Source organism: Eucalyptus grandis, chromosome 2, assembly GCF_016545825.1.
Source record: "Eucalyptus grandis isolate ANBG69807.140 chromosome 2, ASM1654582v1, whole genome shotgun sequence".
NCBI classification, from domain to species: Eukaryota; Viridiplantae; Streptophyta; class Magnoliopsida; order Myrtales; family Myrtaceae; genus Eucalyptus; species Eucalyptus grandis.
Window position 1 is genome coordinate 27849925 of NC_052613.1, and position 71285 is coordinate 27921209.

At 39.2% G+C, this 71285-nt stretch overlaps 4 protein-coding genes, 4 long non-coding RNA genes and 1 pseudogene across 15 annotated transcripts; 6 read left to right on the forward strand and 3 right to left on the reverse strand.

Annotated features, from left to right (window-relative positions):
- The first annotated feature begins 5630 nt into the window (after positions 1 to 5630).
- LOC104434159 (TMV resistance protein N-like) lies at positions 5631 to 7974 on the forward strand. Of its 2 annotated transcripts, none has more exons than XM_039307327.1 (2): positions 5631 to 6279; positions 7156 to 7974. In XM_039307327.1, the coding sequence occupies exons 1-2, from the start codon at positions 5795 to 5797 to the stop codon at positions 7919 to 7921; spliced, it is 1251 nt and encodes a 416-aa protein (XP_039163261.1). In that variant the 5' UTR covers positions 5631 to 5794; the 3' UTR covers positions 7922 to 7974. The 2 variants fall into 2 exon arrangements, with proteins under 2 accessions (XP_039163261.1, XP_039163262.1); XM_039307328.1 differs by lacking the exon at positions 7156 to 7974 and adding an exon at positions 6397 to 7135 and having other exon boundaries at positions 5633 to 6279.
- An 88-nt stretch (positions 7975 to 8062) lies between these two features.
- LOC120286083 (putative disease resistance protein At4g11170) lies at positions 8063 to 9034 on the forward strand. Its single transcript, XM_039306927.1, has 3 exons — positions 8063 to 8309; positions 8451 to 8738; positions 8843 to 9034. The coding sequence occupies exons 1-3, from the start codon at positions 8094 to 8096 to the stop codon at positions 9032 to 9034; spliced, it is 696 nt and encodes a 231-aa protein (XP_039162861.1). The 5' UTR covers positions 8063 to 8093.
- A 937-nt stretch (positions 9035 to 9971) lies between these two features.
- Positions 9972 to 13721, forward strand: LOC104431644. 3 transcript variants are annotated; one of them, XR_005548497.1, is made up of 7 exons: positions 9995 to 10057; positions 10157 to 10691; positions 10814 to 10940; positions 11059 to 11132; positions 11893 to 11964; positions 13045 to 13179; positions 13375 to 13721. It is a non-coding gene; the product is annotated as an uncharacterized LOC104431644 (long non-coding RNA). The 3 variants fall into 3 exon arrangements; XR_005548496.1 differs by having other exon boundaries at positions 9972 to 10691; XR_005548498.1 differs by having other exon boundaries at positions 9972 to 10668.
- A 996-nt stretch (positions 13722 to 14717) lies between these two features.
- LOC108954000 lies at positions 14718 to 17033 on the reverse strand. Of its 5 annotated transcripts, XR_005548506.1 has the most exons (4): positions 16396 to 17033; positions 16248 to 16304; positions 15946 to 16131; positions 15018 to 15527 (listed from the first exon to the last, which is right to left on the reverse strand). It is a non-coding gene; the product is annotated as an uncharacterized LOC108954000 (long non-coding RNA). The 5 variants fall into 5 exon arrangements; XR_005548503.1 differs by adding an exon at positions 14718 to 15000 and having other exon boundaries at positions 15336 to 15527; positions 15946 to 17033; XR_005548504.1 differs by having other exon boundaries at positions 15946 to 16304.
- Positions 17034 to 17309: 276 nt separating this feature from the next.
- On the forward strand, positions 17310 to 18846 carry LOC104431710. Its single transcript, XR_005548495.1, has 4 exons — positions 17310 to 17611; positions 17694 to 17970; positions 18170 to 18249; positions 18361 to 18846. It is a non-coding gene; the product is annotated as an uncharacterized LOC104431710 (long non-coding RNA).
- Positions 18847 to 20061: 1215 nt separating this feature from the next.
- LOC120286093 lies at positions 20062 to 20367 on the reverse strand. Its single transcript, XR_005548499.1, has 2 exons — positions 20258 to 20367; positions 20062 to 20194 (listed from the first exon to the last, which is right to left on the reverse strand). It is a non-coding gene; the product is annotated as an uncharacterized LOC120286093 (long non-coding RNA).
- Positions 20368 to 21183: 816 nt separating this feature from the next.
- Positions 21184 to 22171, reverse strand: LOC104435033 (flap endonuclease 1-like; the record flags this gene model as incomplete). Its single annotated transcript, XM_039306928.1, has 6 exons — positions 22001 to 22171; positions 21801 to 21917; positions 21632 to 21690; positions 21473 to 21532; positions 21318 to 21371; positions 21184 to 21229 (listed from the first exon to the last, which is right to left on the reverse strand). Coding segments are annotated over exons 1-6 (348 nt in total), but the record flags the coding sequence as incomplete, so codon positions are not given.
- A 19553-nt stretch (positions 22172 to 41724) lies between these two features.
- LOC104435032 (TMV resistance protein N-like) lies at positions 41725 to 44152 on the forward strand. Its single transcript, XM_010047861.3, has 2 exons — positions 41725 to 42422; positions 43370 to 44152. Exons 1-2 carry the CDS (start codon positions 42046 to 42048, stop codon positions 43398 to 43400), a joined length of 408 nt encoding a protein of 135 aa, XP_010046163.3. The 5' UTR covers positions 41725 to 42045; the 3' UTR covers positions 43401 to 44152.
- Positions 44153 to 52130: 7978 nt separating this feature from the next.
- On the forward strand, positions 52131 to 55033 carry LOC108956283 (annotated as a pseudogene).
- Positions 55034 to 71285: the final 16252 nt, after the last annotated feature.

A 71285-nucleotide genomic window follows, 5' to 3' on the forward strand; every position in this document is an offset into this window, starting at 1 on the left:
AAAAGTTCATGAACCGCATTAAATAAATTAAAAGTTCAAGGACGATATTCCATAGTGGATTGAAGTTCAAAAATAGTCAATCATGTAATCGATGCATAACATAAATTTCCTCAGTAGAGGGATAGTTTAATCTTCTAATGATTGACATATTCTACATTTTCCTAGTTAACAGAAAATTTTTTCCTAACAAAGCTTAAATTCAGGAAAATGATTTCCCCTTTGAAAGAACCGGAAAACGTTTTCCAAATCTACCAAAGCTTAGATTTGGGGCATGGTTTATAAACAATTATTCTTATATATATATATATATATATATATATATATATATATATATATATATACATATTTAAAAATCGAATTTTAATTTTTTTTTTATTTTTTAAAAAATTGATTCTTTCGTTTTCTTTTTATTTTATTTTATTTTAATTTCTTTTTCTTTTGCTTCTTCTCCACCCATCGCTAGCCACAGGGATGGTTGATGAGCTCGGCCTCATTAGATCGAGTGAGCTCACGGCTTTTAACAAAGTGAGGCTCGAGCTTGCCCGAGACCGGTGAGGCTCGAGCTTGCTCGAGACCAGTGAGCCTTAAGCCTCACCGGTCGGGCGAGCTCGTAGTCATCACGTGGCAAAGGGTCGAGCTCGCACCAAACTAGCGAGCTTGCGACAACTCAAGCTTGCCCCTCATAAGCCAGCTGAGGACAAACCGCAATAAAAGTAAACAAAAAAAATAATTAAAAATTCTAAGTTTTTAAATTAAAAATTCGATTTTCTTTTTTTGCTGCGATAAAGTGTGAAATCATTTTCTAATGGGATTCAAATAGTAGAAAACATTTCAATTATATATCACCAAATGAAAACAAAACAAATCGTATTCTTAGAAAATGCTTTCCCAGAAAGTATTTTCTTTTATCATTGAGTTTTTCGTGAAACAAACACACTCATAATATTACTTACTAATCTTCTAGGATGGAGTGGTGAGTAGATCGTGTACTTTAGAACTAGAGCTTTTATATATTGAGCTGAGGCTCACCCAATATTCCTTATAGATTGGTCAAGTTCGGAGTTTAAGGGCATTTCAATTTGCGCTTCCAAAGATCTCTTTTTGGACTTGATTAGTGTACACAACAAGAGTAGGGGAATATATTTTGTCTTGAGAGTTTTGATTATGTATAGTTGTGTACATCACTTGAGATTAAATTATTTATTAATTTGAGGTTAAAATTGTATGTGAAATTCATATCGTGACACTAACTTCCAAGTTGCCTCCGTTACCTTTGAACACATTATCTTAACTTCACAAACAATGCAAAGTCGCTACATTTTAGGATATTTAAATTTTAGTTCATATATCAATCAAAAAATCATAAGGTATACAAATTAAAGATCTTTTACGACCAATATCTACCATTCATTTTAGAAATTTGCATTTTCAAGAGAACAAAAAAATATGTCAACATAGAAGAATATTAAAATAAACACTAGCAATTTGATATTTGGTATTTCATCTTTTTTACCACACGCAGAGCATGTACACAATTTTCGGTGGCCACTAGATTAGCCCATGAATTTAAGAACAAAGTTGTCAATTATAGAAGGGAAGAACATGAATGAAACTAGATGTCAATAGTTCTTAATTGAATGAACGGTACTATCACAGTCAACAGGAATTAATCAAGTCTTTAAAGAGTCTCAGACATTCTATTGATATCAAAAAGGTCGATGACTAATGTTACTTTCCTGGAAATATTACACATTATGTGGACAAAATTATTTAAAAAAATCTTAAATTTATTATATAGATATCAATTCATAATCTAAATTTTCAATATGACAAATTTAATTCTATATCATTTGATGATTTATTGATTTAGCCATTTTAATTAATTTTTATCAGAAATTGCTGAAATGAATTTTAATTGTCTTATGTTATGACATAGGCTGAAGTTAACGATTTTAGCAATTTTTCAAAGTGCCCGGGCAAGGGCTAAGTGAACCTTGGCATGGGCTGAGGGCTGTGATCATCGCCAGCTGTCAAACAAGAGCTTGTCGGCAATCCTCTTCAGCCACAATGAAAAAGAAAATAAAAGTGAAAAAAGATACAGACAACCATCATTGCACCTTTGAGCAAGACGCCTCGAATTTCAAGTTAGGCCATGGCGAGAGGAGAGAGAGAGAGAGAGATGTGCAGGCAAATGTGGGGCTAAGTTGTGGAGGGCGTTGTTGGTTTTGATCGGGGAGTGGCAAATGTCAATAACTCAGAGTCATATATGATATAGATACAAAGTTTGATTGGATGTTTTAAATTTTCTTTAATGTGGTTAAAATAAAGAAAAAGCTCAAAAATCACCTTCACTTTGCATCCTAATTTCACTTTATATGCTCTATTTCTAAAGCTATGAATTTCTAATTTAAAATTTGTCTTTAAATGAATGGGACATGGAAACTCGATAACCCATTGATTGGTCAATGAAACTTCTAGGAAACTTCCAGGATGGCTTGTAAAACGCGTTCTACCTTTTGGCATGTCCTTTAAATGTGACTAGTGACTAGTGGACAAGAATTTATTGAACAATTTTGTAAACCGCGTCTGAGGAAGACTCTTCAATAGGGGTCCCTCATCTGGCAATGCAAGCTGGAGGAAGACTTGACTTGCTTCCCTTCGCTATTCTTTTCTTTTGAGTAGGTTTTGTTGGCTCTTGCCTTATCACTTTCTCTGCAACTAAGCAAGTGAGGTTGTGGAAGACTTTTGACTTCTTCTGTCGGAAGTAAACTAGAGGAAAATGCAACGGAGCGAGCAAAGATATTAGAAGACTTTGGCTTGCTTCCCTGTGAAACACGCTGTGAAGTAGATTAGTTAACAACGATGATGATTTGGGACTTGTGTGCTTTCCAGACCAATTAACGAATCAGGGTTAATTTAAATTTGATAATTCATCACCGCCTCTTAATACCTTATTTTAAAGTTTAAATTTAAAATTTAAGATAAGCGAGTCGCAACTTTAAAAATTGAAATAAAATATATCAAGCTATTCATGGTTGGATCATAAATTATAAAATAGTTTGTACAATCCATACTATAAATGAAAAACATATTGTTTGTGGCAATTTATATTTACTCCATTGCTAAATTGATTATCTAGGCTATTTCACAACTTAATTTCCAAAATAAAGCTGATTTATATTTGAGTTTGATTTTGTGTAATCTTCATTGATATGAGCCGCGATTTATTGAATCTCACAAATATTCTAAATATTATTCGAGTTTTTTTGTAGCGGTGTTTATGTTTAATCTATGGTATCGTATATCTTTCCATATTGATTTAGGATCTAAATCCATATATTATAAATGATCATTTGAAAAGGTAGATCATAGTCAAGCATTCAAATTTTGTCATATTATTTCATAACTAAGTAATAATGTGAATAACTCCTTGAATAACTCCTTTCAATCTCTTATATTATTGGAGTTGCTTTTATTGGTAACACCGGCCACATAATACTTCATAAAATGAGGTTATCATGATACATATATAATAAGATTAATCTAAGTAAATGAATTAATTCCAATAATAGATAAATCTCTTCATTTAAAAGCTATTAATGTGTTTTTCTTAATAGTAATGTTGTTTTTGCAAAATTCCCATCTTAATATTTAATTTGGGAAATTCGGGATGCGTATGGCAACGTTTGTATTTTCGAAAATAATTTCTGAGCATTTTAAGCTGTTTGATATATGCACAAAATTTCTATTAATGAAATAGAAATGCGTTTGGTACGATTCCAAATAATTTGGTGACTTAGAATTTCTTTTAATTTATTAATAATTTTACTACATTTTTCTTTTTTTCTTTTCTATTTCTATTTCTTCTCCTTCTCTAGCCGGTCGCCTGCCTTGGCCATGGGCTGGTCGGTGAGTGGCTAGACGAGGGTTGGTGAGGTCCCCCCGAGCCTTGCCATGGCTTTGCAAGGCTCGACCTTGCCCGACCACCGCAAGGTTTGTGTTGCCTGGGTGGGTGAGGCTGACCTCGTCGGGGGCCAACGCAAGGCTTTGATGACGAGGTGGTCAAGCCTTGTTTGGCCTGGTCATTGGACCATCTCCGAGGCCGACGATCGGCTAAGGGAAAAAGGAGAGGAAGATAAAAAGAAGAAAAAAAAGAAAGAGAAAATGCTTGTTTCTTGAGTTGTTTTCGAGAACAAAGAAACAACTTTTTTTTTTTTTTTAATTCTTGTTTCCATTCCAAATTTGTTCCCGGACAAAAAAATTACCAAACGCATTTCTATTCTATTTATGTTTACCAAATGCACCCTTGGTGGCAAAACAAACAGACCAAAAGATGAAGGAACAAACAAACAAGATTATACATGAACTGGAAACAAATTAATAAAAAAAGATGAAGGAATAAACCAAACCAATTTGATAATTCATCGCCTCCTCTTATTCACCTAGATTATTTGATTTGTTCTAAAATTTTAATTTCAAAAAATTTGGAAAAGTTAGCGTCTTTTATAGAGTTGTCTTTATGTTTAATGTGTGGTATCATATATATTTCTATATTTGTTTGCTACTGTTTATGAAACCTCGATCCTATTGAGAGGCCCGTTCCAGCACTAATTGGTAGGAGCTAATGCTTGAGGAACTGCAAACTTTAGAAATGATTCGTACGTAAGATTTGGTTAATCGTCCACCTGGAAAAATTACCAAAGGTTAGCAAGTGGGTTTATTAAGTTAAGGCTCACTTTTGAAAATTCCATAGAGCAGTAGTAGGCTCACTTAGTAGCCAAAGGTTTAAAGTTGGATTATGACATTGACTATTAGGGCAAATTTTGACTTACATTTGTTACCACTTTTCGGTTGCTTGCATTGATGTTTTTCGTGAATTTACAAAGTAGATTGAAATTAATTTTTACGTCATTCAACAACATAATGTTCGCGCCACCCTACATTTACTCCATTTCTTAATTATATCTAGGTTGTTCCACAGGTTAATTTTGAAACTCAGGTTGGTTTCAGTATAATCATTTTATTTTGAGTGGGATACTAGATACGATTGTTTTGATTTTGTGTAATCTTTGTTGATAATTTTCCCGATTTGTCGAATCTCCATATATTCAGAATATTATAAGCGTCCTTCATATGATCGTCCTTGTGTTTAAATTTGTGATATTATATATCTTTCCATATTTGTTTGGGATTTAGATCCATATAAAGATCACCATATTTGTTTGGAATCTAGATCTATATACTAAAAGTATTGTTTGAAAATGTAGGGCGTAGTCAAGCATTCAAAGTATGTCACATTATTTTATAACTAAGTAATAAAGTGAATGACTATTTTCAGTCTCTTATATTATTTAACTGCATTTATTGGTTACACCGGCACTTCATGAAGTGAGGTTAAGATCATGACACATATATGATAATTTTAATTTTAACAATTAAATTGATTCCAAATAAGGTTAAGATATTGTTACATTAGTAATTACATTAATTCCAATGACAGATAAGTCCCTTCACTTAAAAGCTAGTGATGTACCTTTCTTAATAGTATGGCGTTTTTAAATAAAATTAGCATTTTATTATTGATTTGGGAAATTCGTTGGCCAAACCGATGCAAAGGAGACAAGATATTCTAAGTGCAGCGCCTTTTGCCCCTACCTCCATCACGCCAGAGACAGCGAGGTTATTATATTGAGAGCCCACGCTCAGATCCAAGCACCCTCGAAAAGCAGACATTTCCTGAGAGAGAGAGAGAGAGAGAGAGGATTTGATACCTGTGGTGTCTAACGATCCTGCAATGGAGGGGATGAGTTCATCGGCATCATCCGGACCTTCGTATGAGGTTTTTCTAAGCTTTCGGGGAGCCGACACCCGTCATGGATTCACTGATTATCTTTACCATGCCATGGTTGGGGTTGGGATCCTTGTCTTTAGGGACGATGAATCCCTTCGCGTCGGTCAAAAAATTGGTGGTGAATTTCTACAAGCAATTGAGAACTCCAAAATCTACATTCCCATATTCTCCAAAAATTATGCTTCAAGTCACTGGTGCCTCCGAGAGCTCACATACATGGTCGAGTGCACCTCGAAATTGAACGAGAACAAAGAGATTCTGCCCATTTTCTTGGATGTGGAACCTGAAGATGTCAAGCTCAAAACAGACTTATATAGCCAAGCTCTTGCAAAGCACCAGGAAAAGTTTGGTGCAGAAGTGGAGTCATGGAAAAAGGCTCTCAATGAGGTGGACGAGATAAAGGGATGGAACTTGAAGAAAGATCAAGGGTAAATGTCTTTTAACTTGTCAACTGCCATCTGTAAATTTCGTTTTCCTCCCTGTTTAGTTTAATTGTGGTATTGTCGGTGAAAATATAGTTTACACATGTAATCGATTTTATATAGTTTAAATGCGGTCGCCGCAATGGCCGCCGCTGCTATCGGCCACCACAGCGGTGAGAAAGGAATGCTCTCTGGTGGCCCCTATCGGTGGTATCGCTGCAATAGCTCCAGTCAATGGCACTTTTGCGGTGGTAGCGCACCCTTCTTATCCTGATTCTCTCTCTCCTCATGCTCTCTGTCTATGACAACAGTAGCTACCAACAGTGATAGATCTCCAAAGAGCTCCACCAAGCCGTCGGCCAACCACCGCAGCAGCTCGTCCGTCAGTCACCGCCACTTCTTCGTCGCCAGCCCGACACCAAGTGGCCAGAAGCTGCCTCTGAGCCATTCGGCCCCCACACTCTCTCTCACTCACTGTGGCGAGTTGGATCCGGGATCTGGACGACCATATCCGACGTGGCTGACTTTGGCCCAAGGCTCAATGACGCCATCCCCGGCAGTCGCAAGGCCGCGACCCATGTGACGTGGAGAATTGAGGCAAGGCCAAGATGGCCAGTCAACGGGCACAACAGGCGACGACACTGAAATGTGATGGTGACGGTGCAGAGAGGCGAGCGGCGTCAATGGTGCAGTGGCAGGGACCGACGGTGATGGTGACTGAAATTGGGGAGCGGAGATAAGCAAAAATAATAATCTTATTGTATCGGTGTCTCGATTTTTTATTTTTGCCAGGTTTCCACATAACGTGAGAGCAATTTATTCACTTTGGGAGTAAGTTTTACATATAAAGTTATCCCTAACATGGTTGTTACCTTATGGCAGCCAAGGAGATCTTATACGTTTGGTAATCCGAACGATTTCAGTTAAGCTGAAGGTTGCACATGAAAATGTAACTGAACATCTAGTCAGAGTTGATGATCGTGTAGAAGCTATAATCAAAATGTTGGAAGTGGGATTTGATGGTGTACGATTTCTTGGAATCCACAGAATGGGCGGTGTTGGCAAAACAACTCTTGCTAAGGTCGTCTTCAATGCACTATCTTCTAGCTTTGACGGATGTTGTTTCCTTGCAGACATTGGGGAATCATCAAAATGCTATAATGGTCTGGTAAATTTGCAAAAACAACTATTATCCAAGCTCCTTGGTTCTCATTCTATTGACCAAATTAATAACGTGAATGATGGGATCAACATGATGAATAGAGGAGTACTTAAAAATAAAAAATTTATTATTGTTTTAGATGACGTGGATGAGAAAGAACAACTTAAAAGTCTAGCAGAAAAAGGTAATTGGTTCGGTTTTAGTAGTAGGATTATCATAACTACTAGGGACCAAAGTATCCTAATGATTAAGGGAGAAGCAATAGGTGAAGGCCTTGTAGAAAAGTCCGCAAACATTTTGACTTACGATGTACAAGAAATGGAATTTCATCATGCTCTAAAGCTTTTTAGTAGGCATGCCTTTAGAAGAGACTCTCCACCAGAAGATCGTATGTTCCTTTCTAAGGAAATTGTCCATACTTTGGGAAAGCTTCCTTTAGCTCTTGAGATTACAGGTTCATCCCTTAATGGAAAACCCAAAGAATAATGAGTCGACACATGGAAGAAGCTACAAGAAGCTCCTCCTAAGGAAGTCCAGAGAAAATTGGTGATAACTTATGACAGGTTAGATCATACACAAAGGGAAGTATTTTGGATATAGCCTGTTTTTTTTTTTTTTTTTTTTTTTTGTTAATGAGGATACAACATGCCCTTTCTATATGTGGGATGACTATGGATACCACCCACACGTTGCCATTGATGTCCTCCTTCTCATGTCATTGATAAAAATCAAAGATGACAAAACTTTCTGGATGCATGACCAAGTGCGGGACCTCGGAAGGGAAATTGTCCGTCAAGAGAACTTGACCAATCCCTATGAGCGTAGTAGAGTGTGGAATTGTGATGAAGCCCGAAGCATTCTGAAGGAGAAAGAGGTAAAAAAAGGGAATAGCAATTTATTTTTCGATGTATTGTTGTAGACTATTCTTGCAAAAGGATAAATTAACCGCTATTAGTGCTTGTAATTGTTTGCTTTTGACCTTCACATATGGACTTCTGGGTGTTTCCATTGCCAGGGAAATAAGAAAATAAAAGCAATGTCACTAGGAGGATATCTTGGATTTCATGAAGGCATTTTGACAAGTGATGAAGTTGCTCCGTTACGAAACCTAAGGTTCTTTCAAGGGAGTTGGAAGTGCCTGGTTGGAGACTTCAACAACCTTCTCCCTAGTTTAAGATGGCTTTCTTGGAAATTTTACTCTAGCCAGTTTGAGGCAACAAACTTTCATCCGGCTAACTTAGTCATTCTTGACCTTTCATGGAGCAATATTTCGGAGGAATGGATTGGCTGGGAACAACTTAGAGTATGATATGAGTCCCACTCCTTGCATAAGCATATAATTTATTCTATCTTTTTGTTCCCCTACAGGTCATTTCGTAACATATATTTTATCAAATTGTTTTGTAGGAGGCCAAAAAACTAAAGGTACTAAATCTCAACTGGTGCGAACACTTAAAGAGAACACCTAATTTATCTACATGGGTGTACCTAGAGAGATTGGATCTTGATGGTTGTAACAACTTAATTGAAATTGACCCATCCATTGGTAATTTGCGATCTTTGTTGACCTTGAATTTACCAAATAGCAAACTACCATAAAGGAACGTTGGATTTTCGAGGTGTATAGAGATAAAGGAAGACTCGATTGAGGGCTGGTGAAAATTACATTTATCGGGGTGTATGGAGATAAAGTTGACTCGATTTGAATTACAATCATTAATCGAGTTGGATTTGTCATCGACAAGTATTGGTCACTTGCCTGATTCAATCGGCAATCTAAAGCAACTGAAAGTACTAAGGATGTGCCGAATAAGAGGGATAACAGAATTACCCAGAGCAATTGGGCTGCTAGAGAAGCTCGAAGAGTTAAATGCCCAAGGATGTTGGGACTTGACCGGTGAAATCCCTAAAGAAATTGGTAGATTGTCCCATTTGAGGATCTTAGACTTGTTGAGCACACGTATATGCGGATTACCCACCATGGTGAGTCACCTCTCTAATCTCCAAACACTTAAGGTAGAAAATTATCTCGAGCCTAAACAATTGCCGGAGCTTCCCCTCAAGTTTGACTTATCTGACATGGGGTTGTGAATATTCAGTTGACTAGAAATATCAGAGGAGCAAAACTTTTGAGCAAGAGGAATATTGGCAGGAGGCATTTTGCAAGCATGTGCGGACGGGAAGATGAAGACGAAGTATATAGTCTTCCCACTCCGGATAGGTGCCCCATCTCAACAGGAAACACCTGTCATTACTCTTCCCACTAGCATCGGTAGCCTATCTCAGCTTAAAACACTAAAATTGTGCTGCAAATATGTGCAATTCCTCCCTCAGCTCCCCTCTAGTTTAAGAGAGTTACAACTTCAAGATCTGAAGATCACACGGTCACCGGATTTTTCCAATTTGAAAGACTTGTCAATCTTGACATTCAATAGATGTTTGCTAGAAATATCCAGTATATTTGATGTGGAGTCAGAATACCTCCGTATGGATTAATGTAAGTTTAGAGAAGTGGACGCACCGTTGCAGCTGGAAATGAAAAGATTGTGATTATTAAAGATGAATTATTGTGAGTTCCTTCCAAATGTACTTGATTTGTCGCGCATGAAAAATCTAGAAAAGGTATGTCTGAGACTTTGCCATTCATTAGTCGAGATACGTGGCCTTGAAGAATTGGGATCCCTTTGCTCCCTATCAGTCAGCTGTTGCCCTTCTTTGCAGATGATGTCAGATCTATCGAAATTGAAAAAGCTTCCGAAGCTCCAAGTATCAATTTGTTCGAATCTAAATAGGGAGAAAATCTATTGGAATTATTGGAATGGAGAGTTTGGGGGTGACATCTGCAACGTCGGTGGCGTCGACTTGTCGTCTGTCCCCGACTGGTTCAAAAGTTATGCATTCCTCGACTCGCATATCCCCTACAAGAGCCCTAATGCTGGAGAGTTTGGGGGTGGCATCTGCGACGTCCACGGCTTCGATTTGCCGTCTATCCCCGACGAGTTTCTTTCATTCTTCAGCTAGCCTGACCCCTATACGAGCCCTAATGCTGGAGAGTTTGGGGGTGACACCTTAGATGCTGCCTCCACCTCCCCATGAGTCCCATCGGCGGCTCTGATTCGTCATTCGCGTCCGGCGAGCTCAGACCGGCTGCATTCTTCGGTGTGTTGCCGCTGCCTCCGCCTCCGCCATCGCCTCTAGGAGCCCCATCAGCAGCTGGAATATGGCAGCACCAAGTTTCGCATCATAACTTGCACTAGTAATTCTAAATTGCGCACCAAGTGTTTTAATTTGATGGGTGAAGTTTTCTGGTGTTGAGCTAATTGGGAAAACTGTGCAAATAGACATCTTAGTTTTAATTTGGTTTGATTTGGTGTGCAGACAATGGTAAAAACCCCACGTTTCAAGAGAAGTCTTTGTTCACACTCGTTGAAGGGCTTGGGGAGTTGAATCTTGCGGTTTGGAACAACAATATTCTCACTTTCGACGACTTCAGCGGCAGTGGAAAGTAATTACTTCCTACATTGAATCCATTTTGCTAACAAAAACTGTAGTTGAGTTGTTTTGGATTTTGGACCTTGATTGGCTAGTGTTCTCATCATAATTGTGTTTTCCATGGTCTCAAGGGTTTGGCTCCGTAAGGTTCTTTCTCAGAGCTTCAATAATACGGCCTAGCCTCTTCGGACTAAAAAACGGACAGGTACAATCAGCTGAATCTATCCTCTTTTCTTATGCATGTAAATTATGTATTAGGTTCAAAAGTAAAATACAAGAATAACATGTCAGAAGATGGAGTACATAGATGACCTTTGTGTAAAGATAGTGATGTGATTTTCTAATTCACTCATTTCCAATAATAACTCGTACTAGGTTCTAACTTTACCTTTGAAATTACATGCCAACTGTTGTTGTTGTTGTTGGTGGTGGTTGTCATCATTATCATCATTATTGGTGAAGTAAGTTTGATTGCTGGAACAATTTGCTGGAAACTTGGGTGCTTCATAAGACTGGCTGCATTTTCCATATCCATTTTAGTCAGTCATTTGTGTGTTAGGGCCTGGCATGTCATATTTGCCAACTTATATTGTTTTACCATCTATGGATATCATATATCTTGTTTACTAGTGGAATATGAGCTATTTGCTACTATTGAGTTTATTTATTCCTTCCAGGAAGTAAAAATCTAGCACAATTTAGTTTTGTCAGTAGTGAACATTGCTGGGAATCCGCTACTTCTTCTAGTTAGATTATGATATTGTTAATTTTGCAGTGGAACAGGTAGATTATACTCGTCTTCGTAGTGAGAACAAGGCCTTGGCTTTTTCCTTCTTTTTTTATTTATTATTTTTTCAAGAATATCATTAGGCACTTACTAACATTTGATATGACAGCTTTTGAGATTAAAACATAGTGATATGTCGAACAAATTCTGTAAGAATGATATAGACTACTTCCTGCAGCTGAAGTAATGGAGTTTTTATATATTCCCAAGGGTGTGAGACAGGTGTTGTTCAGAACCTTGATACTGCCAAGTAAACTTCTATTCCTGAAATCCTTCTGTAGGTCATTGTCAGTTGAGCTAATGTGCGATTTCCAGATTGTTGGAGCACTTATATGATTATCTTAATGTACTGTGGTATTGGTGAGTGCTATGATCAAAAGGATGAATTTGATTGTGCTCTGTTTTGTTCTCAGACAACTTATGTACAAAAAAGAGTTTGACATGAGCTATGTGGAATTCATGAGAGATGGAGCAAAATGGTTGTTAGATAACAAAGACATTAAACTTGTTGATACGATTTGTCCCTCTTTGCTATTCTGATGCAATCTTAGTGAGAATTTTTTTTTTTGTATGGTGGTTTGCTTCACTATCATCTTATCTTCACCTTTTACCCAGACTCATTAATTTGTAGTGTACTTCATGATATTTCTCAATTGTTACCCAGAAACCATGCTAGGATATATTTTATATTAGGTAGCTACCTTTTCTATTACCACCCATTTTTACTTGCAGCTTTACTACAACCAAATGTTATTTTTCTTAGGCATGGCAAGAAATGCATACTTCCGTCTTATTTGATTTTCTCCCCAACGACACGAGAGACGTAGTATGGTGCTGTAATAACTGTCAACATGAACACGTGATATTCAATTGCTCTCTAAAGACACGCATGTGTGAGAAAATGCTCACGCATATGTTGCTATCAGGCTTTTGAGCAATACATAGGTTCAGTTTTTTCTAAACCTCCCTCTTGAGAAAAGATGAAGCTTGATTTAGTTTCTTTCTTGTTCTCCACTTGTAGATTATTACATGTCTGAGATTGAGATGCAATCTTGCATGACGCAATCTGTGCTATTCAATGCATGAACTGGTTACCTATCTGTTGCTGTATATGAGATTTGATTCCATCCCATCTTATCTTTCTTGAAAGCCGGGTAAGAAATTGATTTGATGTATGACAAATTTCCCATCAAAGTTGAGAATGACCATGTTCCATTGCTGAATTGCCATCTTAGACCTAAACTAGTGTTGGTGATTTTGCCTAGATTTCACATCATTGCATTATTATATGAAGTCTAGGCTCAAGAAACTGATGCTACAGTAACTGTAGGAAATTATTCTTGCTAAGGGCTTGGAACTCGAAGATGTACTGCCAGGAGTGTATACAATCCATGTTTGCCTTTAAAATTGCTTGGTGCAAAAGGATCACCTATGAGATGCATCCTTATCAAAAAAACTTCTCCAAGTGAGTTTTGTTCTTTCGGAAGGGACTTAATTTGACAACGATTTTTTAATTTACGATTACCATTGTCATTGTCACATGAGATTGACTTGTCTCTGGTTGGTTACCATAGAGGTGTCAATTGAAGATCCATATGTTATTTTCGTCACTTTGCATTTGATGATGCCAGGTGCTAACAATATTTCTCTTTTGTTCTAGGGGAGTAGAAATTATCAAAAATGCTGAATGAGAAAGGCATTGCATGCATCTCCTCAAGATGCAGACTTATTTTGATGGGACACGTTTTGCGGAGAATGTGGACTTTAGCGATCATTTGAATAGGTGATATTACTATAGGCAAAGCAGAGGCTAGGGTTATGTTCACATAAATAATGTTATGCTTTCAAAATAAGACTTGTCTGGATTGTTTCTCATGTTTCTTCTTTTCTATTACTAAAGAGTTTCTGGGGATTGAGTTCATTTATTATAGTGACTCATGAATAGAAAGCCTGTCCATGCAAATTCTCTCTTCCATGGTGTTGTAACCATCTTTGCAGTTACCTTTAGCTTCTGCTTAAAAATATAAGATATGACATGCTGATTTAAGAGATCAAACCAGGCAGAAACCGAGGTGGTCAATGCAAATGAACTGCAAAATAGATTTTCATTTTCATATGACTGAAAGATTTTCATGGGACTGAAGCTCAGAACGGTTGCAGAGCGGTGCGAGTTTCTCCGAGGCGTGGGCAATGGAGAAGGGAGTTAATTAAGCACCATCTTAGAAATGTTGTAGAACGGACGAAAGACTCTTGAGGAGCACCGCAAGGACGTGGAGGCGGAGCCAAATTATTTGTCTTCTGGTGCGGATTAGGCTTACAAAGAACAAACAATCAGCCCCACTAATAAAGAAAGAATCAGGGATGGAAGCTTGCGATGTCAGTCTCATACGAACGTAACTTGTATTCATTCCTTCCTTGCATGAACTGTCCCCGAGCGCATGAAAATATGGCAAGAAACCGGTAGCGAAGAGCTTCTAATGTCATTGCAAAATCTGGTGTTGTCTTTTGTTGTTATCCCTTGAAGAGTTTCTTCAGACATGACACACTAAAAAATCTTCACGGCATCATGCAGACAACTCAGCCTCACTTCAGCATCATTCAAACAATTCAACTCCTCAAACCCCAATTCAGCAACATCAAAGTAAACCTGAGGTTGCTGCCTTTGCCGTGGTTTACTTTGATGCTGCTTGGCTGGTGTTTGATGGGTTGAATTGTTTGAATGACGCTGACCAATGACGCTGAGGTGGTCTTGGTGTGGCTGAATTGTTTGCATGATGTTGTGCAGGTTGTCGTAGTCTCTGAAGAAACTCTTTGCCGGAGTACAACATGAGAACATTCGGGTTTCGTGACGACATTAAAAGCTCTTTCTGCGCAGCTTTCTCTTCGATCCAATCGATGCAAAGCTCATCAGACTTCTATCTCAAGAGGAAGGCAACGGGAAGAGCACCCAAACCCGAAGTCATACCATCATAACAGATGGAACCACAATTAGGAGAGAGAGAATGGCAAAATTAGGATGTGAAAAATAGAGGTTGGAAAGATGCTACAAGCTTAAAATGGATATGCATATGGAGGAGTTTAGGAGCTTATGGGAATTGAAAGAATGATATGTGAACCTACATACCAACTCATTCGTATAGGTTCATATAAACTATTGAGTAGGATTAGAAATAGACTTGAAAAGTGTGCTACATCCTCATTGTGTTCTAAACTATTATTTCTTCTTACAACCGCCAGCCCTGGAATTCCTGTTAGTTGCTTCTTTGGCAATATTCCCAGGTGTTTCCTGTTGATGGATGATAATAATATAAAATTTGTATGAGTGATATATAAGTATCGTAAAATGTACAATACATGGAAGAAATGGAATCCTTAGGACAGCAAATACGCACTGTAAAAGGAACACTAATATGCACTCTGCCCGACAAGCAGTACCCCTTGTTCTAGCATAGAGGGCAAACTTCATCCTTCCAATAAAAATTTATACAACTCTCTTCCAATATTGCAGTACCATAAGACATGACCCCCTTTTTTTTGGAAAGGAAAGCATCAACTTGCTTCCAACTACGGGCAAAAACAGCAACTACAAGTCAGGACTTGCTCAGTGAATAGGGTTCTTACATTCGCCATTATTTAGATCCACATCGGGACGCAAACAATTCTCAACGGCTGTTTGAAGTTCCTCAAACCCAGCACCATGGTTGGCACTTTAAAGCTGCCAAGGACCCTGGGCTGGGGATTTACAGATACCTGTGTAGAGAATATCTTGGGCTTGAATGCCAGACTGGGGCATTGAAGTGTGCATTTGCCTCCCTGTCATCCAGTGCAATTATGGGAGTTAGGCCAAAACTCCTAACATATCAGTACAAGCACACTGGTGTTTTTGTTTATCTAATTGATTTCATGAATAGAGTGATGCAATACCATTAGCACATCAGTAGAGTTATATTAGAGTAATCGGGCATAAGCAGCAGAGGCATGGCAACATACTACCTTTGACTTACAACACTATCACCAGAAGTTTAAAATGATCACAAAGATCTGAAAATTTGTGCACCGCTAGGGCAATCAATGGCTAACGATTCGAGTTAAAGGGATTACTATCCATCCATCAAAAGTAGCATCTGAAGACGTCTCTTCACTAGAGCAATGTGTGACACTACACCTTCACATACATTAAAAGAAGGAAAATTCCAGGTGCTTGGTCCTCAAAGATATCAACAAGACATACCTTCCTCTTAGAAGGGAACAGATTGATTCTAAGCTGGCTTAGAGAAGGACTCTAATCTGTAGAGAATAAATGAAAGGAATCATTGGATAATAGAAAGTGCATTTTGGAAGTCACTTTCATTTGTTCAAGCTTTAGTTACCGGCCTTGTGATGACTAATCCTTAGCTGCCTTAATCTTCTCTATCGCCTGACACACATGGTAAAACAACATTGAAAACACGTATGCTCTCTCCTCCAGAGGACAAGAAGCAACTTCCTCCAGTAGGCAACTGACCAACACATTACTGAAGATAAAAGCCATACCTTCGTCACTCTGTCAATATTGAACCCATTCTCATTCACGAGAAAGGAAATTAAGCACTTGAAAGGGAAATAACAATTAGTTAGGAAACAAGTGAAAAATTCAAAAAGTGAAATGTTGCAAGTAAATCCCAACATGAAAATGGCCAACCTCCCCGTTTGGAGCAGTCAATTTTATCTCAGGCTGTTTTTCCGTAGAAAAGCAGTTAAGCTTCGCTGTAGGGCCAATTATCTGGTATATGATACCTATTCAAAAAACAAGCTAACATTTCTTTAAGAAGGACAACTGAACTGAATGAAGATTTCCAAGTAATGCAAAGAACCTCTGGGTCTTAAGGATAGAGAAATGATATGATTTTGTTCAAGAAAGATGAAGGAACAGACAAAGCAGACATCAGAATAGATAAAAGTATTGTAGTAAATCAACACATGAAATAGCATGGCCGATGCACTGATTGACAGCCCAAATCTATTGGTGGCAATGGATCTTTCAGTTTCAAATTGTTGACCACTTATTTCCACCCAGCTGAGTTTGAGAGATAATTCTTTTAAGTCAAGGAATTCAGCAGCCAAGACTATTACAGAGAGAAACTTTCCTGCCTAATTTTGCTTACAAGTCAGGGGACAAGATTCATAGGGGTGAGCGCAATTCCCGGGTAGAACTGGGAACCGGAGAACCGAATCGGAGGTTCCGGTTCGGTTCCCGGTTCTTAAAGGACCCGTTCCGGTTCCCGGTTCCATTTTTCCGGGAACCGGAACCGGTTAGGGCTCCAAAAGGATACCCCCTCCCCGCTCGCTCCCCCTCCCTCGCTCAGCACTGAGACTCCCTTTCTATTTTCTAACCCTACTCAGATTTCAGATCTGGAACTCACGCCGCCGGACGCCGCTCGCCTTCAAGGTCGCCACCGCCGGACGCTGCTGGACGCCAGTTGCTGACGCCGCTCGCGCGAACCCTCGCCGCTCAACGCCAGCCGCTGCCGTGCTTTGCCTCTGCCCGTCGCTGACGCCGCTCTGACTCTTGCCCGCCGCGACTACCCGACGCCGGCAGATCTGAGCCGAGCTAGTCTCCGCTCGCGACCCACCGCCTCTGCTCGCGCCAGAAGCTCAACATGCCAAAAGCATAAGCCTGTCATTTATTATTTCTTTTCTTGTTCGTTTCACGTTTGTTGGAATTGGGACTTGCTTGGTTGCGGATTTCGATGGTTTTTGATGCAAAAGCTGAGATGATCGAGTCCCTCACCATGATATAATTTTAAGAATCGAATGACTGTCTCTTCCTTTCTTTTGGGTCCGTTACTGTTCCACAGATTCTCCTGTTGTTGCTGATAAGGCACGATTCTTCTATCCCATGTACACCTGTTATTTCTGTGAGTCCAGATTATTTACGTGTTCACCCGTTTATGACTTAGAGGACTTGCAGGCTTTCTCAAAGGTAAATTTTTTTTGCAGGTAAATCACTGTGTTTCCAGATTCCAGCCCTACTGAATGGGAAGGCGGTTGTTGTGATGTCACCATTGATAAGTTTAATGCATGGTTTACTCGATGTCTCCGGTCAACTAAGCCGCGTCCACCCAAGTGTTTAATAATGCAATTAAGTGCAATTTTCTGATCTGAGCAAAGTGGTCTGCTGAAAAGCACGATGAATATTTGTGAATTACCTTCTCTTCCTCGGACTATTGTAGCAATAACTGAGGAATCTGAGCTCGTCCCTTGTTCAAACGGAGAGGTGCGTGTTCTTTCTCTGTCAGAAGTCCCAAGTTTGTCTCCGATTTGCAGTCATAACTAATTTCACATGAAGTCGAACATCATATCTTTTTCTTTTATTATTTTCATAGCCCGAGAAGTATATTTATGGCGTGATTTTGATGTTAGAGGATCATTCATGAAACTCTGTTTTGCTAAAACTCTTGCCAATGGGGAAGCAGGAAATGGTGGGTGAACAACTTGTAACCTCATGGAAATACTTATGGAAAATCACCAACTTCAATAGCTTAAGTTCAGTCAGGTACTACTCTCAAGTATTCACAGTTGGCGGCCACGACTGGTAAACATTGTTTCATTTTCAGCGGTTGTAAAATGATGTATCTACTTAGGCGGTTGGCTTGATTCTGAGCAGGCGCTTGTTGATCTACCCAAAAAGGCAATAGAACCAATTCTTTGGCACTATATTTGAGTGTTGCCGATCCCGCAGGACTTCCAGACGGATGGTCTAGATTTGCACTGTTCAAATTGACTGGTTAATCAGATAAATCCTGGTTCTTCAAAGAGAAAGGGTATGAATTGTCTACTCCAGGGCCTCTTTTTCCCCTGGCTAGATGGTTCTTTTATTTAATCTTGCCGTTAATATATTTCTGAAAGGATGATAAGCGATGATCTGAGTTCTTTTGTTGATTCATGTAAGATGTATAAAATTCAAGTAACAGGAAACATGTGATTTTGTCACTCTACCCCTCTTTAGACACCCAGATTAGTTTTGGAGTGAATATTCACCGTGTTGAAAGTGGCTGCCGAGTGTAGATTTGAAGCTGAAGAAATCTGAAGGACCAAATTGATGTTTTGCTGAAGTAAATTAGAACATTCTGGTGCTGTGTTTCAAATCTTTTATTCAAACATGTTTCAACTTTACTCCAGTTGTTTGATCTGCTGTCGAATGTCGCTCCTGCATAACATGGTAAATGTCTATATTATTGTATGCACACTCTATTTATGATCTACATCCTTCGTAACCACTAAACTCCCGCTGATCTTGCAGAGATAGAACACATTTTCACTGCTAGAGAGAGCGGTTGGGGTTTCACATCCTTTATTCTTACCTGTTGCTCGGTTATTTACCATGACTTTGACCATTGGTTCAGCTTTGCATGTTAATTATCCTAGTCGATAGAGGGGACAATTATGATGATTAAAGACTATGGTAAGGATTCTTTCCCGATTGAAATTTTTTCACGTTTCAGAAACTATATCGTGTTAAGAGAGAACTTCAGCACCTCCAAGATGAAATTCTTGAAATTTGACATCCCACTAATGGCTTTGACTGCTACTGCTAGTAACTATGTTCAAGAAGATGTTATTCGGCGCCTTTGCATGTCAAAGGAGACAAAGATTGTGCTGACATCATTCTACTGCTCAATCTACGTTTTCCGAGTTTGTTGTTTTCTTTTGTTCTAAGGATTGGATTAGGTTTTTTTTTTTTTGTGTTCATAGGGATATTTAAGTGCTTGAAAACAGAATTATGCACCAGCATGATTTTTGGTAGATTTGCTCTTAATATGAACCCGCTGTTAACGAGTTAAGCATAGCAGAACTTTTCAGAGACTTACAAAAGGATTTCCATGTTTTGATAAAAACATATGGTTTGAGAAGAAAGATTGGCGACAGCCAGCATCTTGACTGTGCTGAAGATTCCAATAATATTCGCATACGTTATAATTCAAATCTAAAAATGAAGAAAAAAAAAAAAAGAACTTGTTGGAACCTGGAACAGACCCTGGAACCTGTGACAAGGTAGGTTCCTGGGTTCTGGTTCCGACGGGTAGATTCGATTCGACGGGAAAATTCCAGGGTTCCAAATTTTTTGGAACCTGCACTGGCAGGTAGGTTCCGTGTTCCGCATGCAACCGAACCGGAACCTGGAACCGCTCACCCCTAGACAAGATAAGAGCATAAGAAGCACTTCTGCTTGTTTATGTTCTCTAGTATGTTTTCTATGGAACCATGTCAACGGATAAGCTTAAGAGCAGTCAGCCCTAATAAATTTATTCCAAAGTAAAGCCACTGAAATCATCAACCTAAAAATATGAGAGAGAAAAATGATATGTGAGAGCATAAAACAGTTAATAGAGCACGGCAACAATATCACGTCTACCTCGAATGCTTTCACAATAATCACATCCAGACAGAATGCACAGGTCAATGAATTGATCCATATCCAGATTCATCTCCTCCAAGATCTAAAAGTCAGGAAAGTGAGAAAAAAATTTAAGCAATCACAATGAATAAACTTTTCTAATTACCTTGGAAATTTCAAATTCCATGACTGGAACTTTTCTTGAGCTGGGATCCATTAAATGGCGAAGAAATTTAGGAGCTCCAAAAGTAAGGGAATCCATGTCTTCAGAAGCAAACCGCATAAACCTGGAAAACAAATATTACAGCTAAAGCACCATTTATGGTAGATGAATTCTGGTTAGCACACAACAATTAAGCAATGATAGGAATTCAAAATCAGTGAAAATTCCTTGGACAAAGGACTTAGTAAAGAACATACCAAATGTACATGACTACGGAGAAGAAGACATTAGACAAGTGAACAAGCATATGTGTGAGTGAAAAAGGAAATTAAATCACGTTTACATTGTGTTAAACGATTGGTTATCATGGGAAAACAATGAACAATTCTAAATCAGAAGACAATCAAATGGGAAGATACTTGCCTTTCCAGCTTTGCAAAGTGCAGCACATTGTGCCTCTGCTTCTGAAGGAGCCTAAAGTACAAAAACTGAAATTGGTATCTGAAATTTTTGTTAGAAATAAAAAGAACAAACTTTTCAGACAGAATAGTAACCTCAACTACTGGGACACCGATAAGCCTCGATAGTCTTTTGCAGTCTTCATTGTGCTGTTGCGTCACCTGCAAGAGTATCAAAGCCATGTATTACGAGTGCACACACATCCAGTTAGCTAAGTAGATAGGTTTTTCTGGAAAACAGAGACAAGATCAAACTTCACATCAAATAAGACAAAAATATCGCACCGTAAGGACACCAAAACGAGACCAACCTTCACAGTTCTTTTACTGAATTTCTCTCTGTCTTCCTTGTTCTGAGACTGCAGACACAATAAATACAGAGCTCACTGAGCTTTTTTGTACTCTGTGTTTCTGGGAGCTTATGAGAGAGAGAGAGAGAGAGAGAGAGAGAGAGAGAGATGCACATACGCAAATGGCTACTGCCAACTCCTCAGAGGCAGCTGCCCTCTTCGAAAAACTGCTCAGAAACTCATTTAAGGTAACTAAACATATTCACAGATAATTCCAAAAAATAGAAAAGAAAAGGCTACAAAATATTAAAGTACCGTTTTGCCAGCTCTTGCTTCTTCAAATCAGGAGGTGGACCATCAAATACATAGCTATCATAACAACAGCAAAACATAATTCAGAGAAGCACGAGCTTCATTCTTCTAGCATTCTTTCCCAGTGAAAACACAGGAGGTAAAGAAAAAAAGTTTACATTGGCTCTATGCCCGCCTCCAACAGCCTAATCGTCCGGTAAAGCATGCCTTGCAGATGACTGCACGGGAAAGCAGCTCAAACTCAAACACTTTCCAAGCACAAAGATCACATCAAAAGTGGATTTTCATTTTTATGGAGTATCACAATGCCAGTGTACCTGGTGACTTCACCAGCCTCATTGGTGAGCATCTGAGTCCCCTTCCTCCCAACCACAACCTAATCCCCCAGTCAAAAGAAATCAAAAACCCCAACACTCAACATCCAAATCCCAACCGACAAACCGAAACACGCAATCACAGGCATCAATCCATAGAAAGCAACTTAACGAGGAACTGATAGATGCTCATGCTGGCATCGACGGCGATCCTCCGGCCGAAGTAGCTCTCGAGCTTCCGCTCCTTCATGACGTTCGGGGCATTGTCCGCCAGTAGCTTCGTCAGTCCCTATCGAAATCAGTGGACGAAACTCGATGAACAACATTTGGAAAATGATGGAATTGGAGGAGACGGAGGTCGCACTGAACTACCTTGATGCCCATATCGGAGAGAGGGAGAGAATTGTTGCAGTGGAAATTGAGGGATGAAATGGACGGTGCTTGGGATGAATTGAATTCTAGGGTTTCGAGCTCTTCCGCTTCCCGCCTAATTTCGGAGACCAGCGCGTTTGCAGGGGGTGAAGCGTGGGAGTCACGCGCAGGTGTCGCGGCTGGTTTTTTTGGGTGTTAGTTATAAGTTCTCGGCCCGTTTGAATCAGCAACTGCTATGATACGTACGTTTCCGGAGCATTACTCCTGTGTTATGCATATTCGTACTCCTATGATTTCTTTAGATTTCCAAAATATCGAAATTAAATCTGCCATTTGATACTAATAACTTCTCATTCCTAGTAATTGAGTGGATGGGAATGTTGAATTCACATGGAAGTCGAAATCGATTAATCGATTAATATGAATTAGAGTATTTGAAAGGCCTTTTATCTACTTTATTAATTCAGCCAAGACATTAGTCTACATGTACGTCTGTAAGAAAGAGAAAATGGACTACTATAGTAATTCTTCATGTTTTAGATAAGATATTTGATGGGTCCACCCATGTCGGATTTGAGATATTCAATCGGAACAACAAATCTTGTATTCCGTCTCAAATGTGGCAACGAATTCATTAGTTTCACAATCATTTTTTAGGGAATTGTCAATGGAAGGCGAAGGAATTACTAAGTGGAGATAATCGATTACTTCGTGAAAGATATGTACTGTCACTCAGCATGAATTCTCTTAAGCCCTTACCAATTGCAACTTTTTAGGTTTTATTTATGTAATTTAAATATGCAAATCAATTCATTTAGGAGTCGCCACTAATTTATTATAAGTCAATTAAAAACCCAAGCAAAATATGGTAAAACATATCATCTAAATGTGTGTGAGCAAATTTGATCTTGCATAGCAAATTACAATCCTTTTCAAACGAATGAATTATGGTGGTGAAAGTTGACTTTTCACAATGAACTTCAAGGTAAAATATTTAATTTGCTCTTGAAATTCACAAACGAAGAAAAGAGTGAGAAGTGGCTTTTTAATATTTAATAAATATTTAAAATTGATACAAAAATATTAATTTTTAGTACCTAACAAGACCAACTAACTTAATCGAATAAAAAGAAAACTTAATCAAACTAAATTCTCAAGCATGCCACATCCTCATCTTACTATTCATCATCCAATCATTTTAGTAAATGTAGATTTAAGTATGTACAAGGAACTTTCCACATTTCATATGAGAACAAGTTAAGTAGTTCTCGAGATTTATCTATTAATGAAACGGCATGTCCTTGAACTTTTGTGTAAATATGTTCGTCTCATACCTAATTGAACAATTGTTTCTACTAAATCCTTGAATTGTGTAATTTACACTGTGAATTCTTATCATTTAATTCATTTTTGTTATACGCATCAACTTATATATTCTGCTGTCTTATTGGTGTGATTGTTAGATATGCTATTTTACTATTAAATTAGTTTTTGCCATTTGAGACCTAAATTTTTATTCAAAGACTTCTCATTCATTTGATAAGAAAATTAGAGATTGGACTCGACATATTTTGACTCCTTAACAAAAATATCGATCTTGTATAGTCTTGCATTTGCAGTTCTCGTTGCATTTGCTCTGCGTTTAGATATTAGGAACAATTGTGCATAATCCATTCGCATCGAATAAAGCATGGAACTGGTTATGAGTTTCTTGGGTCTTGGGCCGATAGATGGCCCAGTATGCGAAATGAGTCACTTGAGGTTCCAAAACCGAGCCCGCACGAGCCCGGCCCTAAGCTAATCAAACTCGGCCCAATGAAGGGAAAGAAAGCGCGGCCATTCAAATTTCATTTTGCTGATACTCATTTTCGAAGCCGATTCCGGGCTGAACACATAAGATGCAAGGAAGGCCGTGTTCAGCTACACGCGTCGAAATTGGAAGAAAATGCAAAGGAGAATCAAAGAATGAAAGGAGGCATGCAGTTTCCATCTTTGACAAAGGGAGCAATCTCGGCATTCATGGACCGTTATTCACAGCCAAAAGAGAGCAAGAAAATCTGGGCATAAAAAAGCGGAAGATTCTGGGCAAGTGGGGATGCGAATTTTCAGCATATAATCATTGCCAGAGTGACTAGTGAGCTTGAAAAAGAAAAGGTGTAAGCTTTTCTTCACGGCCAAGAAAGAGGAACCCAAAGAGAGTTATGGTCGGCAAGAGACAGAAAAACAGGGGAGGCAGAATCTCGTGGAGGAGGTGGAAAAAAAAAAGGATGAGAGAGATATATGCAATTTCACAATAAGTTCGTTTAATTCACTCTTGTAGCATCTTCCTCAATATTCACTTTTCCTTTGCACTTTAATTTCCAAGAATTTTATACCTCACACTTAAATTTCTCCACCATTTTATTTCAAAGCCCGGCGCACCTTGCACCTGGAAAAAGCCAAAAAACGAAATCAAGTTCGGCCCTGTTTTGAAGTCGAACAATTTTTGTTCAAATTAAAACCAATGTGTGAAAACACCATCTTAAGAAAAGGGTGTGTAAAGGGGACCGGCATTTGGGGAATTCGCAAAAGTCACCATTGACAGTGACGGATTGTTCTCACGGACCACCCTCTTAAGAGGAAACTCACTTTCCAACTAGTGTGAAGAATACTTGCACATTTAATGGACAAGAATCACTTGGAGTATGTCATTTTTAGAATTAACACCTACTTGTAAACCACCTTTGGCTTTTTGCTGTGTCTTTCAAAGCCTGCAAATGGACAGGAATTTCCTGAACAATTTCGTAACCACGTGCCACTGTTTATTTGACTTTTCTTTGTTTTCACATTCAACCATTAAATCCAAGTATCTAGCAATATTGCAAAAGACGAGGATCACGTTCTCTTGCTTTCACACGCACAACAACCAAAGATATTTACAGTGATTTTTTTCTTTTTTTTTTTTTTTGTTACAAACCAAATTAAAACACCATCTTTGAATTTCCTTATCCATATATATGACGAAAGCTTCCCTTCAAATTAACACCTTATATCTGTTTCTTGTCCTTTCGACTATGACCTTTTAACAGTAATGTAAGATTAAAATCAATAATTTATGAAAAAAAATGTTACAATTTATTAGATATATTTGTAATGCACATCATCCACAAATTACCAAACCTTTCACACATGCATATTATAGTGTGTACATTGTGTATAGTCATATTATGTATAGAATTATGATACCATGCATCTACACTTTATTAGTTCAAATTATATAATAAATTATTGCAATTACTTGTATAATGCTTTTGCAAAAAGCCTTCAGTTTATCTATCTTTTTATGAAATGATCCTTCAATCGAAACTCGTTACCACCTATTTAGATAGTCACAATTCACTATGTAAGGCTTTGAATCCTACAATCACGTTGTTGAGTCCACGCCAGCTACAACTCATCTCCACCATGGACGAAAACCTCGCGTGTGAGTAATTCTTTTTAATCTCTTATATTATCGTAATTGCTTTTATTGGTGATACCAGCCACGTGATACTTCATAAAAGGAGGTTAAGATCATGATACATATATAATAACTTTAGTTTAAGTAAATTAATTAATTCCAAGTAAGGTTAAGATTCCGATATAATAATTATGATTTAGTAATTACATTAATTCCAATCACAAATAAGTCTCTTATCTTAAAAGCTGTTTTCTTAATAGTAATGGTGTTTTCATGGAATTCTCATCTTAATATTTAATTTGGGAAATTCAGCGGCCAAACCAGTGCAAAACAAACGACATATACATGAACAGAAACAGATTAATCAAAAGATGGGAGTGAGCCAAACCAATTTGATAATTTATCGCCTCCTTTTCGGGAAGGTGTTCTTTCAGTGTGCCCCTCTTTTTGTTTGTGAAGGCTTTATTAGTAATGGGCTTGAGGCCCGTCCGCCCAAGTTGGGCCGAGAAAGCCCGGCCCACGGGAATAAGGCCCGTGGAAGGAGAGAGGTATAAAAGGGAGGAGAAAAAGGAAAAAGGTACCATTTTGTTTTTAAAAAGGAAAAAGACGTACGTACGCTTCCTCCCTCTCCTCCTCTCTCGTCGTTTTCTCCAAAAAGCAACAGGAGGCGCCAAGGCGATTTTGCTTCACCGCATCAAACAGACCAAGTTTTCTCTTCCTCTATCGGCGTCGGTGTTTAATCCGTGGCTAAAAGGTACGCTCGAATCCGTGGTGTGCTTTAGGATCGGTGATACGTGTTGTTTTTCCCGGGCTTCGCTTCCGCATTGATTTAGGGGTTCGATTTAGTGTCGAATCAGGTTTTTCGGGGATCAGTCATTCCCAACAGTTTGGTTTGTTCTTTTCCTTATTATATGGTCAACAGTGTTTTGACCATGTAATAGATATGTGCAATTGTTTTGCGTTTGCATAACTCGTCAACCTGATCATGTCATCTGCCTGAGGGCGAGGGAGGGGAGGGACTAATAAAAAGTGTAAAGAACATGTCTATCCCAATTTTTCTCATAATAAATCATTTGACGACATATTTTAAAGAACTTGTTAATAAATAAGACAAATCGATGGCTTGCTGCCTCGATTGAATCATGGACCTCAACCTTAAGATTGGAGAATCTCATATCACAATGAAAATAACAACAGGGTAATCAGTTTAATAGAATTTAGAATTGAAATTTGCTCAACTAATTGATTTGATTTACTTAATCGAAAGCTAGGACGCCTCATTATCATTTTATATATAGGTAATGTGTCACATCTCAAGAAGGTAAATGGAATCGATTTGTCTTTACTAAATATCTTTTCAAATAATGTCTAGCGTGTAATATCCCAATAATGTAATCAGTAGTCTTATGCATGGTAATGTTCCAAAGAGAGAGGCTCATTTGTGAAGTTTTTGATAAACAAGATAGCATCATCAAGTCAATTTCAAAAGGAGTATCGATGTAACATCACTAACTACTTTATTTAGATATGTGTTACTGTATTGTCATGTGAAGTAATCTTAGGATTCTCACTTCATCTTAACTTAATACTAGTCATGGGGATAACTATACAAATGGTCCCTGAACTAAACTTGTGTTCGTCCACGAACTTTTAATTTGTTCAATATAGTCTCTAAACTATGTGAAAATATCTAATGTTATCTTTTCATTAATTCAAATTCAATGACAACATTGAACATTTTTATATAATCCATAGACTAAATTAAACTTGTACCAAAAGTTCATGGATCACATTAAACAAATTAAAAGTTCAAGGACAATATTGCACATTGGGCTAAACTTTAAAGATAGTCAATCATGTAATCGATGCATAACATAAATTTCCTTAACAGAGGGATAGTTTAATCTTCTAATGATTGGCATATTCTAAATTATAGTGGATCTTCTAAATGATATGTAATATGATTTATTAATCTTCTAGGATCGAGTGGTGAGTGGATCGTGTACTTTAGAACTAGAGCTGTCATTTAATAAGTGAGGCTCACCCAATATACCTTACAGATTGGTCGAGTTCAGAGTTTAAGGCATTTCAATTTGCGCTTCCAAAGATCTCTTTTTAGGACTTGATTAGTGTACCCAACAAGAGTAGGGGAATATATTCTGTCTTGAGAGTTTTGATTATGTATAGTTGTGTACATCACTTGAGATTAAATTATTTATTAATTTGAGGTTAAAATTGCATGTGAACTTCAGATCGTGACACTAACTTCCAAGTTGCCTCCGTTACCTCTGAACACATAATCCTAACTTCACAAACAATAGAAAGTCGCTACATTTTAGGAATATTTAAATTTTAGTTCATATATATATATATATATATATATATATATATCAATTAAAAAATCGTAAGGTGTACAAATTAAAGATCTCTTACGACCAATATCTGCCATTCATTTCAGAAATTTGCATTTTCAAGAGAACAGAAAAAAAAAATTCAACGTCGAAGAATATTGAAATAAACACTAGCAACTTGATATTTGGTATTTCATCTTTTTTCCCACACGCAGGGCATATACACAATTTTTCGTGGCCACTAGATTAGCCCATGAATTTAAGAGCAAAGTTGTCAATTATAGAAGGGAAGAACATGAATAACCGCTACGACTAGATGTCAGTAGTTCTTAATTGAATAAACGGTACTGTCACGGTCGGTAGGGATTAACCAAGTCTTTAAAGAGTCTCAGACATCTGATTAATATTAAAAGGTTGATGACTAACGTTACTTTCCTAAAAATATTTCACATTATGGGGACAAAATTGTCATAAAGAAAAATCTTAAATTTATTGTATGGATATCGATTCATAGCCTAAACTTTTCAATTTGGCAATTTAATTCTATATCCTTTGATGATTTACTAATTTAGTCATTTCGATTAATTTTGATTGGAAATCGTTAAAGTAAACCTTAATCGTCTTACATTGTATGGCATATGCTGAAGTTGACGATGTTTGCAATCTTTCAAATTGTCCAGGCAAGGGCTAAGTGGACCTTGGCATGGGCTAAGGGCTGTGACCATCGCCAGCTGTCGGCAAGAGCTTGTCGGCAACCCTCTCCAGCCACAATGAAAGAGAAAATAAATGTGAAAAAGAATACAGACAAGCATCATTACACCTTTAAGCAAGACGCCTTGAATTTCGAGTTAGGCCATGGCACAAAAGAGAGAGAGGGGGAGGCAGAGATATATGCAGGCAAAGGTGGGCCTAAGTCGTGGAGGGCGTTGTTGGTTTTGATCGGGGAGTGACGGTATTCGTAGGGGACAAGGATGGTAACCTTGATTGGCATTACGGTGGGGGGAGAGAGAAAGAGAAATGGGGTGGTAGAACAAAAAGTATTTCATATGGTGTAATAAATCAAAGCAAAGTGAGTATGTTTACCGTACCAGCACCCAATAGAATGACTTGCACATTGCATGAGTAGCATGGATTGACCAATTAAACTACATCAATTATATGATCAGTGCATAATATAAATTTCTTTAGTAGATGGATAGTTTACTCTTCTAATTAAGAATTTCTGTTTGAAGATGAACGTTATCGTAAATGTCAATAACTTAGAGTTGTATATGATATAGATACAAAGTTTGATCGGATTTTTAAAATTTCTCTAATGTGGTTAAAATAAAGAAAAACTCAAAAATAACCTTCACTTTGCATCCTAATTTCACTTTATATGCTTTATTTTTAAAGCTATGAGTTTCTGATTTAAAATTTGTCTTTAAATGAATGGGACGTGGAAACTAGAGGTGTCAAACAGGTGGGTCGGGTCGAATTTGGGTCAGGTCATTAATGAATCGACTCAAATTGACCCATTAACCCTTTAGGCCTAATGTAAAAATTTTGATCCATACCTAACCCGACTCATACCCGACTCAACCCATATTAATAAAATATTTTTATATTTAACCAAATTTAGGAAAACTTATTCTTATGTTTTTTTTTTAAAGATTATATTACTAAAAACTTCCAAGCTTACTTCTTATATATATATATATATATATATATATATATATATATGTATTATTTTTTTAAAATGGTATTGCTAAAATATTTTTATACAACACAAATTTAATGGACATTTTTTAAAAATTTTAAAATAATTATTTAAAAAATCGAATTTTAATTATTTTTAAAAATATTTTTTTATTATTAATTTTATTTTTAAAATATAATTTTATTTTTTATTTTTTCTTTTTGGTTCTTCTTCTTCTTTGGCTGGCCGGCGGCCACGACGATGGCCGACGGCTGGCCATAGGCGAGCCTCAAGCTCGAGGCTCGAGCCTCGAGCCTCGCCGAACGTCGGCGAGTAGGGGTGAGCGCGGTTCCCGGTTACCCGGAACCGGTTTCAGAACTAGAACCGGTTACTTAGGGCTCCGAAGAAAAGAATCGGACACCCTCTCTCTTTATCTCTCGCAGACTCGCACGTTGCCGCCCCCTCTCTCTATCTCTCAACCTCGATCCCGCACATTCCCTCGCCGCCTTCACCAGCGTCCCTCGAGCTACTAGCCATCTCCACGCCACACCGCCGCGTCTCCACCTGCGGAACCCGCGAGTGCTGCTAGCGGTCCGATCTTCCGCCGCCCCGCAACCATCCGGCGCCGCCCCGCCGATATTCCCACGCCCCACCTTGCTGGTCACCGTCGCTCCGCCCACCAATGCCCGCAGCCACGACCTAGCACCGCTGCTCCTACTCTGCCCGTTACAACCCCTAGCTCCGCCAACTATCCCTCTCACCCACGAGCTCCACCATGCAGTAGAACGCCTCCGTGCCCCTGCTCACCCACAATTACCGCCAGCTGAGGCCGTCCCGCTTTCGCCGATGAGCCGCTCGCTTGAATTTCATTTTTTGTCGCTTGTGGCAGAGTGACTGCAATTAGCTCTATCTTGTTCTCTTGGTATTGTTCTTTCTCTTTAGTTGCAGGGGGGTCTGTTTGAAGGGGGGCTTTGTTTTGTTGTCTGTGAGTAGGTTGCTCGATTTTTTCCTGCAATTCAATATGAGATTCGAGGCCTAAGCTTGTTGCATGGGTTGATAAAGAGTGGGGATGATCTAATTAGATCAAAAACATTGGAATATGTGTAGAACGACAATGGGCACTATGAAAGGGAAAGAAGGGTCTAAGAACCTATAACTTCTTCTTTTTTGGCCGGTGAAAGCTTGGAGTCGTGAATAAATTATGTTACCGATGAAAAATCTCTTAATGCACCACTCTTTTACTGAAGCTGGATGAGATAATTTTCTTGCTTTTCGACTATGAAACATTCGGTTGGAAGAAGGCCATTGTGGCTTAAAGTTAAAGAAATCAGAACAAAAGTAGAGTGTATAATGATTGGAGGATGTGCTTAATTTGGTAGTCTGATCTCAGGGGAAATCATATAGATAACCTCTTTGATTGAAAAATGTATGCTTCATCCTTTTTAAAGCTATCGATTCACGAAGTTTGTGATTCATCTTGTTTTGGAGCGTATATGAGCTAATTTTGTGCACCATAACCCTATTGTGTTATATATGTAGAGAAGTTGTTCAATGCTTTTGTAATGAACAGTGGAAAAATGAAAAAATAAAAGAGAGGAACTTCTATGTCTTGTTTCTTTTTCACTTGAGTTTTTCTCCTCTTTCTTAAGGAGGAGAATTTGGTTGAACCAAATTGGTTCCACTACATAGTACAATTAGGTCTAGATAGCCCATGAGGAACTTATATGTTTTGTTCTAGACGATCATTCGTTCTTGACATTTCCTTGATTTGCTGGTATGAAGGGAGTCTCATTTCTATGCTAGACATTCTTGTTCTAGCGGTGTTTTATTTCTACTTTCTAGTTTGCTATTTGTTTTGAAATTTCTAATTATATTTTATTATTGTTATGTAATACGAAGTTAATGTATCAAGATAACATGTCAATGGAGGTGGAGGGATATGAGGAGATGACTCCGATTACGGAATTGGAGTTTTCCGGCTATGAAATTGAAGAAGAGGCACCTCCTACCTCGAGTGCCACAAATAAGGTACTCGGTTCTCATTTTCCCCATGATAAGAAATATACATCCGAATGCTGGAATCATTATTCGAAAATTAGTGATAAGGATGAAAAAATATATCAAGTGAAGTGCATTCATTGTGAGTCTATGCTTAAGTACCGTGTTGCTAACGGTACTTCTGCAATGAGGAAGCACTTGACCACATGCAAGAGGTTTCCCTGTAATCTAGATAAGAGGCAGAAATTATTTGTACCATGTAATGTCAACATGGCTGGCAAGGCAAGAGGAAATTCTAGTATTGGTAGCGTCTTATTGACATGGGCATTTAATCAAGAACGGTGTAAGCACATGCTTGCTCCATTCATCATCCTCGATGAGCAACATTTTTCCTTGGTTGAGTGTGTTGGATTTCATGAATATGTTACTGATTTACAACCTCTCTTCAAACATGTATCACGTTTCACAGTGGCAAAAGATTGCATGAAGTTGTTTTTATGTAAAAGAACTTATTTGAAGAATTATTTTGAAAAGATTAATTTTAGGATCGCACTCATGACTGATACATAGATTTTCAATCAAAATCTGAATTATTTGTGTCTCACTGCACATTTTATTGATGAAAATTGAAAGTTGCATAAAAGAATCATCAATTTTGTGGTGATGCATAGTCACATGAGTAGGGAGATTGGGAAAATGGTGGAGGAATGCATTGAGGAGTGGGGAATAGAAAAAAAAAGAAGGTATCCACAATTACCGTGGATAATGCTAACTCAAATGATGTTGCAGTTAGCTACTTGAGGGAAAAACTTTCGAAACAAAAGTCGTTGTTAGATGGTAGTGTTATGCACATGAGATGTACAGCTCATATATTAAATTTGATTGTGAGAGATGGCTTGACTATGGTACATGACTCCATTGCACGTATCCAAAATATGGTTAGGTATGTAAGGAGCTCTCCCACAAGAGCCCAAGGATTTCAATATTGCATTGAAAAAGAAAGATCACTTATAAGGGTTCGGTAGTTCTTGACGTCGCCACTAGATGGAACTCCACTTACCTCATGTTAGACACCGCCATAAAGTTCAGAAAAACTTTCGAAATGATAGAAGATCATGATTCATCTTTTGTAAGTGAGCTTAATCATAAAACTCCTAGTGAAGATGATTGGGATTATTTTTTCGGATTTTCTCAAAGTATTCTATGATGTCACCAATCAGATGTATGAGACTTCATATGTTACTTCAAATGATTATTTTGAAGGGATAACTCTTTTGTATAGAAATTTGAAAGATGCGATCAATGCTTCAAATCCAAAGCTTCAAGATATGGGTGTGAAAATGAAAGAAAAATTTGACAAATATTATGGAAGCTTGGATAAAGTGAATATGATGGTGTTAATTGCGGTTGTGTTAGATCCTAGAGCCAAGTTAAATTATGTGAGTTTCTTGTATGGACAAATTTATGATGATGAATCGAAAATTAAAGAGATGCATTACAAGGTGAAGGATACATTGGAGCGTTTGTATGAATTTTATAAGCAATCTTCTCTTATTTCAAGTGATCAAGATTTTTGTGGCCATAATTTGGGTGCAAGTAGTGGTAGTTCCAATTCCAATACCAATACGTGTGACATCCAGATTTTCGGGTCCTGATTTCGATTAAATAAATTGGACATTCCATCGACACAACTACAGTGTTTTTCTCTGAGTTGGCCACTCACGAGATAACTAGACTAGCTGGATAAGCTATTAAGGACTTTAAGGCATATAGACTTGAGAATTCGACCAATGACCGAGTTCTCGACCGTGACTATTTTTAGAGGCCATTGCGACATAGTATAAAATCGAATTAAGATCAAAGATAGGTCGATTTGACTGAGATGAGTGACCGATCATGGGTGATTCCACTAAATTGGAAAACTCTCGTCAACTGGCACTAATTTGATTTTACTGTCATTTTGGTACCCTGTGTCCGTATTTGAATCCTTGAAATTTTCACAACAATTGAGAGTCGCCATTGTGTCGAGTGAGTTCATTGTAGCTCGAAGAAAATCGGTCACGAGTTATTTGTCCTAAAAAGTTCTGAAAATGCCTAGTAGTCTAGGTCACGCTAAAAACGTGTCGGAGTGAAATTAACAGTGAAATCGAACCTGAATTCAAAAATTGAGAGTTCTGTCAAGTCACAATTCATTTTAGGAACGTCGACTCATCCTCAGAATATTTTTCTATAACTGAGATTTTTGGCAGAAAAGCAAAGTAAGGCCGTTTTTGTTCGAAATTGTCAGAGGGCCATTTTTCATCGAATCTTTGGGATGCAAGTTGGATCATTTGATGGGGAAAAGTCATAAGAAGGTTGAGGACACATGGGTTAATTTAATTGAGTTTCAATTGGATGGAATTGATTGAGAATTGATTAAATTAAGTGTACAAGATTTCATGCTACGGCGGAAAATGAAATTGCAACCATTGGAATAAGGTTGTGGGAGATAGTGGAGTGTGACATCATCCATGAGGTCATGGTGGGCCATGAGAGAGAGAAAAGTGGTCCCCTCCTCCTTCTCTCTCCTCCCTCTCTCTCTCTTCCGTCACCTCTCTCCTCCCTCTCCCTACCGTGCGACTAGTTCTGCTTCTCTCCATCTTCATCTTCTTCTTCTTTGGACGCCACCAACAGCAGTAGAGATCAACCAGCACCGCCGTCTCTGTCCTCCGTCGCACACCTCACCGTCACGCCGGATTGCCATTAGCCGGCCCCCTCCTTTCCCCTTCTCTGTCCGTCGAGCAGCTTCTCTTCTCCATCTCCGATTCCTGCTTGAAGACCGTAGGGATTAATGGATCCCCGAAAAGTGGATTCGACACTAAATCGAACCCCTAAAACGAATGCGGAAGACAAGCCCGGGAAAATCACGTATCACCGATCCTAAAGCACACCACGGATTCGAGCGTACCTTGTTAGCCACAGATTAGACACCGATGCCGATAAGAGGAAGAGAATTTGTCCCCGTTCGATCCGATGACGCCTTGAAGGGAAGAAAAACGTTGCCTTGTGCTACTGTTTTTCTTTTCTTTTGGAGAGAGAGTGAGGGAGAGGGAGACGTATGTACGTTAATTATGTCAAAGGGTGCGTTCTCCCTCTCTCGCATCCCTTTTATACGTCCCTCCATCCATGGGCCCTATTCCTGTGGGCCGGACTTTTAGGCCCAACATGGGCGGACGGGCCTTAAGCCCATCATTAATAAAACCATCAAAGACCCATTAGATCTGAGGACGTCGGAGTGGCCAACAGTCCGATCAGACTGCCGTCGCGCACCCCTCGCTCGCTGTCCATCCACCCGCGAGCTCCCGCGCCTGCTGTCCAGCTCGCACGCCGTTCGTGCGTCCTAGTTGCTCGCGCCAGTCGCCCTGGCCTCTTCGCCGTTTCCCGAGCTCCCCTGAGTGTTATTGAAGTCGCCTGAGTCGTTGCTGCCGTAGTCCAGCTTCTGGAGTAGCCCGCCAAGTCCATTAGTCGTCGTTCGCCTATTGCACACCCAGCCATGAGCCAAGCCAGCGAATTGCGTTCTGCTCATTTCTCCTCGCTGCCTTGCCGTTTCTGGTCCACCTCCGGCCACCGTGAGACCCCGCCATTGGCCGTACGGCACCGCTGCAACTCCCCCGCCCGTTTCCGACCCAAGCCGGCTCCGGATTCGCCCTTTCCTGGCCTCAACCAGCAACGGACAGCAGCTGGAAAAATGGGTATGGCAAGGGCTATTTGGCCCATTTTGGTTGGCTTCCCGACCCCGGAAGCTAGGCCTGTCTTGGAGACTATCGATCCTCGCGCCATCTTCGTCAATTTGAGCCGCTCGAATCGTTAATCGGGTGAGTTTAACTCACTAATCCCCGCTTGGTAGGTTAATCATGTTTAAGGGGTGTTTAAATTAAACTAAGTAGGTTTAGGTGATTAGATTAATTTATTTAAATGTTAAGTGGATTAAGGGATGTGAATAGTTTAGTGGATAATTAAGTAAGACTAAGTAAATGTTTGGATTAAAGTAATCTTGTTTAAGACTTAATTAATTATTTTAAATTAAATAATTAATTCGAATTTATACTATTATTTTTTATTATAATATAATATTATTTAATTTAATTTTCGAAATAAATTTAATTATTTATTATTTTTCGAAATTTTGACCGGGATAACAAGTGACCGGAATTTTATGTTGATGATCGTGGTGAAGTCAATTTATTTAATTGAGCTCCAATTTGAGCTAAATTGAATTTACTGTAATTAATTATTAAATTTCGGAAATTAAGGTTGAAATGGCCGACGACCGAAATTCCGTGGTGATTGTCGTGGTGCAGTCCATTTATTTATTTGAGCGTTAATTTGTGCTGAATTGAATTAATTGTGAATTTATGATTTATTCCTAAATTATTTGATTTTGGTTATTAATGGAAAAATAACCAGCGTCGGTTTATAGCGCCAAAAAATATGTAATGGGTTGTTGAAATTGGTGGGATATTTGTAAGTAAAATAATTATAATTTGGCTAAGGCCAACCGTGTACTCACAACGGCTATTTATCGTGAATGATAAAAATGATGAATTGACTATATGATTGGAGTAATATACTATATCGGCTTACGGTCAATATGTCAGCTTTGGGTGAGTAGTATACCGGTATACTATATCAGCCTACGGGCGATATGTCAGCTTTGGGTGAGCAGTATATCTTATTATCAGCTTTGAGTGAGCACATACTTATAGTATACTAAATTGGCCTGGAGGCCCTAATCTATCAGCTTTGGACGAGCATATATATATAGTATACTAAATTGGCTTGGGGGCGCTAATCTATCAGCTTTGGGCGAGCTATGCTATCTATTTTCAGCTTTAGGTGAGTAGTCCTAGACTATGGTTGGACTTTCTAGATAGTATTGAATGTATCGACTAGGGAAAGGTCGTGGTGACATGTAATCGATTAAGTCGATTGATCGCTGAGTCGATCTAATTGGTGGAATGTGATTGATTGCTGTAGTTATCAATATTATTGATTGAACTGATGTGCAGGAAGGAACTGATGCCAAGGTAAGCCCTTTGACCTATATTGTGCTTAAGCAGCCCTTATGACGTATTGGCTTCCTAATTGGGTCTTAGTGGGGTAGAACTTGCTGAGACATAGTCTCATCCCAGTTTGGGGGAAATATTTCAGGTCCCTAGATGACGATCATGGAGGACCGGAAGTCCTGGAGTTCAGAAGGTGGAGGTTGAAGAATCGGCAAATGGGTCTGACTAGTGGATGTTAAGACAATCCCCTTTTTGATAAGTCGTCAATTTTGTAAACAGCCTAAGTTTGTAATTAACCAGTTTGTCTATAAAGACTCATCTTGGTTTGAAAAATATGATCCTACTTTTCTATCCATTGTTTGATTGTCTGGAGATTTTATTAGGCTTCCGCATGCGTATATAAATGAATGGGTCGGCGACCTTCCTGGGACGTCACAAATAAATTGACCAATTAAAGGATGGGCGCGCGCCCGAGGATCGGGGCGTGACAATATGGGTGGTAGTGAAGGAATAAATAAGCATAACGCCCAAGTTTGGAAGAAACTGTTTTTATACCCGAATGAACAAGGGCGCGATGACAACAAGTCCGAGCTTGATGAGTATCTTCAAGAAAAAAATGAAAATAATCTTGGTCTTGACATTTTAATTTGATGGAAGACTAATGGCTCAAAATATAAGATCCTTTCTTTGATGGCTCGAGTTTTTTTGTCAATTCCTGTAACTACCGTCGCTTCATAATCAACTTTTAGTACATCGGGTCATGTGCTTGATGGCTTTCGGAGTTCTTTAACTCCAAAAGTAGTTGAAGCTTTGATTTGCAGTCAAGATTGGTTGAGAGCCGTTCGTGTACCGCTTGATGTTGAAGAGTGTATTGAGAATGCAAAACAATTTGAGTTGGGTAAGTAATGTTTATATCTTTATATATTGTAATTCTTTTTATATATCCGATAAGTGAATATTTTATTTAATCTCTTCCTTTTTTTTTTCTTTTTTTTTTTTCAGATATGGTTGGTCGTAATGCGGAGATTATCGTTGATAAATAAAGTTGGTGGTGTCGCATTTGCAATGGGTCCAACAGTGAGAAGTTAAGCAAGGTTTTTTGTTGGCTTTGTGCTGCTTTAACTGTGCATAAGTTGATTGATGAGCAACTTGTTTGTCGTAATCTTAATGCAAGCTCCTCTTATGTACATTGAATTTTTGAACTATGTTATCAAAGAATTTAGGAGCTTTTAGATGGGCAAAATGGCATGCTTCGTGGAGTATTATCAATATTGATTTTTTTTTCTGTGTCTTTACTTAGGATTTTGACTGATTTTCTTTTATGTCTTTGCAAGGTTTTGCTGTGCCAAATGAATCACAGGGAAATGTTGCAGAGTTCACACTATGGAGTAGATGAAAATTTGAGATCTTGTTGGCACTTCTAGTTTTTCATCTCTTTAGTATATTTTGCTTTATCATTTTCATTTGACTCAGCTGATGAGGCATATCACATATGGCAAATGTGATAATTTAAGTTTTAGTACACATATATTGACATATGTGAGCACAATAATTATAGTTAATCAAGCATCTACTTTCCTCTTTGGAAACTTCTTATTAGTTTTGATTATGTGTGTCCAAATTCTTGACAGTTGGCATTGGTATGTTTGCTAAGATGTGGGAAGTTACCGTATAGTATACGTGTACGTTGTAGTTTTTCTTTGGTAACGTGCGCGTACATTATAGTTCAAATCTGAAAAAATAAAAATAAAATAAAAATATGCTGTTGGAACTTGGGATCGACCCCCAGGGTCGGTTCCGTGTTCTCGGTTTTGACGGGATAGGTTTCAGGTTTCTCATTTTGAAGAACTTGTACCCGAGGGTAGGTTCCGGGTTCCGCACGAAACCGAACGGAACCTGGAATTGCTCACCCCTATCGGCGAGCCTCCGCCTCGCCAGATCCGGCGAGCTCGAGACTCACCGGCGTCGGCTAGCTCAAGCTCGCCCCGCCGGCGTCAGCTCACCCCTTGCCGGATTTGGCGAGGCTCGCCAACGTCGAGCTAGCTCGAGCTTGCACTCGCCGATCCGGCGAGTCTCGAGCCTCTCCCGACACCGGCGAGTTCGAGCCTTGCCGAGCATCAGCGAGGCCTCCGCCTTGCCAAATTCGGTGAGCTCGAGGCTCGCTTGGCTGGTCGCTAGCCATTGCCATGCCGACCGGAGGAAGAAGAAAGTAAAAAAAAAAAAAAAAATTATTATAATTATAATTTTGGTATTTATAAAAACATTTTTTAAAATTAAAGAGAAAAGAGTCTTTCTTAAGACCCACTTAAAACCAAACCCATTTAAGATCCATTTAAGACCCACTTAAAATCCACTTATCAAAGTAAACTCATTTAACTACTTTTTGTCAAAAACAAGTGACCCATATATGACCCATTTATGATTTAAATGGGTTTAAGACCCATTTTGACACCTCTAGTGGAAACTGATAGTATGATAATCCATTGATTGATCAATGAAACTCCTAGGAAACTTCCAAGATGGCTTGTAAAACGCGTTCCACATGTTGGCATGTCCTTTAAATGTGACTAGTGGACAAGAATTCATGGAACAATTTTGTAAACCGCGTTTGAGGAAGACTCTTCAATACGGGTCCCTCGTCTAGCAATGCAAGTTGGAGGTAGACTTGACTTGCTTCCCTTGCCAGTCTTTTCTTTTGAGTAGGTTTTGTTGGCTCTTGCCTTATCACTTTCTCTGCAACTAAGCAAGAGAAATAGTGGAAGACTATTGACTTCTTTCGTCGGAAGAAAAGAAGAGGAAAACGGAACAAAGCGAGCAAAGATATTAGAAGACTTTGGCTTGCTTTCCCGTGTTACAAGCTGTGAAGTAGATTATCCAACAGCAACGATTTGGGACTTGTGTGATGTCTAGACAAATTATCCAATCAAGATTGATTTAAATATGATAATTCATCGTCCTTCTCATTACTTTCTTTTTAAATTATAAATTTAAAATTTAGGATATGCAAGTTGCAGCTTTAAAAATTGAAATAAAATATATCAAACTGCTCATGGCTGGATCATAATCTATAAAATAGTTCGCATTGAGAATTTTGCAAATCAATCGAATTTATAAATAAAAAAAATATTGTCCGTGGCACTCTACATTCACTCTATTGCTAAATCTGATTATCTAGGCCATTTCACAGCTTAATTTCCAAAATAAAGCTGTGTTGCAATCATCTTACTTTTAGTGTGATGATAGATTTATTTGAGTTTGATTTTATGTAATCTTCATAGATATAATCTGTGATTTATGGAATCTCACAAATATTCAAAATATTGTCAGAGTCTTTTATGTACCTATCTTTTTGTTTAATCTATGGTATCATATATCTTTCCATATTGGTTCGGGATCTAAATCTATATACTATAAATGATCTTTTGAAAAGGTAGGGCATAGTCGAGCATTCAAAAATATTGTCGGAGTCTTTTATGTACCTATCTTTATGTTTAAGGCCCGAATCGATGCATGCTTCGATGCTAACACGTGAAATAATCAAATCAGGCAGAAGTACCTCAAATTTTTTTCTGTTAAAATGACATGCACATTGCATGAAATGACGGATCACACCACACCAATCATGAAATTGCCCCATAAAACACATTGCGATTATAGAAGGATAACGTAGCATTTAGCTAAGGATTTCTGTCTATAGATGAACAATGCCGCAAATTTCAAGAACTCAAAGTAGTAATTGATGTAGATACAAAGTTTGATTGGATTTTTCAATTTTTTCTAATATAATTACAATAAAGAAAAGCTCAAAAATCATATTCATTTTGTATCCTAATTTCAATTTATATACTCCATTTTAAGGCTACGAATCTCTAACTTCATTAAACGTAAGGGATATGGGAACTCCTAAGATGACAACTCATTGATTGACCAGTAGAAACTTCTACGAAGCTTCTAGGATGACTCGTAAAACCCATTCTATTTTTCGACACATCTTTTAAATGAAACTTATGGAAAAAAATTTCCTGAATAATATTGTACACCGCCTGCCATTTCTTCTTTCAAACCTTTATTTTTACTCGTACTAAAACCAAAGATATTGACAATCAATTCTACTTGCTTTACAAATTTTTCTTGCTATATAACAAATGGCACCACTATAAAATAATAATAATAATAATAATAATAATAATAATAATAATAATAATAATAATAAACAAATGGCACCACTATGATATCATGACATTTTAGAATCAAGCAGAGTCATCTATTAAATATTTTTTGATAATCCATAGTTAGGATCTCCAATTTGCCTCATCAGCTAATTGAGTTAGTCTTGCGTAGTATTATGACAATACTAACTTCTATCTTGTTTGTATATGTTTTAAGAAAATTAAAATAGGAGCATAGCTAGGATTCTAAGATTGCACTGTTGACTCATGCATGAACTAGTTAATACTTAGTAGGCCTTCTATATTATTAGGTTCTAGGGTTTATCCAATAATATAATGCTAGTTGCATTTTTTTATCGTTGAATCAATGGGGTTGAAATATAATGGGTCCCTTAATTAATACTAGAACGGGTATCGCATTGATTCGGAATATGTGAGTCAAAGTAATTTTTTTCTGATGGCTTAAAATCTTATTATTTCACGATCCATCTCTCAGTGAAAAATGAAGCAAAATATATTTCATAAAGAGATATGTATATTTTGCTTTACTTATTCTAAGAAAATTGTGATTCACTGAAATATATTAAAATGCGTTTAGGGAAGGATTATATTCTCTATTGCACTTTTATCATCCCAAAGATGGATTTTTCTCCGCCTATTTTTATATCTAAAAAATTTCCCTCTACCATAGATTCCTTAGCTTTGACACAGTCCACTTATTAGCCTACTATTTCAATTATCGAACCTACTCCCTTAAAGGCCAAACTTTCTGATGATTTACAATTTCATCCCAAAAACCATATAATAGAAAAGTGAATCTCAAACCCATTCGCCCACACATCCATCTCCAAATGCCAAAAATGCCCTCAACAACACCAATTATCAATTTACAATCGCCATCCATACAATGGAAACAAAAGTCGCTCATCCAAGAAAATGGCACTTTCGTAAAAAAATTGCTAGACGAGACTTTTAACAATGGCATCAAGATCCTTCACTCTCTCCCTCTCTTTCCTCTTCCTTTGTATCCATTATAAGGTCCTGTACTGCGCTTTCCCTCTCTCTGCATAGAGTTCTCATTCTTCAATTCTCAAGCATTCACTTACTCCCTCAGCCTTTTCAAGTCTCTCGCTCTTCGCTTTGCTGGAAACATGGCGGTTTTTTGGCAAACACCGACCTCTTGACGGCTCTTTCCCTCACGAGCTCACCTCCAATACTCCCTTTTCCAGCCAGACCTCGAAGAAGCGCAAAATGCTAGTGAATGAGATGAATTCGCAGGCATCATCTGGACCTTCCTACGGGGTTTTTCTAAGTTTTCGATGACTAGACACTCGTCATGGATTTACCGATTGTATTTATCATGCCATGGTAGATGCTGGGATCCTTGTCTTTAGAGATGATGAATCCCTCCGTGTTGGTGAGAAAATTAGTGATGAACTTCTACAAGCAATAAAGAACTCGGAGATTCACATTCCCATATTCTCCAAGAATTATGCCGCGAGTCACTGGTGCCTTGAAGAGCTCACACACATGGTTGATTGCAACTCCAAATCTGAGAATAAAAAGATTTTGCCCATTTTCCTGGACGTGGAACCTGATGATGTCAAGCTCAAAACAAAACTATACAAGGAAGCTCTTTTAGAGCACCGGAAAAAGTTATGCACTGAAGTAGTAGAATCATGGAAAAAAGCTCTTATTGAGGTGGGCGAGATAAAGGGGTGGAACTTGAAGAAAGACGATGGGTAAATGTCTTAACTTTTCAACTGTCACATGTAGATTTCCTTTTTACTCCCTAGTCCTTTTAAATGTGGTATTGTTGTTGAAAATTTAATTTATTCATCTCCTTGATTTTAAGTAGTTTAATTAGCAGTCGCGGCCACTGCCGCTATTGCTATTGGCCACTGTAGCGGAGAGAAGAAATTCTCACTGGCAGTGGTCAATGGTGGTTGCTATTGGTAGTATCGCGGCGATAGCTTCGGGTCAATGGCACTATTGCGGGGGTAGCGCACCCCATTCATCCTGATTTTCTCCTCTCACTCTTCGTCTCTATCACAATAGCCACGAATAGTAATGGATCTCCGAGTAGATCCACGAAGCTGCTGGCTAGCCACCGCAGCAGCTCGTCCGTCAGTCGCCACCATTTCTTCGTCACCATCCCAACACCAAGCCGCCAGAAGGCTCCAAGCCATCCGCCCTCGACACCTTCTTTGTCTCACTCACTGTGGTGAGCCGAATCCAGGATCTGGACATCCGGTCTGATGCCACCGAGCCTATATCCGGCGTAGCTGACCTTGGGTGACCCCAAATCTGGTGTCACCCAAGGCCAATGATGCCATCCCTGGTGGTCGCAAGGCCATGACCCCAGTGATGTGGAGAACTGAGGGCAAGGCCGAGGTGGGGGGTCAACGGGGCGCAACGGGCAACGGCACCAGAAGGCAATGGTGACAGTGCAGGGAGGCGAGCGATGGCAACGGCGGCATGGCAGTGGCAACGGCGGCATGGCAGTGGCAGGGACCGACGGTGATGGTGACTGAAGTTGTGGAGTGGAGAGAGATTGGCAAAAATCAGAACCGCATATATGTCTAGATTCTTTTGCGTTATTCCTTAACATGTGAAGGCAATTTAGTCACTTTGGGAGTAGTTTTACAACATTAAAGTTATCCCTAACATGGTTGTTCTCTTATGGCAGCCAAGGAGAACTGATTCATTCGGTAATTTGAATGGTTTCGGTTAAGCTGAAGGTTGCATATCAAAATGTGAATGAGCATATAGTCGGAGTTGATGATCGTGTAGAAGCTATAATCCAAAAGTTGGATGTGGGATCTGATGGTGTACGGTTTTTCAGAATCCACGAAATGGGTGGTGTTGGCAAAACAACCCTCGCTAAGGTCGTCTTCAACAAACTAATTTCTAGCTTTGACCAATGTTGTTTCCTTGCAGATGTTTGAGAATCATCAACAGGCAAAGATGGTTTGTTAAATTTGCAAAAAAAATTGTTATCCAAGCTCCTTGGTCCTCATTCTATCAACAAAATTGATGATGTGAATGATGGGATCAACAAGATTAGAGAAGCACTTGGAAATAAAAATGTTCTCATTGTTCTTGATGACGTGGATGAGAAAGAACAACTGAAAAGTCTTGCAGAAAATGGCAGTTGGTTCGGTTTAGGTAGCAGGATTATTGTAACTACTAGGGACAAAAGTGTTGATGCAGCCCACATTGAAGACCGGCTCTCTCGACCAAGAAGATCAGCCCGCATTAAAGCTCGACGAAACCGAGAAGCCATAACGACATCTTGAGTCCATCCTGGAAGTTGGAAAGACACCTTGCCACGAAGACTTATGCTTTTACTATTTCTGCTAATTTTAATGTCCTTCTTTATTTCTCTTAGTTTTAATGTTCTGTCTTTATTTCTCCTAGTTTCAATGCTCCGTCTTTATTTCTTTGACGATATAAGCCCAATTTCTTGTAGAAGACGAACAGCTTTTGATGAATGAAAACTTTGCTTGAAGCAAGTATCGTGAATCTTGTAGAGTTCAACCCTTGAAAACCTAGAAGAGTTTTAAGAGTCAGAGCTTTTGAAATCTGCATCCTTGAAGAGTTGCAGTCATCAATCTAGAAGAATCGGTGCCCTCAACTTCCTTGGAGGCCTAGAAGAGCAACCAACGGAGTTTCTATCTTTTCCTATTTTGTTCGTTACTTCCAACCCAATTTCGACTACCCTACAGTGCTTATTTCAGAAAACCCAAAACATAGAAATTGTAGATCCAGAAGTCTTTGTTCATTTGGCTTTGGAATCAGGTTGATCCGATCTGTATCGATAAAGATACGACTGTTCTCCTGAGCTTGTGCAGTGCTGAAATTACTGTTCGTCCCATTTCTTGTGCGCGAGTCACTCTCCCGATCCTATTGTTTGAGAAAGCCTCCCCTAGGCTTGCATCAAGTGTCCTAATTGAAGGCCCAAATGTTTTGACTTACGAAGTATGTGAAATGGAATTTGATCATGCTCTAAAGCTTTTCAGTAGGCATGCCTTCAATAGCGACTCTCCACCAAGTCATCGTGTCTCCCTTTCCAAAAAAATTGTCGATACTTTAGGAAGGCTTTCTCTAGCTCTTGAGATTACGGGTTCATCCCTACTCGGTAAAGTCGAAGAATTATGGATTGACACATGGAAGAAGCTACAAAAAGCTCCTCTCAAGGATGTCCAAAAGAAATTGATGATAACTTACGAAAAGTTAGAGTATGAAGAAAAGGAAGTATTTTTGGATATAGCTTGTTTTTTTGTTAATGTGGATAAATCATACCCTTCCTACATGTGGGATGAGTGTGAATACCACCCACAAATTGCCATTGATGTCCTCCTTCTCATGTCCTTGATAAAAATCAAAGATGAGAAAACTTTGTGGATGCATGACCAAGTGCGGGACCTTGGAAGGGAAATCATCCGTCGAGAGAATTCAAAACATCTTAGTGAGCGTAGCAGAGTGTGGAAACATGACAAAGGATTGAGCATTCTGCAGCAGAAAGAGGTAAAAAAAGGGAACGACAATTTATTTTCCTGTGAATCAGTATAGACTATTCTTGCAAAAGGAACAATTAATTGCTATTAACCTTGACATGTTGACTTCTTGGTGTTTCCACTGTCAGAGAAGTTGCAAAGTAGAAGCATTGTCAGTAGGAATTCATGCAGTATATCCCTTTCGTGAAGAGATTCTGACACGTGAAGAATTTGCTGATTTACAAAAATTGAGGTTCTTTGAAGGGAGGTTTGTGTCCTTCGTTGGAGACTTCAAGAATCTTCTCCTTAATTTAAGATGGCTTTCTTGGTGCGGCTATTCCTTCAAGACAACAAACTTTCATCCTGCTAATTTAGTTGTTCTTGAGCTTTCAAGTAGCTATATTTCGGAGGAATGGATTGGTTGGGACCAAATGAGAGTATGATATGAATCCCACTTGTTGCAAAAACATATAATTTCTTTTGTTTTTCTTTCCCTAAAGGTCGTTTCTTAATATATATTACCATATTGTTTTGCAGGAGGCCAGAAAACTAAAAGTACTAGATCTTAGCAATTGTCACTACTTAAAGAGAACACCTGATTTGTCTACGTGGGTGTACTTGGAGAGATTGATTCTTGAAGGCTGTGGAAACTTAATTGAAATTGACCATTCCATCGGTATATTAAAGCTCCTTACTGTTTTGAAAAGTCTGGGTAGTGCTCATCGCCCAAAATGCTTCTATTATCTTAAATATAAACATCATCTCAATATCAATTGTCACTTTACTAAATTAATTTTACTAATTAAAGACCTTTTAAAATACTTCATGAGCTTTATTGTTTTTGAAAGACACTAAAACTAGTTAATATGATACAATCTTGTTAGCTTTATTGGTTTTAGGTTCTCGGAAAAAAAGTTAAGAAAAAGGTGGGTCAAGCCAGCTTGTCATGGGGCCTAAGCTATGTGGCATGCTTGGCTTGCTGGCACAACCAATTGCAAGCCGAGCTAGTCAGACTCGTTTGTCATCCCTACACTGAATTAGGAAACTTATCTATATTTAAATACTTGATTGGATTAATTGAAATTTAAATGTTTGAAAGGAAAATATATATCACGTCAGGAGATAAAAAAATGTAATATATAATCTATTTCCAACCCCAGACCATTTGGTATTGGTAGCCAATAGTAGATTTGGGTCGGCTTCACAGAAGTTCAACAGCATAAGGCATTTCGAAGTAAAGTGTTTTGAACATATTCTTTCGGTTCTGATATTCCGATGCAGGCATAGGAAAATTTCATAAAGAAATGCCATTCTCATTCTCGGTAATTAGGGCAAAGACTTTCGTCTAATCCATAGGCAATGTTGTTGTCTCTTTTGGGCAAGAGACCCAAGCTTCACGAAGAACTTCACAACGTCGAAAAGTTGATCGTTTCATCTCTTTGCTTTCTTTTATGAGAAATTGTTCTTCGCTAACTCATTATTGTGTTCGGGCTCTCTCTCTAATATACTGAAATTTTCCCTCAAAGATTTCTTGTTCATTTCATAAAAAAAACTAAAGATCGAACTTGTCGGTATCAAAAGACTCGGACCCCTTAACAATAACGTCAATGTTGCATAGTGTTACATTCGCATTTTTCACTGCATTCCTCGCATTTAGGAAGTAGAGATGACTTTATTTAGGAATTGTGTGTTCCCTTTGAATATAAGCCTGGGTCATTTTGTGAAATTTCTTTTAAATTGGGCTCTTAACTCATGGAGTTTTTAAAGTTCGCCCATTTGAGCCCAGCCTCAATATGTAGCTTGGCCACACTCCCTATTCCTGGGCCTCGTTGAAATTTCATCGTGTCGTGCTTGTGCTGTGCATAGGTCATGTATATGCCGTGCATTTCCATACACTTTTTCAAAAAGGACTTCTGGCTAAGGATTAAGAAGAGTTTTTCATCTAGAATTTTGATTTACTCATGGTTAGAGAGCGCATTGATGGGGTGATCTTTCACTCGCCTCCTCGAAATGTGCCTCGCCATCATTAACGACAGCTACGCGAAGCTCATGTGAGCAGTGGCCATGTGCATTGCCTCGGTGTTGTCAAACATGGCCTCTTCTTCATCAGGATGGGGCCAATTACGTAGGCGTATAACTCTGATATCTTCTTGTTGAAGTTGCACGCGCAAAGATACACACTAGCGTTGTCGTGGACCAGGTGGTGAGTGGAATGTTATCGATCACATTCTTTTTGTCATACAAGAGGATCCCCATCCGCAGGATCTTCTTCTTGTTCATGGCGATCGCAAGCATTGAGTGTTCATCTACAAGATGATGCTGGAGATGCAGCGGCTTACACAGGAGGACATTGGGCAGTTTTTGGTTAAATACACTGAGTGGAGGTCCGCAGCGAGGGAGATGGAGGTGCAAAGGAACAATGAGGTTGACGGCTGAGCGATGGAGGAAGCAGAGAGGAACGATTAAGAAAATGAGTATAAGATAGGGAGTATCTCGTGAAAATGGATGCATTTGTTAGGGTTTTTAGAGCAATTATGCATTATATGAATTGGGTGATGTTTGCTGATGTGGACAAAATCAAAAAAGAAAAACCATGTTAATTTTCCAAGAAAAAAAGTCAACAGAAAATTCTCAAGAGATAATTTTGGTTAGGAATTGCGTGTCCAAAATGAATATGAACTTAGGCAATTTTTTGAATTTCTTTAAAACGGGGCTCTTAACTCATTGAATTCTTAAAGCTCACCCATTTTTGCCAGCCCCACTATGCACTTTGGCCACACTCTTTTTTTCTTGACCTCGCCGAAATTTCCGTGTCATGCATGTGCCAGAAGTGTGTTGTACATTGATTGCGAGTGCTGTGCATATTTAGTACACATTTTCTAGAAGGACTTCAGGTTAAGGACTATGGAGAGCTTTCATATATAATTTAGATTTAATCATGGTTAAAGTGTGCTGGTTTGACACTATTGAGCGGGAAGGACTTTAGGAAGAAGGATAGTGAAGGAGGAACGAAGGACTTTAGCCAATGAAGAGTTAGAATGCTTCTGGGAATGTAGAACTCAATACAGAAAGAGTAATAGAATGGAAAAGTTCTTGATAATTCCTTAGTACACGTTGCATTACTATCAAACTTAAGCGAAAATTGAGTTTGAATTTTAATTGTGCCGATGCAACTAGTAAAGTCAAGAAATTTGGTTCATGACCATGTAATCTTACCGAGCGCAAATTTGGATTGTTAACTATGCTTGTTCAAAAGCTGTGGTGCCCATGGAAAGTCTACCTAAAAACAATTAGGAGCACAATAGCCTAATTGTGAAGGCACTACCTGTTTATTTTGTGAAGCAACAAGAGTGCTATTCATGCTGGAATGTCATTAGAGCTGCTATGACCAACTTGATCCTCCCAAAGTCTCGACTCTAGAGATCTCTCTAAGATTGAGATACTTTATTTAAGTAGTAGTTATGATTCAAACTAGATATCTTATAACAGTGTGAAACTCTCATGCTAACATACGAGACATGACCGTTACAAGTCGTTGCCTCCTATTATTCTTTTGTTGGAAAAAAGAACAAACTGTTTGACAAACGAAGAGATTTTGCATGTGGGTGAACACGAGTATATGTGGAAAAAGCGAGGAATGGGAGAAACTCAATCCCAACACCAAAGCAATGCTCTTTAGGGTTTGACCAAAGTTATAGAGCTTTCTTTTTTGGAGGCCGAAAAGGATGGGGAGCGGGGGGGATTGATCTACAAAATAAAGCTCAAAAGTTGATAGGAGGAATGGAAGGTGGGGTTTCATGCATGTTACCATGCGTAGGGAGGTACCAACCTTGTTGTATTTAATTGAAAAATGGTGGGTCAAATCAAAGAACATGAAGTAGGGATGCATCATAGAATAAAGATAACAATTGCCAACAAATTTCCTTTCTATCCAGCCAAATCCAAGAAGGAAAATGATGACCAAAAGGAAAGACCCTCAATTATTGTTTACTTAAATCAATTTAGTCCTTTGAGATCAAACATGTTGTCTAAAAGTGCATCACTTTCGTGAGCCTAAATTTAATCAGACAGAGAAAATTGGAACAGATCATACTTTCTTTTTGTAAAAAGGGTATAAGGATATCCCCATATGTAAACCTGGAAATTGCTTAAGAAATGAGATGCAAGAAACTCTTAGCTCTATTTGGGACATTGGGAAGAATGAGGGGAATGAAAATTTGAGTGGAAAATGTCGAAATATTTTAAAGTTATGCGCATCTTCTCTACATTGTCCTCCCTCAAGTGTCTTCGAAACATCATTAGCGCCTGTTAAGAATTTGTTGTATCACTTTGAGTCAATTGGTAAGTCACTTTCGTTCCAAGCAAGGGGCACTATAATAAGCTATTAGATCTAGAAGCTATCTCCTCGTAGTATGTAGGTAAAGATGCCCTGTAGTTTTCAGGTCAATTCTTCATTTGCTATGTGGTGACTGCAATAGTTGAGATCGAAAGATACCCAAATCCATCCCTTTCAAAGCTGTCAGCGTCATTAATCATGCATTTGATGTACTTCCATTGGATATGGAGATTGACATGATTTCCTAATCATCTTTCTCTATAAAAGACAATGAAAGATTGTTTTAGGCCTAATCATCCTCCCCTTGAACTTCTCAACAGCGTCTACGATACTTTCAAGATCAGATGACGTCTATTTCTCCGATCGAATTAGGCAGACCATCCATACCGAGATCAAAAACTCCTTGGCAAAATCACTTCCTCTCGACCTAGCTCGAAGGGTTCACTACAGATTGGATCAGCACTTGAGATCTCATATTTCTTAAGCACAAAGTTCAAATATTTATCTCACCACGTTACCAATTAAACCCTAAAGCAGGGTGATCATAGTCCATTACAGATGTTGCAAGTATCTCTTCTTAGCGCGTCCTGTTCCATATTGCATGAGAAAGATCTCAACACATCCCCTGTTAAAGTTTAATTTCTTGAAGGATGGGACTCAATATCCAATAATCTCCCAATAATTGGTGTAGATAACAAGAATCTTGTTTATGGCAACCCTAAATGCAATCCATGTTAAGCTAATCCCTTATAATAATACAATAGTGGAAAGATTACAACAGTGGTTTTTATTGTCAAGGTTTTTCATATATGGAACATTATCAACGTTATTATTGAATCGCTTAAACTTTTTAGTTTAAAAGGCAAGGTACTCACCTCCAACATGTTAGAAGAGCCGGAGATCGAGATTAATTTCTCGCACTCTTCTTCATTCGTCTGTACGTTAGCCTTCTTTCAGTGCGTGGGTTTAAATGTTACTGCAACGGACTTCTTATAAACCAAGCAATTCGAACATTCAAAACAAATTATTGTCCTCTCTACTTTACCTAAGAGGACAAGTGTCGAGGTTTTCTACACGCACGATACATATGCAGGTACATAATTAAAGGAACGCGGGATCGGTGCCGGGGTTTTAAAGTACCTCATCCGTGGGAAATGCGGATGGGATCAGGTTCTCAATTGGACGTTCGGCTAAAAAGTGCTTGGCAATTGGGTCCTATATAGAATATGGATGAATGGTGCACATCCATGTAATGTTTCTCCGACAATGATATAGCATAACCTAAACAACACTTTCTTTCCTCTATGGCCCCCCTTCAAACACCTTTACAAGTTACAGATCCACAACTTTTCTATCCCGACAAGTAGAGAATCGGATAAGATCACTAAGGTACAAGCTTGGAGGCTGTCCAAACACAATGTAATTTCAGGTTTTGTGCATTAGACTTGTGATCATGGAACAAGACGATTACTCAACATCATCTAGCGATTATTTCAAAGCCATTTGTCCTATGCTGCTGCTGCTGCTGCTGCTCTCTCTCTCTCTCTCTCTCTCTCATATATGACCATAGATTGATGATAAATTATAGTTAATTGGCAATAAATTAAACGTAATTAGTGGAGGGAACAATGCGAAAAGAATCGAAGATCCACTGGTAAGTGATGAGTATTCTATTTCTTGTCGAGTTCGAGAATCACAATAGCATCAGGATGGATCAAATCTGTATTACTCCTTGGCGATATGCTAATGGGACTCATAAACTTTTTCGTCCCATCGCTTTATTTCGAAGAGAAACTAATGATGATTTGTGCTACGGTTTCTCTTTTAGTCGTTTTTATTAAGTCATTTCCGTAAGAAATGTGTTATGCAAATCACGTTGAATGACCTACACAAATGAAAATTTAGTATTACATGAATCACTCCATAATTTGCTTTTTTCTTCCAATGTCTAGGCCAATAAGCTATTTTATCGAATCATTTTAACCATTCAAAATTAACCAATCTGGAAATCGTTTTGCTTTTTGAACGTGAATTACCACAAATTAACCGGAAGATTATCTAGAAAGTTAAGGAATCCGACTCTCGCTCAATTTGAGGAGACCTTTTGTATTTCGTGAAACTATCTTCGTCATTTAGCATGCGAAGCATATCTCTAGCAGCTAATAAGCATTCACGCATGCGGCCATCAAAATTCTTAATCCATTGTCTGCAAGTCAAATCTAAGTCATTCCATTCAATGAAATTGTCACAATCTTGTCGACTATATTATATGCATATGATGGACTCCCCAATCTCCAATTAAATTAATCGAGGGGGAAAAAGGGTCTTTCGAGATTTACAAGCTAAGAGAGAGAGAGAGAGAGAGAGAGAGAGAGAGAGAGAGAGAGAGAGAGAGACGATGGGGATTGGCGATCAATCTGAAGCGTTGAACGTTATACACAAAGCCTTTGATCAACTATATCTTCTCTGCCCACCAAATTGCTAATAGCATCACCCCCTCTTTCTCTCAAACTAAGCTTCAAAGGCCTGAAGTCTCCACCATGGTTAGCTATACTTCACCTCTCCGCTACACTTCACCGCCACCCTCTCCCCCCTCCAACTTCTCTCTAGTATGATCATCTTTCAATGCGTTCATGCAGGAGGAGGGAAAAGCTATAACCAAGACAGGCGAAGACTCTTTAGGCTCATGGAAGAAAGGAAAAGGAGGATTCCGAGCTTCCGCATTCATTTTCGGTAATTACAATCGATGCGTTAACTCCAATCATAACATCCCTGGTGAAAAATCGTAGATTTTATCGGACCTCTTATGTTATTGATATATGTGCAGTCCCGTATCAACAGTCTTTTTTATGTCGACGTTAGCAGAAGTAAACATCTTCTGTTTTTCGTGGTTGTGAGTCGTCACCGTCTATTGGACTTGACATTTTCACCTTCTTTTTTTCACTCGACAGTCCAGTCGGGGCTCGACAACATGGGGTTCGTCGCGAACATGGCGACCTTGGTTCTATACTTCCTCTATGTGATGCACTTCGATGTGGCAACCGCTTCTAACACTTTGACGGACTTCATGGGTTCAACCTTCTTGCTCACGCTCGTTGGTGGCTTCATTTCCGATACCTACTTGAGCAGATTCACGACATGTCTTATTTTCGGAAGCATCGAAGTTTTGGTACACTGATATTCTTCATTTGGGATGACACTGACTTTTGATTTCAGCTACAACTCTAGGATCGACTTTGGTTCATGATCTAGTCTAGCTTAATGCCTTGTGACTTGCGCTAAATTGCATGCAGGGTTTGGCAATGTTAACCATTGAGGCCCATTCCAAGCATTTACACCCGGACCCACGTGGGAAATCAAGCTGCATCCACGGAGGGACAGCTACTTACTTCTATGCCACCCTCTGCCTCTTGGCCCTCGGCTACGGTGGTGTCCGTGGTGCGTTCCCCGCGCTTGGCGCGGATCAATTCGACCAGAGGGACCCTACCGAGGCTGGCGCTCTCGCCACCTTCTTCAACTATCTCACCCTCTGTACCACGGCCGGCGCCACCATTGGGGTCACGGCCATCGTGGGTCAGCATGAACAAAGGTTGGCACTGGGGTTTCTTAATGGCAACAATCGCTAGCTTTATTAGCTTTGTCGTTTTGGCTATGGGAAAGCGTTTTATCGCCTGCAGCGGCCCGGAGATAGCCCACTCGTCCGAATTTGGCAGGTATAGTTATTGGGTTCCTTCTTCGATTAGTACTAGGAGAGAAATTTTGGCAACCAACGACATGCATGTGCACCCATTAATCTCTACCGTATGTGGTGAGATCTTTAAAGTTACTGCAACCAGGTACATGTGCAACATGTTTGGAATACAAAAGGTTACTATATAACATGGGTTTATGCGATGTAGTAAACTGCAATACGGTCTCTAATTACATGAGCCAAAAAGTAGAAGATTCCGCCACTTGGATACCATTAGATCGAGCGAGATCCATACCATTAGATCGAGCGAGATCCAGCGGGACACCTCTGCTTGGTCCGGCTAATTTATTTTCATAAATAGATATCTAAGTAGGTCGAATTCAAGCCCACAATAAAAATTTATCGCGTCATTCTTGTAAATCAATCTCGGTATATGTAGTCCAATGAAAAAGCAGATTAGAGGATGGAACTCAAGTTTGTTGCTGTCATAATCGGACAGGTTGTGCTTCTGGCCATCAAGAACAGGAAGTTGCCTTTACCAGAGAATTCAGCTTACTTGTATGAGATCGGCGACAAGGAGAGCAGTGCCTTAGCAGTGGCCAAAATCGCTTATACCGACCAATTCAGGTAAGAACGCGTTAACACAACATCGATCGACGAATGTAGATTTATCCCAACGCCTAAATAATTATCGAGCTGAAGGCTCGGATGTCGATCCATAGTTTGGCAATGCGAATGACTGATTGATCTTATGCTCGGGAGCAGGTTCCTAGACAAAGCAGCAATCTTACTGAAAGAATCAAAGCCTGAGCCCTGGAAAGTGTGCACAGTGACCCAAGTTGAAGAGGTCAAAGTCCTGACCAGGATGCTTCCAATCTTGGCCAGCACCATCATCATGAACACATGCATGGCCCAACTCCAGACCTTCTCGGTCCAACAGGGCCAACTCATGGAACCGCACCTCGGGACCCTCAAGGTCCCGGCACCGTCCATTCCCGTCATTCCCCTCCTCTTCATGTCCATCCTCATCCCGATCTACGAGTTCATATTTGTCCCCTTTGCCCGCAAGCTCACAGGCCACCCGTCGGGCATCACACAGCTCCAGCGTGTTGGGGTTGGCCTTGTCCTGTCCGTGATCTCCATGGCCGTTGCTGGGATTGTTGAGGTCAAGCGACGAAACGAGTTTAACAAGACCCCTCCCCATGTCATTAGCCTCTTCTGGCTGTCTCTGCAGTATGGCATCTTCGGGATCGCTGACATGTTCACGCTCGTCGGGCTGATGGAGTTCTTCTACAAAGAGGCGCCGGTCGGGATGAGGTCACTCTCAACGTCGTTCACTTGGCTCTCACTGTCCTTCGGCTACTTCTTGAGCTCCATCTTTGTGAACATCATCAATGCGGTCACCGAGAAGATCAGTCCTAGCAAGCAAGGATGGCTACATGGGCTGAACATCAACAAGAATAATGTCAATCTGTTCTACTGGTTCTTGGCCGTCCTGAGCACGCTCAACTTTGGAGTATACCTGCTCGCCGCCTCTTGGTACAAGTATAAGACGAACGACCCTGCTGATTCAGAGATGGAATTGGGGGCCACGGACGGCATGCCTCTAATTGCAAGCAATAAGCTGACGACCGACCAAAGCACTCAGAACGACCTGTGATTAATCCTGTTACCTTTGCAGCCAAGCCTGTCAGCTAAAGACGATAATGCTGCAGAAAAAACGGAAACTGCTGTTGAAGGAGATCATGTAAGCTAGGTGCAAAGCACAATCAACTGCAAGATTAAGATTGGTATATTGGGAAATAGATTGTCCTCTACTTTGCCTTTAGTTTTGGTTGGGCCGACGTTGCGCGTGGTGTGCAGTGATCAGTCAATTGCAGCTTATCGGCACACCCTTGGCTTGGATTCTGAAGTTAAGTTTTGATATGGGTTTTCGGTTTCTATATAATTAAAAGCCGCTTTTACAAAGTCTCCGGTGTTTCTTCATTAATCATATGTCTACAATGCCCTTCGCAATTGTGAAAGGACATCTCTGGGAACTCTTTAATTTCTAATATTACCTGATTTTTCATTCATTTTTTCTGGTGTTTTAAACTGTCTTTCCACTTTCATTGTCCGTCTCCGTGCTCGAGTCAGAACTCTGAAACCATCTAACTGGAAAGCCAAAAGCATGCACAACACTTGTGCAGCCTCGACGAACCCAAGGCAAAACCGATCTCCAAGCACCACCAGACCGGCAAACCACAAATAAAAGACTAAACAAAATAACTCCAAAAACCAGGATTGATAGATCGAGAAAAACCAGGATAATAAGATCAACCCGTGGTTGCTAGGGGAGAGCTCTAGGAGTATCTTTTCGGTGGTGTTTAGTGTTTAAGGTTTGTTAAATGTTCTTATGACGAGGAACGTTTACAAAATGTGCATTGACGCTTATGAGGAGTGCTTCCACGTGAGGTTTTTGTTGTAACCAGTTTGTATTGGTCTTTCCCTATGTCGATGAAAATGGGGCAATAATTTACCACTTTTAAACTTGTTCATGATCATATCTTTCTCGGAACTCAACCAACTAATATTAAATTAACCCCAGCAGCAACCAGTCATGATATTCTAGCAACATCAACCCCAAACTAGTAATTATAGTTTTGAAAACAAAAAAGATGAAGTTGGAAAAAACACCCATAAATTTTACATGGAAAACCCAATGCAAGAAAAACACGAAAGCGTTTAAAAAATTTCCACTAATCATCAAGAGTAACATGAATAGTTCATCACTTGTCACACATATTGAGAATCCTCATTTTAGCAAAACATCAGTACATCATATTCACAAAGGTGGTTTAATCCGAAGAAGCAAGAAAGATCAAACCGCTCCTGGTGAAATTGTGAGACAATTTGGAGATGGATTTCAACGAAGAAAACTTATCAACTTGTAGATCTTGAACTCACTAATAACATATTAGTTTCAGCCAATTCCGACAAAGTTTCACCATCAAATCTAGACTACCTCTTTAAAGCTACACTCTCTGCCTTTTTTCTCTGCTTCAGCGAAAGCTCTTCTCTCTCTACCTCTATCAGAAAGTTCATCATCTTTTCTTTTCTGGTTTTTTTCTTTTTCTTTTCAAAATGATGAGCCAGCCCCCACAAGGTGGACTCAGCCCAATAATTCTCATCCTTTGCCTTATAAGTGAAGCTCTATCATGCCCGCTTTATTTTTGCAAGAATCTAATCTCATCATGGGCAAGATTTTAATCATCATATTGTTATTGGTGTGGACTTACTCAACCGGACTTCTTATCTAGTTTCTCTTAGATCCAATAATATTTCACATCAATATATTTCGATCTTGAAAGTAACATTAGATTTTTGGTAAGGTAGATAGTGTTTGCGCTATCATAATATTTCTCTCACTTCAAATCAAAATCCCGTAGAAATTTCTTCATCCACAAGAGTTACTTAACTCATTCGGTAATTACAATATACTATGCTTCGGTTGTAGACAAAGCAACACATTTTTACAACTTGATTGCCATGAAATTGCCCTTGTAGCAAAAGTCATCATGCAACCTATGTGAACTTTCGAGAGTCAATGTCAACAACATAATTTGCATATAACAATGAGCTTCCTGTTTTCACAACACAAGTAGAATTTGGAAGTGCCCTTAGGATAACTCAATATCCATTTTTTAGCAACCCTACACTCTTTAATTGGATTTGAGAGAAACTACTTATAACACCAATTGCATAAGCAAAATCTGGTCTTGTACAAACTATGACATACGTTAAACAACCCATGGCTGATGCATAAGTAATTTCCATAATCTCTTCCTTGTCTTTCTCACTCATAGGCAACTTGAAGTGCCTAGCAAGTGGAGTACTTACTCGTTTGCATTTCCTCATATTGAATCTCTCAAGCACTTTTTCAATGTATACCAAAGTTTAAAGTTCTTCTGAATACTAGTAATTCTCATGTCAAGTATATGCTTAGCCAACCCTAAATCTTTCATCACAAAAGTTTTACTTAACTCATTTTTTGAGAATTTTTTGTAAAGACACAAGAATTCGAATTGATCTTACCATATTTATGATTTTCCATGAATGATTTAAATTTCATGTATGACTCACATGTTTAAGACACTATAAGTTTTTCCTCAACCTAAAATATAATATGCTCCTAGCATTTAGCTTTAAAACCCTCTGACTATTCTATATATTTTTTCTTCTTTTAAGTTTTTATAAAGAAAAGTTGTCTTTGGGTTAAGCCACTCAATTTCTATATCCCAAGTAGCTGCTAAACCAAGAAGAATTTGAATAGAAGATGTTTGTACCACTAGTGAAAAATTCTTTTCAAAGTCAATTCATTCCTTTTGAAGAAAGCCCTATACAACAAACCTAACATTGTATCAAGGTCACAAGCTATAATTTTCAGTCTTTAAGTTATTACACCTACTTGTTTTTCAGTATTCTCTTGTCTTTAGGCGGCTTCACAAATTCAAATTGGTAGTTCTCCTACAAAGATATGAGCTTCTCTTACATGGCTTCACGCCACTCATTTATTTGGTCACATGACACAACCTCTTAATAAGTTTTGGCTCTCTTACGTTAGTGAGTAACACATGCTTGTTCAGCAGATATCTCTGCGAAGGTCTGCCCTCTCTTGTAAATCTTCTTACTTGAGGCATGACTAGTTCTTCCTGTTCAATGGTCTATTCTAGCTTAACGGGCCACGTTCAATTTTTTTACTTGTCTTAGTTGAAGAATCGACATTCTGTGTGGAGTCAACGGCTTCATGATTGCATGATTTCTTTGCAATTCCCCCATGATTTCCACCCAATAGGACACGAGGATTTGGGTTTAGACTTGCAGAGTGCTAAGTTGCTTTCTTTGACCTTTCTAACTTGTTGATATGTTCAATAGTTTAATGCTCAAAGAAAATCACATCTTAACTTTTAAATATTTTCTTTGCAACTGAAACTCATAACCCGTAACCAAATTTTTAATGTCCATAATCTAAGAAAATACATTGCTTAAACTTGTCATCGAGCTTGGATCTTTCATTTATCGGAACATGAATGGTTTGCCCCCACAAAACTTTTGATGATTTTATGAAACATCTTTCCCACTCTAAACTCTTTGGAATATCCCTTTAAGAGGCACTGCCGGAGAAAGCTTTGATCAATAAGAAAAACAAATGGAATGATTTACGTAGCTTCATGTGAGAGAGCATACATTGAATCCGATTATTAATTGTTCAGTTCATTCTCCACGTTACTCTATTTTGTTGCGTTGTTTTCGGAGTAATCTTCTCAAGCATGATATCATGATATTTATGATAACATTTGAACAAGCCTTTATATTCACCACCATTGTTAGCTCAAACACATTTAAATTTCTTTTCAGTTTCTCTTTCCATGTTGACAAGAAATTATTTGAAAGCTTCAAACACTTGGTTTTTAGATTTCAAAGTAAAAACTTACACTTTTATAAAATAATCATCAATAAAAGTTACAAAATATAATGCACCGCCAAATGTTTTAGCATCCATGTAACAAAAAGCCATGTGAACTAAATAAAGTACATTTGATGTCATGTGACAAGAGGAACTATGAAATACAAATTTAATTTGTTTACCCATTAGGCAATGAGTACTTTCAATCATATTTTTCTCTTTTAATGGTAGAAGGTTTTTTTTTTTTTTTTTTTTTTTTTTTTAAATGAGAGCTTCAAGCCCCTTCATTTTGAAATGACCAAATCTCATATGCCAAAGTCCAACCGAGGAGTCCTCTATTGCATTTACCTCCTCCTTGATTAACTTAACTTGCACGGGCTAGAGATTGAAAGTCTTTTTTCCCTTAGCCACCATCATTGAACTTTTCATTGGTTTCTATTTGCCATCGTAAACTATATTGCAGAAACCATCATCATCTAAGGCACATGTGGGAATCAAATGAAGAAGAATGTTTGGAACATATTTGACATTTCTTGGAAGCAAATTACACCCAACATCAGTTTCTTAATAAACATCTCATGCCAATAATCTTAGAAATATGACTGTTGTCCATCCTAGCACAATAGAAATCAACATTGCGATAGGATACGAAAAATTCATGCCTTGAGGCAACATGAAATGAGATTGTGGAGTCAACAATCCAACTAGACTCTTGGCATGTCACGCCCCGATCCTTGGGCACACATCCTTCTACTTTGTCGATTTTATAATGCGATATTACAGGACTACGTATCGCCGGCCCTTTCATTTATTAAGCACATGCGGAAGCGGTTATAAATCCCCAAACAATAACACAATAGGATAGAAAAGTAAGGCCATATTTTTCATATTGAAATTCACAACCAAACTTTTATACATGGCATAACTCAAAGTCTATTCACAAGATTATTCATAACATTCTAGTCACACTATTCACATTTAGACATGATTCACAAAAGAGGATGTGATCTCAGTTCTCATCCGGGTCGTACTTAGGATCATCCTAATCCTCTTCTGACTCTTCTTCACTAAGCTCACATCCTTCAAGCTCTTCATCTTTTATCGGCTCATCGTTCTTTTCTGGTTCCTTCTTCACAGGCTCATCTACGGGCCTGAAATGTTGTCCCACAATCAGGATGAGACTACGTCTTAGTAAGTTCTACTCTACTAAGACTCGATTAGGAAACCAATACGCTAACCGGGCTGTCTATGCACGCACAGGTTAGAGGACTTACATTGGCCTCAGTTCCTTCCTGCAAGTTAGTATATATATCAAATATACATCATCACATCACATCACCCAATCAAATCGAATCATTGATCAATCAACCTAGTCGATTACATGTCATCCAAATTATCTCTTGATCGACCCCTTCCATACTTTCTATAAGTCTGATCAACATCCAAGACTACTCACCCTAGGTGATATATAGATAGTATGTTATCTTATCTCCATATGACATATAGAGTCATCGAGCTATCAAATCATACCGTACTGTCTCAAGATAATTTGTAGGATTATCGAGCCGGTATATCATACCGTACTGTCTCAAGATAATCTGTAGAGTCACCGAGCCGTTAGATCATACCGTCCTATCTCAAGATGACATATAAAGTCATCGAGCCGGTATACACACAATTTATCATACCGTATTGTCTCCAGATGCTCCGTAGAGTCATCGAGCCGGTAGATCATACAATTTATCATACCGTATTGTCTCAAGATGCTCCGTAGAGTCATCAAGCAGGTAGATCATACAATTTATCATACTGTGCATGTCTCAAGATGCTCCGTGAGTCATCGAGCGGTATACACGCCATTCAAAGCAAACAATCAAATAACCAATTTTATCATTTCCGATAAAATGCCGTGTGTGGGTACACGATTGGCCCTAGCCAAAATATAATAATTTCATTTTTATAAATCCCACCATTTTCTGTAGTCCATTCAAATATTTTTGGCATTATCAACCAATGCCCGGTTATTTTCAATTAATAACCGAATATTATTCAATTAAAGAATAATTCTAAATTTCACAAATAATTAAATTCAGCATGAAATAAAGCTCAATTAAATAAACGGACTGCGCCATGACAATTAGCATAAAATTTTGGTCAAGCCGGTTATCCTTGCTAATTTTCGAAAAATAAATAATTAAATAAATAATTTCGAAAATTAATAAATAAATACTAAAAATCCAATTTAGGCCCGTATTACCTAATTGAAGCCCAATAGGGGTCAGGAAAAATCCCGAGATGCATTTAATAAATAGTATAGGCAGTTCTCTAACTAAGTACACTAACCACCTAACTAATATGCAATGCAATTAACTAATAATAACTAATCCATGCTAATCTAACCACCTAATTGCACTTAATCAAATCTAATCAACTCTTAAGCATCATTAGTCTACTAAGCAAGGATTAGTGAGATTACCCACTTGGTTAAAAGCGGAGACCAAATCACCACGATGGTGGCGCGACGGCGGCTGAACTTGGGCTCGCGATGACACCAACGGGCTTGGGCTTGCTGAAAACAGAAACTTGCTGGGCCTCACTGAATTGGGCTCGCCAAAGTTGGGCTGCTGAAAATGGGCTGACTTGTGGGTTTTTCTGGAATGGGCTGAAGACTCAATTGATGGGCTGCTGATGGACTTTGCTGGGCCCGAAATTCATGGAGATGTTGGGCCCGTGGATTTCAAATGGATTGGAGCTCGCTGGACTTGGGCCACGAACAAGAAAACGGAAACTGCTGGGCTTCGGCTTCGCTGGGAACGTGGACTGAATGCAGCGGCTGACTTGCGTGAAGATGCTGGCGTGCGGATGAGCTTCGCTGGGTTGCTTGGAGGAAGGAGACATGGACTGCTGGCAAGGGCGGCTGAATTCGGTCAATAAGCGACCGAGGGACAGCAAGATTGACTTGCTTCGTGGAGGAGAGGGAGTTCGGTGGGGGCAGGAGTTGGCGTGGAGCTGCAGTAGGTGAAGACACGAGCTTGAAGGAGATGGAGAGTTCGTGGAGATGGACAGCACAAGAGCTGTTTTGGTTGATTGAGTTGCAGGGAAACGTGGGCTGGCGGAGTTACCGCTGGACTGGTCTGCGAACGAAGAGGAGAGAGGAACACGGGGCAGCTTTGGTCAATGATGGGGAAGCTCGCTGGTTTTGTTGACTCGGTTGAGAAGAATTCGATGGTGATGATGCTGGCATGGGCAGCTTCTGCTTCGGTGGGATGACCGCTCGTTGGTGGAGTCGCTGGAGAACGAAATGAAAGAAAAGAACGGAACCGCTCGACCAAGGAGAGAGAAGAATGGAAGGGAAATGGAGACAGCTGTATTCGGTAGAAAGGAATGAAAGCAAAATCGAAGAAGAAAGGAGAAGGCAGGTCGGTCGGCTAGAGGCTTGCTCGTGAAGTTGAGGAGGGAAGAAAAGTCCAACTAAAATATCTATAATCATCATTAGAACGCCCCACTAGTCTTCAAGCTAATCTACTTGCTTTCCTCTAATACTTTCTTGCCTTTTATTTCCATGAATTATCCACTTTGATAGCAAATGTTGCACCCTCATGCCTAGGTCCGAATTTCACTTTCTTAGCCTCAATTTCTTCACAAATTCTCCAAATCGAAGTCCAATTTCGATGAGGGAGAATTAAAAGTCCTAAACCTATGCACTTAATTTAGTTCTGCTTTTTTTTTGTCCAATTTAGTCATAAATCTTTTATAATTGTGCCAATTCAGTCTATTCGGCCAAAATTGGCCGGCCAAATGACGTGACGCCGGCGGGGACAGCCGGCCGGTGAGCTAATTTTTTAATATTTTCGAATTTTTAAATATTTTTAAATATTTTTTAATTATTATTTTTTTTGGCCTTGTTGAATCTTCTCCTTCCTCCGGCTGGGACACGGCCGGTGAGGTGAGAGCGGCGAGGCTCGCCTCGCCGGCCACCGGCGGAGGCGAGCCTCGTCCGGCCGACGGTGAGGCGGCTGTCGCTAGACTGGGCGAGGCTCGACTCGCCATGGTCGGGCGAGACCGAGCCTCACTCGCATCCGGGCGACGGCGGCCTTGCCATCACCGGGCGAGGTCGAGCCTCACCAGATCCGGCGAGCTCGGCCCTCACCGGCCACCGGCAAGGGCGAGGCCCCGCGCGCCTGCGTGGTGTAGTTGAGGAACCGCGGAGGAGCTCGATCTCATCCTCGTCGGTCCGAGGCATTGGAACGGGGTTTGGCGACGGTCACGCCGGGAGGCCACTTGAGCTCGGAGGGGGAGATCGTGCCGACGATCGAGGGGACGGGGAGGCGGCGGAGGCAGCCTCGCCGGCCCTCACCTCTGGCCGACGTCCGGCCAGAGGAAGGAGAAGAAGCCAAAAAAAAAAAAAAAAATATTTAAAAAATATTTAAAATTGAAATTTTTTTTTAAAAATATTAAAAATTACCTCGCTGGCCGACGTCCCCGTCGGCGCCCACGCCACGGCCAATCAATTTTGGCTGGATGGACTGAATTGGCACAATTATAAAAGGTTTAAGACTAAATTGACAAAAAGTTTATGACTGAATTGGCACAATTGCAATAGGTTTAGGATCTTTTTGGTAATTCTCCCATTTCGATGAAGTAAAATCTCATTCCATTTTCTGCAAGTCCCTGACACTTAAAAGCTTGGCTTAGAAGTCCAAATTTGCTTCAATTGAGCCAATCTGAATTTCTGCTAATTTTCCGCAACATCCAAATCGGTTTTCCATAAAATCTCGAACTCAACGAAATTACTCCGAAAGATAAGACGACATCCTATAATTGAACCGTAACATGCCCAAATGTCCAATTCCCAAAACCGAATTAAATTTCGTGGTTAAAAATCGATTGAACGCGATTTTAGTCCGATCCGATCTACCGGGTAGCGTTTAGGGATTTTACCGTGGTTATATCCCTTAATGGCTTCATCAAATAGATTAATTAACTCATAAATGATCAGCTCAGAGAAAAAAGACCATAGGCGCGCCGGCGAAATGCCCATTTCATATATTCGGAACGGGATTGAAATTCGGAATGTTACATGGCATGTAAGATTTACGCAAGCATTGTTACAGATAAAGACAACATCATCGTCGGATGCAATTTCCATTGTATCTTCTTCCTCTTCTCCTTTCTATCTTAGTTTCTATCATATATGATTATCTCTCTTTGCTAACTTGCATTCCTTGGCATAATGTGCCGTCTTGTCACAATTGTTACAATTCACATTCCTCTTAGCCTTGATTTTGAGCTTCCTCTTGACTTGCTTCTTTTATCATAATTCTGGAAATTTCTTGATTGATTTCTCCCTCTATTTTTCATGACAATAGCCTTCGAGTGAGAAGCATGATTCATGCATTTTCTCTTTGTTTCTTCATTGAAGTAGATTTCTTTACGCATGTCATAGAAAGCACACTGTAAGGAGCAGAGTTGTTTAAAATCACGACCAATGTATCCCGGCGGTTGAGAAGAGCACCGAACAATAAACCTGCTTGTAGCTAGGGCAGCAAAATGGGTTCCAAACCCATCTTCTTACTGACATTAATGGGCCCAATTCGATATAGGCAACTCCGCTTTTTATTAAACAAGCTAAACTGGGTTGAGAAAAAAAAAATCCTAAAAAACTGGTCATGAATGGATCACTTTAATAACCCATGTTATAACCCGTTTTTACAAAGCCCACTGCCCAATAACTTGTTTCTAATTCCACAGCCGAAACGGTCGAAGACTCGGGTCCAACCCATAAAACCTCTCTCATCCTGACACCAGCCGGAGTCTCTTTGCTCGCTGCTCAATCGAATCCAGCTTCGCTCTTCACTCCCTCCGCTCCAGTGATCCGCGTCGCAGTCACCCATCTCCAGTGGCCCTCCGAAGAACCTAACTCAACCGTCTCTGGTGTCGCTGGCTTTGCGCACCTGCAGTGAGTAACTCAAAATGTTGTTTTCGACTGTTCTGCTTTTGTTATAGTCTATATGTTCCTCAAACGCTCCCTCATTATGGTCGGAATTCGCAGCCTCCAGGACAAACTTGAGTCCTGAATCAGTCAGTTTGATACTATGAGGACATCTGGACAAGCTCTGAACAATGAGCATCATGTTTCGTGTGTGTGTTTATCTCTGTTTCTCCGGTCTAGTGATGGATTGCAGCTATCTATAGTTTAAAAATGTAGGAGCGTACTTTGTTTGATATGTGATTTGTTCAGCGATTTTTTGCTCATCATGGATCAGATAGAGAGCGAAGGTAGAGGAGGACAAGGAGGCATTGCTTTTGGGTATTATGTTGAGACAATTTTTAGCCAAATCTCCAGCCACTCTTACAAACATATGCCATTGGAAAAATGCAGATCAGATAAGAATGATAAATGGAGTTGTCAAACTGCAGATCAGAAGGGGTGTTGCAAGATTCTTATCTGATCATTTGCGAAGCAGGCGATCGATGACGTTTTGTTCGGTTCGTCAGATTTGCTAGTTGTAACGTTGTGACAGAAGTAAATACCCAACTTTATCTAAATTTTTTTGGCTTTCCTGTTCAGATAGGTTTTGATGGTATTTATATTTTCTGGAATTGCTTCTGCAAACGTCTCGGAGTAGTTGCAGGCAACCGATTGTCATTGGGATAAAAAGATCATCCTTCATAGGACTATTCGTCTAGTGCATATATCAGTTTTTGAGCTAAATGACTCCTAATAATTTGCCTTTTGCATTGTATGTATTCACGTACTTGCCGTATTATTGGATCTAGTTCAATTAGAGGTTTAAGATGACTACACATTGAACAAAAGTTAATAGACTAGCATTGTCATCATACCTCGAAATTTTTCGAATTTTCCGTCGGTCCCTAATTGCTTTAGAGCAATTCCTTTTGAATTCCTTTGTGTGTTTAAGCGGGAAAAGTACCAAAAAAAGTCCTAAATCTATTGCATTGGTACCAATGCAGTCCTAAACTTTTCAATTGGATTAATTCAGTTTTTAATATTTTTACATCGGTACCAATTCAGTCCATCGAGCCAATTTTGGCCGGTTGGTGCTGACATGGACATCGGCTAGTGACCGGACGTTGACGTGGCAATTTTTAATATTTTTTAAAAATATTAAAAATGATTTTTTTTGAATTTTTAGTAATTTTTTTTTTTCATTTTTTTCTTTTCTTTTTCCTTTTCTTTTCTTCATTCTTCCTCCTTGGATTGTTCTGGTGGTGGCAGGCCAGCCTCCGGTGAGGCTAGGCGCCTGGCCACTAGGCGAGGGTCACGGCCCTCCCGGCCTCTCCCTAGGCCGCCGGCAAGGCTCATGGAGAGCGGTCCAGAATGGCGATGTCTCGGCAGTCATGGACCTCCTCGACAAGATCATCGTCCTCGGCGTCTGCAACACACCCCTCCACGCGGCCATGCCGACCTAGTCCGGGAGCTGCTGCGCTGCGCCCCCCGGCTCGCCTCCGAGCAGGACTCCCGGGGCAACTTGCCGCTCCACCTAGCCGCTAGCAAGGGCCTCGGTGAGATCGTGGGTGAACTCATGTCGGCCTCGTTGGCACCTTTCCCGCGGTCGGCGAGGCCAAGGCGAGGCTGGCCTCACCTAGATCCGGGCAAAGCCACCTCGCCCGCGGCATTGGGTGAGGCCAAGCGAGGGCCACAAAGCCCTCACCAGCCATCAACGAGGGTCTCGCCTCGCCCAGGGCCACGGTTGAGGCGGCTATGCCCAGATCTGGGCGAGGTTGGCCTCCCCCAAATCCGGGCGAGGGCCGGGATCCTCGCCGGCAGCAGGCGAGGGCTTCGAGGCCCTCGCCCAGTGGCCGGCGAGCCTCACCGAAGGCTGGCCGGCCATTGCTGGAACAGTCCAAGGAGGAAGAAGGAAGAAAAGAAAAGGAAAAAAAGAAAAGAAAAAGGAAAAAATTCCAAAAATTCCAAAAAAAAAAAAAATATTTTAAAAAATATTTTAAAAATATGCCACCTCAATGTCCGGTCACCGGCCAATGTCCACGTCAACGCCGGTCGGCCAAAATTGGCCGGATGAATTGAATTGGTATCGATGTAAAAGGTTTATGATTGAATTTGTTCAATTGAAAAGTTTAGGACTAAATTAGTACCAATATTTATGACTTTTTTAGTATTTTTCCCAACGTAAGCGCTTTTTTCAGGTTTTAAATAGTATTAGGGTTTTTGTCAAATTTTCTTCCTCTGTTATCAGGGACTCTGATTGTCCAAGCTTCTTTAGTCGAGAATATGGCAACTCTTTCCCAGATTTTCTCTTCCAATTCTGGTGCTATTGGATTGGTAACTTTGCTTGAGGACGTATGAAAGATTGACAGTTCTTGGCATTGAGTATCACCTTAGGGCGCAACTATAAATCCCGGAGGACTGATACTCTCTAGGAAAAGATACTAGATATAAAATGTGCTTTATTAATATAGGTTGGGTCGAGCTTGGGTCACTAAATTTGCATATTATGAAAATGGGTCATGGGTTAAATAGGTCAATATAAGTCGGATCATTTTCAACTTGGCTAACCCATTTGACAATCCTACTTGTAACTCATCACCAAGATTAATTTCCAAATTTCTCAGATAATTCACATCTTGAAATTCTTTCAAGTGCTTTGACATGGTGCTCATTTCCTTGTATCAAAAGTTTACAAGTCTTTTAATTAAAAATGCTTTATGTTGTGAGGAGTAGCAATTGGAAGAAAAATACTATCATCAATTCATTGTCAAATAAAGCCAACCATTTTCGATTCATTCATTCCAATTTTTATCTTCCTTGTTTCCTTTTATCTTATCAATATAATATATCTTATATCCGAGATTTTCAAATAAAATAAATAGAGGCATTTAACTTAATCATGGTGCTACTAGTTTCATCCATCGCACTAGCTCTTATACCATTTCATTGGAGAGAAAGGCTAACAATTTACTGCTCAAACCTATTTTAGGACCAAATCTTTCTCAATACTCAACTTTCTAATATCAAAGTAACTCCAACAGTAACCAGTTACAATATTTCAATAATGTCAACCCCAAATCAGTAAATATAGCGTTGAAAAAAAGGACGAAGTAGAAAAGCGACACTCACAAAATTTTAAGTGAAAACCCCAATGCGGGAAAAATCACGAACTACTCAAAAATTTACTTCATTCAATAAGAATAGTAAGATACACGATATCATCTCTAGTCAAGTAGCTAGAGTCTCTTTGCATGAGTACAACATCAATATACAATCACTACAAAGGTAGACTAACTCAAAATACAAGGAATATATAATACTACAGAGAAATTGAAAGACAACTTGGAGAAAGATTTCAATGAACAAAATCAATCAACTTGTAGATCTTGATCTCATAAACAACATACAAAAAATTCAGCCAATTTTGACAAAATTTCATCATCGAATCTGGACTATCTCTCTCTTTGAAGCCACGCTATCGGTCTCTTTTCTCAACTTCAGCAAGGCTTCTCTCTCTCTCTCTCTCTCTAGGTCTATCAATAATGTTCCGCGCCTCTTCTTTTTTCTTTCTATCTTTTTAAGATGATGAGTAGAGCCCCTCGAGACAAACCCAACCTAGCCCAATACCCATCATACGAAAGTTGATTCGAGATGTGGATAACGAATCAAAAGATAGCAGAAGCAACGTAAACCTTAGTCCCAAAGAAAAAGGAACTTGGGCGATCAAGATCTTTGGACATTACATTCTAAATCTTTAATAAAGTTAGAGCCGAAACTTCGTATGCTCTCTCCCATTAATTTGTCGCGGCGCTTCCTCTCTTGCTTCCAACCAAAGATTCGTGACGACCATTAAGATGTTCCCCATTTTATAAGCAAAAGAATTTGGCTAGATGCTCGACTGCTCGATGCTCATTATAAAATAATTTCCCAGTCTTTTTTAAAGATTAGATTAAATTAGATTCGCCACAATTAGATCGCCTTCTAATAAATTTACATTGCGAAAGCGAATTAAATGCTGCAAATCTAATCCCATCTATTCTGATCCATAGGTTAATCTTGGTCAGGTCTTATTTATTGTTTTTAAATCTTGGGATTCCATTGACTTTTATTTGACTCGAAACATTTAAAATTATCCCATATATATAAATATTGAACTGTTAATATGCCTTCAACACTTCTCATGCATTTGCAAAATCAAAACAGCTTTTAAAAAAAAATAAATAAATAAATTAATATTTGTAAGAAAAGGGTTCTCTTAAATAATCAACAATGAAGACAGCTAAGTTTAAAGTCTCGGCACATGACGAGAAGTTATTATATGACCTATATATGTTCATGTGCATGGGACATTTTAGTCCCTAAACTTGGCATCTCTTATTGTATATTTGATTTGAGGCCTGCCTGATTTAAGGTGAACGTACGAAATCGATATGATAAATAGAGGGTTTGAATCTCGCCGCGACTGTCTTTCGAAGTCTGAATACATCGTCCTTGGTGTTCTTTTATCTGACTGCTATTGCCGTTCAGGACTTGGATCCTCCGCTCCGCACGGTGGGTACTTCCATCGGCATCTCAATAGATCTCTTCCGTTGATTCGAGAAAGTGAGGTTGCCACCGACGTCTGAGATTTATGAAAGCATCAAGAGGAGTCTCGCACGAAGCGCGGGACCTTTAGCAATTTGTGCTGACGATGGAAATTGCAGGAGCCGTATAATAAAATTTCAGGAAAAGTGGGAAAAGTGTCAAAAAAAGTCATAAATCTATTATATTGATATCAACTTAGACTTAAACCTTTTGGCTTAGAGTTAATATAGTTTTTCTAGCTAATTTTGATTGGATGTTATGGAGTTAAACGCCACGCGTCCTACAAGGCACATCCGACGTTGAATGTTGACATTTTTAATAAAATTTTAATAAATTTATATTTTTTTTTCTCTCTTTTTTCCTTTGCTTTCCTCCAAGGGTTAGCGAGGGATGGTCTTGCTAGAGCAAGGGATGCCCTCGCTACCAATGGCAAGGTCAGCCTTGTTAGGGCGAGGGCAAATGTTGGCGAGGCTGCCCTCGCCCAGGTGATGCCTAACCTCGCTAGATTTGGTGGGGGTAGCCTTATTGGCTATATCCCGACGGCCGAATAAGGAAAGAGGAGAAAAATAAAGGAAAAAATTGAAATTTTCAAAATAATATTAAAAATGTTTACACCAACGCCGGCCATATATCATGTAAGTAGTTGTCATCTCCGTTAACAATATCTTAATCAAAATTAATTGAAAAGAATAAATTTATTTTGAGTCAAAAAATTTAGAATTAAATTTATACAATCAAAAGTTCATGGCTAAATTAGTGTCGTAGAACTTATCCGATCCTCATCTTCCGGATAAATGCCGAGCGAGGAAATTTCGCGGGGAGGAGAGGAGATTTGGGGGAGGGAGGGAGGAAGGGATCGGGGCCCGGGAATTGCGTGAATGGAACGCCTTTGACAGAGTAAATGAAGGCGACGGTGCGGAGACCGATGATGTGGAGGCGACTCCAGATCTGCGCCCCCCTCAAAGCACGGGTCATCCCCCACGACAAACGTTGCGCTAGTCAATGACCACGAAAGAGTCGCCCACTAAAGTCCAGCATATCGAGACCCAACCAAAAAAAAAAAAGGTCCAGCATATTAAATTAGTAATAAAATATATTCAGAGACATCATCTACGTTACGTTAGGTTTATTTTTATTTTTTTTTTATTTTGTGAACGGTAATAAATATATAAAAGAGTAATGATGAGTGTACAAAAGATCACGACGATCAAAATTACACTTCAAAACGATAGAACGTTACGAGAGGAAGGATGCCGGGATGTAAAAGCCACAAGTGGCAACCAAAACAGCAAACACAAAGGGTCACAAAAAGCACGGCATGAACAACCGGCCCCCAAAAACACAAAAAACCCTTAGCTAGGGAAGAGAACAACCGCCAAAAACAGCAAGCCGTTGCTCACAAGGCTAGAAAAACCTGAAAATCATTTTCCCAAAAACAATAACTCGTATCTTTTAAAAAATGAACAAATGAACAATATTTTCATTGTTTACAGAAATATTTAAATATAAATTATTGTTGATAACAAAAACATTTTTTGTTGGCTGATTATTTTAAGGGATATAATAAATTATTGTTAGGAAAATATTTTTGAAATTATTTATTTTCGGTAAAATAAATGAAGTCAAATTCGGATCGATTTTCCCTTTTTCTCGTTTATTCTTTTTACAATTTGAGAGCATATTTTCACCTCTTCCGCGTGAATAAGCTCAGGTGATTTCCGTGAGAGAGTGCAAGGGATGGGAGTACATCGTCTGCATTATGTCACAACAATGTAACGAAACACAAGCTATTGTTACGTGTCCCCTTGATTTTGTGCGCATAGATTCGACCGATGTGGTTACTAAGGTTTTAATTAAGTTTTTTGACGATGTGCTTTGACCGAAATTTGATTGATTTCTATGCGAAAACTTTGATGCATCGGCTGTGTTACTAACTGAAGTGAAAGCTAATTGAATTCGATCGAAAGTCCTGCGACCGCCGGGTCGAATTCATGCTTTCATGCGTGAGATGTATGCTTTCGTGATTGGGTTCTTAAACGTATGTTATTACGATTAAAAAAGAAAAAGATTCATGCGTT

Coding starts and splice junctions, on each gene's coding strand:
- LOC104434159 (XM_039307327.1), top strand. CDS start 5,795: ATGGAGGGGATGAGTTCATCGGCATCATCCGGACCTTCGTATGAGGTT. Junction 6,280..7,155: donor AACTTGAAGAAAGATCAAGG/GTAAATGTCTTT, acceptor ACCTTATGGCAG/CCAAGGAGATCTTATACGTT.
- LOC120286083 (XM_039306927.1), top strand. CDS start 8,094: ATGTGGGATGACTATGGATACCACCCACACGTTGCCATTGATGTCCTC. Junction 8,310..8,450: donor GCATTCTGAAGGAGAAAGAG/GTAAAAAAAGGG, acceptor TTCCATTGCCAG/GGAAATAAGAAAATAAAAGC. Junction 8,739..8,842: donor TTGGCTGGGAACAACTTAGA/GTATGATATGAG, acceptor ATTGTTTTGTAG/GAGGCCAAAAAACTAAAGGT.
- LOC104435032 (XM_010047861.3), top strand. CDS start 42,046: ATGGTAGATGCTGGGATCCTTGTCTTTAGAGATGATGAATCCCTCCGT. Junction 42,423..43,369: donor AACTTGAAGAAAGACGATGG/GTAAATGTCTTA, acceptor CTCTTATGGCAG/CCAAGGAGAACTGATTCATT.